The 72,089-nt window shown below is 38.6% G+C and overlaps 1 protein-coding gene and 1 pseudogene across 5 annotated transcripts; both read left to right on the forward strand.

Annotated features, from left to right (window-relative positions):
- Window positions 1-35,084: 35,084 nt before the first annotated feature.
- On the forward strand, window positions 35,085-48,039 carry PTHLH (parathyroid hormone like hormone). Of its 4 annotated transcripts, none has more exons than XM_082739679.1 (5): window positions 35,085-35,272; window positions 36,194-36,452; window positions 37,001-37,123; window positions 42,771-43,193; window positions 47,559-48,039. In XM_082739679.1, the coding sequence occupies exons 3-5, from the start codon at window positions 37,023-37,025 to the stop codon at window positions 47,566-47,568; spliced, it is 534 nt and encodes a 177-aa protein (XP_082595805.1). In that variant the 5' UTR covers window positions 35,085-35,272; window positions 36,194-36,452; window positions 37,001-37,022; the 3' UTR covers window positions 47,569-48,039. The 4 variants fall into 4 exon arrangements, with proteins under 4 accessions (XP_082595805.1, XP_082595806.1, XP_082595807.1 ...); XM_082739680.1 differs by lacking the exon at window positions 35,085-35,272 and adding an exon at window positions 35,326-35,505; XM_082739681.1 differs by lacking the exon at window positions 35,085-35,272 and adding an exon at window positions 36,776-36,804 and having other exon boundaries at window positions 35,969-36,452.
- Window positions 48,040-69,069: 21,030 nt separating this feature from the next.
- Window positions 69,070-69,803, forward strand: LOC309868684 (transcription factor BTF3 pseudogene; annotated as a pseudogene). The gene has a single exon. The product of its transcript is annotated as a transcription factor BTF3 pseudogene (transcript).
- Window positions 69,804-72,089: the final 2,286 nt, after the last annotated feature.

Raw genomic sequence — 72,089 nt, forward strand, 5'->3', positions numbered from 1 at the left:
TATTCACTACAAACAATAATTAGTGATTGTGGAAGCCCCAAGCTGGGTGATGGTTCTGTCTGAATTCAGTGGCTTTATCTTAATAAGATAGCTTAATAATAGGAAGTTTCCCATGCATATATCTGTTTCCCTGGTCTTCTTAAATAATTTTTGAACTAAGAGCCCCACATTTTAATTTTGCAGCAGACCCTGTAAATTGCGTGTCCAATCCTGGTTGTAGTAGGCACCCAATATTGCATGTTAAGATGAAAGACAACAGTTTCAAGGACAGACTGCTGACTCTGCCACTTGTGGTCTGTGTGACTTTGGCAAGGTTATTTAATGTCCCTAAGTCTCAGTCTATTCATCTCTAAAATTGGAATAAGAATAGAAATAATAGGGGATTCTGGGTGGCTCAGTGAATTAAGCCTCTACCTTCGGCTCAGGTCATGATCCCGGAGTCCTGGAATCAAGCCCCTTGTTGGGCTCCCTGCTCAGTTGGGTGTCTGCTTCTCCTGCTGTCCTCCCCCACTGCCCCCTGCTCCTGCTCTCTATCTCTCAAATAAATAAGTAAAATAAAAAAAAGATTTAAAAAAAAGAATAACAATAATAGTTATAATGAAAATCAAATTATATGCTCCAAGTTAGGTACTTGCTCCAAGTGTCTGACACTTAATAAAGTCTCAATAAATATTCAATACTCTGCTTCCTACTACTTCTACCACTACCAATTCAATGCTGCTACAACTAACATAAAAATGAATTGGATCCGAAAGGAGAAGATATTGACATGGGCACAGAATGAACATCTTCATGAATGTTCTGTGATTGTGTAGGTTCTAATTCCTTAACTTTGCTAGCTGTTAAGAAACCTCTGTGAGAACTCAGGGGTACCTGGCTGGCTCAATTGGAAGGGCTGGGACTCTTGCTCTCAGGGTCATGAGTTTGAGCCTCACACTGGGCAGGGAGATTACTACATAAACAAACAAACTTTAAGAAATCTCTGAGACAACTGAAATTACCATTTCATCTTTTAAGAAACAAGAGACAGCAAAGAACATTTGCAATTCCCATCACAAACAATAATTAAAATAGATCTCTTGAAAGATTTCAGACATCTGCTATTCAGCATTACTCCCTCCCATCCCACAAGTGAACATTTGCATTCTCTTCCCCTTCATGTCACCCCACCCAAAAAGAAAGAAAGAAAAAGAAAAGAAAAGAAAGAGTCTTTAACAAGCCCCTGGTGGTGTGGGGAGGAGGGGGGAGAATGTAGCTTCCTTAGGGAGGATGGCAGAAATAAGAAAGCAGGTCCTGGGGTACCTGGGTGGCTCAGTGGGTTAAGCCTCTGCCTTCAGCTCAGGTCATGGTCTCAGGGTCGTGGGATAGAGCCCCGCATCGGGTTCTCTGCTCAGCAGGGAGCCTGCTTTCCCCTCTCTCTCTCTGCCTACTTATGATCTCTCTCTGTCAAATTAATAAATAAAATATTTAAAAAAAAAGAAAGAAAGCAGGTCCTCTGAGGCAGTGTGCACCTCTGTTAACTTAGGGACAACTCTTTTCTTGGTAAGTTAGTTTCTCTTTTTCTAGTTTTAAAAATTTTTTCAATATATTTAATTTCTAGAGGGGTCATGTCATCTGAGGTAGGTTTTCTTACAATGTTCTCAATTTGTCACTTCCCTATTAATTCCCTTGTATTTTTCCGAGTTTTGGGGTAGCTCTGCATCTCTATTTGTTCTTGACCAATTGGATCAGACAGACTTACAGGATGATTAGAATCAACTTTTTTCTCCAGAATTGGTTGATTAAAGATCTTTACTCAGAAACTAGTGAGATTTCATTCTTTCTCTATTTTGGATTGGAAGAGCAGAGGATTTCAAACATATATGACATAAGTCTTTGAGAGCTAACACTTATGCAACTTTAGAGTTTATATCATGCTTCATCAAATCTTGGTTCTTAAATATGTTCTATCCATTATCTAAACTTAGTTTACCTGCATTCCTCCTCAGTCTTCTAACTTCCAACAACCCATGAGAGTTAGACAAAGCATAGTGTTTTTTGTTTTTTGTTTTTTGTTTTTTAATAAGCTAAGGGCACTCACTTATTCCTTCTGAATTCAGGACAATGATCTCTAGTTCATACTTCATGAGAAATTTACAACAGATAACTCATTTTTGTAAGATTTAGATTTTTCTCTTCTCTCTCCAAGAACTCCTAAAGCAAGGTAGCAAGAGCGGTAGGGTACACTGAAGCCTTGTAGAAAGATGATAACTGTCTCTGATTAGTACTTCTCTAAAGCACTGGAGACAAATGTTAATTTCATTGAACCTGTATTTCTCAACACTCAACATCATCTATATTTTAATTTCTCTCCTTTTTTCTACTTGTCTTCCTATTTTTAGTTGCTCTCAACCCAAAGGACACTTTCAATTATGGTTAATTATAATGTATACTTGAAAATATTTCCAGATTCTTCTTGTGACTTTAAGGCCTTCCTGAATAAAATATTTAAGGGTAAGAATAAGACTATATTCTAAATAATGTTAAAAAAAATACAGCCAACTTGTCAGGTGTCCAGAATATCCATGGTCATCATGAATCTTTGTCCAGAAGCCCAGCTGTAAAAGAGATGTAGCTTCCTACATTTTTCTATAACTGAACCTAATTTTCATTATAAACTCTCATGCTTTGGTTAGGAGAAGCTTAAGTCCAGTCAATATAGGCCTGCCATTCTCCCTCTGGAGTTGTGTCTAATTTCTAGAAAATTTTATGTGGTTCCAAAGCCAGATAGGGGGGAGTACCATTTTATAAGCGTCATCACCTATCCACGAAGACATTTGTCCTGTTGTCCTGTTTCTATCTGATCTTTGATTCCATTCATACAAGTCACTGTTTGGTTGTTCCCCCCTCCTACTTACAAGGCTCCTCCATGTCTGGGTGTTTAATCTGCTTGTCTGTCTGTCTATATCTTTATACCTGTCTGTCTAAGTCACTCTCTGCTAATATCCATGCTTTTCCCTTTTTGGGGAACGGGATCCTTCTGTTTCTCTTACAAAAGGCTACAGAAAACCTGAAGGAACTGTGAATAGGCCATCTCCACGTCAGCACTGCTCTCTGATAGCTCCAGAACATGTGGAAATTCTGTGAGGCCATCCCAGTTCCATCAACCTGGACACAATACATAGCAGACTTTCTCCTTGCCACCTTCCTCAGGTCTTCCGGGGAAAGAGAAGCCAGGCCTCTACTACTCTCAAATCCCCAAAACCAAATTGAATTTCAGTTGGCCTCCTCCTTTGAACCTGAGAGAGTGAAGTAGGAGGCTTTCATTCTCAAGGACTCATGCCTTGAAGTAAAATGTCAGTTCACTTTCTGCTTCCTCTTAAATTCCCCGCCCCCCACCCCACCACAGCCATAGGGACACTTTGCTCATGTGTGTACTTGTAGGAGAATGCCACAGGAATCCTCCTTTATGCGTCATGATCTTTCCCCCAAATCTATTTCATTTCCTCTGCAAGCAGCTTTTCTTTCCCCTCAAGGACCTAAATTTTGAAACTCAAAAGTCAGGGGAAAAAAGTTCTTGCTCTTCTCTTTCAGGTTTGTTATCCCACGATTAAAGTGCTTACTACCGAGTACCAGCGACTTCCTGAATGAAAGTAGAAATCTCAAGAGCTGTGCTGTCCAGTATGGTAGCTATAGGCCACATGGGCCTATTGTGTTCTTGGAATGTGGCTAGCCCAAACTGAGATGTGAAAAGTACATAATGAATTTCAAAGACAAAAACAAAACAAAAAAAAAAAAAAAAAACCCCAAAAACAAAAAAAAACAATATCTTGTTAATCTTTTTATGTTGATACCATGTTGAAATGATTTTGGATATATTTAGTTAAATAAAAAATACTATTAAAATTAATTTTACCTGTTTCTTTTTACTTTTTTTAACGTGGCTACTAGAAAATTTTAAATTATATATGTGGCTTGCATCTGTGGCTTACATTATGTTTATACTGGACAGCACTGCTCTAACAGAATACGTAATGGGAACCAAAAATAAATAAGTCAATATTTAAAAACTACTATCACACATCTGCAGCATATCCTGCCCAAATCTGCTGTTTAAAAAACACTTTGAAATTTAGCAGTGATTGAGTATGTGTTATGGACCACATCTGCACAATAACCTGGGTAATGAAGATGAATATTATATTATCCTTTCCATCAAGGAATTCAGTTTTGTAGGAGAGACTCATGACTATGTAACTAATAACCAAAAATGCCATGTGACAAGTTCAGAGTGGGGGTATTATTTCTTCTTTCTGAGCATAATGGGGAAAAGTAAGTTGAGAGAAAGACTCCTCAGAGGAGTTGCTATCTGGGATGCATAGACCTTGGTGTGGAGAGGGCATTCCAAATACAGAGAACTGCACAGAGGACTCAGTGTGTTCAGGAGATAAGGAAAAGCTTCATGTGGTTGCAGACAATCTGGGTCGGAAAGGAAGAATCTGGAAACTCTGATTGGGATCAGATTATGAAAGATCTCAGATGTCAAGCTGAGGAGATTGGACCTCATCTTCTAAGGGAATGGGGACCCATCAAAGACTTTTAAGCAGAAAAAGAGCATGGTTAGATTGGAATTTTGGAAAGATAACTTGGCATAAAAGTGGAGTGTAAACAAAAATGGGGAAAGACAAGAGGCTAGTGAGGGGGATGGTTTAGGTTCTTATCACTACATTTTCCTGTGACTTAGGGATAGACTGATTCCATAGCAGGTCCATTCGGTCTTATCATTGCTCATTCTTGAAAACAAAGGTTTTAAAAAATGCCACTTTTTTCAAAGTCCTAGTTAAAACAGAACTTCTCTAGTCTTCTATTCAAAGCTAGCTTGGGAACATTCTATTTCTGGCTGCTCAGTAATCAAATGTTCAGGAAAAAAGCTTTGTCTCTTCCTAGATAGCACTCTGTCCACTAATGGCTTCAATTAGTTATATGCAGTTAACTCTTAAATTTTCTTAGTTCCATTTTCAGTGTTGATACAAAAGAGCGATGAGTAAATGTGAGGCATGTATGAAAATGTCTGCATATTGAGCAGGATGTGTGCTCTCAACTGGTCTCAAAGCGATCCAATCAGCTCATCCTCCCACCTCCTAAAATTAGCTTTTTCTCAATCACAAGGCACAACGAAGGGGCAATTATCAGCCCCACTCCACCCCATAGAGAAACAACAGCTGATCAACTCAGCTAGAGAAGAAAAGACAGCCTGGAACCATTATTTAATAATCTCAATTTGCATCTCTTCCTTGGTTGGGGGATGAATACAGGAAAACACATCGAGTTCTTTAAATAAATAAATAAAAGGATCCTTTCTGAATATGCCGATTTGTTGGCTGGGTAGATATTTATCCATTCTCTGTGGAGTTAGCTGAAAGCATTATGGATAGTAGTAGAATAAGTCCATCTGAAAGAATATTTAAAAATCAGCCAAAGAACATTTGACTCTTCCAATGTGAGATGCCTCTTAGTTTTCCTGCAGCGAAATAACGTAAGTGATCACACATCAGTCCTATATTGTATCACCTTACTACTATGAAGAGCATCATGGCCTCCAAGTATACAATTTAAATAATGAGAGAGAATATATGATAGCTGACTCAGAATTTAAATATTTTTTCCAGTAAATATTTCTGAAGATTTTATAGCATGAGTCAGGAGATTCTTGAGGATAACCCTTGGGTCTAGGTAAGTCTGAGAATAACAACTGGTACGCTCAAACCTGTGTTTAAAGGGGCATTTTCACCTAATTGTCTGCATTTAGCTGGTCAGAGGCATAAAAGGTTTTGGTCTTCCTGTTCTTAGGCTCAAAAAAAGAAAGAAAATAATTCAGAACAAATCTGAGAAGTAAATCAGTATCAGTAAATAATATGTGACCCTAGGAGTTAAATTCTTTAAATTGGTGTGACCAAAATCCAAAATGCAGGTCTTATGGTCCCAGGTGAGTGCACAATCAGTATGTTTGCCTCACTACTCCTCTGCAAAGGGACATGTAAGCTATTCTAAAAGCAAATAATACCTTGACATATTTTGGGAGGTAGCACATAAATCAAGAATAAACTTGCTCAAGTTGACCCAGACTTAAAAACTTTTGCAATTATATGGTATGACTAAGCCTGCTAAATGCTTAATTTTTACGTAGTACCATGAAGAATCTCACTTAAGAGCCCTGAACTATAGTAATTTAGCACAATGGTCAGGTTTGTTAACAAAAGAAGAGGGCTACAAGGGAATCAGAAAAGGACAATCAAGGATAGATAAAGTGAACAGCTTTTTTTTTTTTAATTTTATTTTTTTTTAAGATTTTATTTATTTGACAAAGGGAAATCACAAGTAGGCAGAGAGGCAAGCAGAGAGAGAGAGAGGAAGCAGTCTCCCTGCCGAACAGAGAGCCCAATGCGGGACTCGATCCCAGAAACCTAAGATCATGACCTGAGTAGAAGGCAGAGGCTTAGCACACTGAGCCACCCAGGAGCCCCTGAACAGCTTTTAAAATAAGCATCTTGGGGGCACCTGGGTGGCTCAGTGGGTTAAGCCTCTGCCTTTGGCTCAGGTCATGATCCCAGGGTCCTGGGATATCCTGTGATGGAGTGCCACATTGGGCTCTCTGCTCAGCGGGGAGTCTGTTTCTTCCTCTCCCCCTACCACTTCCCCCTGCATGTGCTCTCTTGTTTTCAAATAAATAAATAAATAAATAAATCTAGAAAAATAAAATAAGCATCTTGGCTGATTTAACTCTAAACTGTCCTCTTCTGTTTTAAACAGAAAATAATTTATTAAGCGAATGAAATTTACTTCATTGTGCTGACTTATTTCAAATATTGTTCTTTGATATATTTTAGGTAGCCAAAAAGTTTTCAGAAATTTTTAAAAAGTAAATATTGATTTTTTTTTAAATTTTAAAAACTGAAATACTTGGGGGTGCCTGTGTGACTCAGTGGGTTAAAGCCTCTGCCTTTGGCTCAGGTCATGATCCCAGGGTCCTGGGATCGAGCCCCACATCGGGCTCTCTGGTCAGTGGGGAGCCTGCAACCCCCTCTCTCTCTGCCTACTTGTGATCTTTCTCTGTCAAATAAATAAATAAAATCTTTTTAAAAATTAAAAAAAAACAACAACCCTGAAATACTTGGTTTAGATTCTGGGGAAATTTCAGATTCCTAGACTGGAGTATTAACAATAGCAGAGATGCTAACTGCAGAGCAGTAAATAACTTTCTTTTCTTCTCTACTTAAGCCATATTTGAGACCATCACAGATTCTCTTATTATATTCAAGCAACACAGAATAAATATGTGTAAAACAAAATCCTTAATGTCAACCAAATCCTAGTTCTTGATGGTACACATTTGGAAATCATTTCATACTTTTGTTATGGAATCCCCCATCTCTTTTTCAAGCATAGGGTTTGCATATCTTCAGAATTAAAACCACTTCAAGCTTTATAATCTCTGTAGATCATTGTTTTGTTAGGACATACCATGCTGGTTTCATCAACCTGATCAAATCTCTGCCTTCAGGCAGACATCTGCAGTTATAGGCCTCCAGGTGCTTGAGAGTCCCTGTACTTCAAGACACTCCCCCTAAAGAAAAAAAAAAAGAAGAAGAAAAACCTCCAGGAAGTCTGCAGGTGCAAGTGTGTTTTAGGGGAAATTAATGATGGATTGCCCTTTTATGTTGTATATTCAAATAGGCGGTTATGTGTTTGCACTGATGTAGTTCTGACCTTAAGTACACAAAACATGAACTCAGAGCCTTTTCTTGGTACTTGTGATGGAGTTCCCCTTTCTCTTGGGCAAAACATGTATCTTTAAGAGTACTGACTAAAGTATTGAAGAAATTTAGTTTTCTAGGGTGGGGGAAAGAATCTAAAGAATCTCTGAGAAGGACCATTGCTACTAGAGAGAATAAACTCATAGATACCATTGCCACATCACTTTGGGAATTTATCTATGATGAAGACAAGATTCACAGGGCTGTTCTGGCCCCAAAGCCGGAGACAATGGGGGCTTACGTCCAAGACCCCAGATGCCCAACGGCATCAGATTTGGATTGCTCATTTTCCTGAAGGAGAATGGTGTATCCTTCCACTTAGGTGGAGGAATAACCGGAAGGAGAGACAGACAGATGAAAACTGGCTCTGCTGGCAGTTAGTTAGTGAGGAAGGTACTAAGAATCGAGACATAAATCACAACTTGCAAATCTGCACAAGACCCCAGATGCCCAACGGCACGGATTGCCACATAGTTCTCTGCAAGTTTTTGTTCTTTATCCTTTTGGTTATTTTCTGCCTTATGTACTGGTTCAGGAATTTAAGTAATTAGTAGACACTCTTATTTTTCACCATGCTACACCCAATATCCTTAGTCCCAACAATTAGTAGAAATAGGCTTCAACCTCCAGACAGGGACAAAGTTGAACTACCTCTAGCAAAGCAAAGGAAAAGGCCACATGGCTATTGAAAAAAAGATTAAAGTAGCTTAAGAAACATATGGATCATGTTTGCTTACATACTTTTTGTCTTGGTGTTTCTGTGTTGCAGTTACTAAGCGTGAATAACTCTAGAGCCACTTTCCGTCCAGAAGATGCTATAAATAATTACCCAACAAGAAGAATCAGAAGGACTGTCAGTTAAGACAGCAACACTCGGTACAAGAGCACAGCCAACTGAACAGTAGTACAGATTTGGATTGCTCATTTTCCTGAAGGAGAATGGTGTATCCTTCCACTTAGGTGGAGGAATAACCGGAAGGAGAGACAGACAGATGAAAACTGGCTCTGCTGGCAGTTAGTTAGTGAGGAAGGTACTAAGAATCGAGACATAAATCACAACTTGCAAATCTGCACAACTCACAAAACAGAAAAATAAGATGAAGACAAAATATCTAAGCTCAAACTCTCTTAACTCTAGCTCATTCAGACCTTATTGCTCTAATAGTAATTCCAGACAGATTCACATGTTCTAAAAGTAAGGCCATGGAGTAGTCTAATAACTCACTTAGCTTACAAATTCTTGAGCTAACCCTGCTAAGGCCTTCCTATGACTGACTTGTGCCCTCAAAACCCTTTAAGTACCCTTCCTTAGTTTACCCTTTTGAGATGCCTCACTGTTCACCTGATGGGTATTTCCCTTCCTGCAGCAACAAATGAAGCCTAACTTTGTTCAACACAGTTATGCTTCTTAAGTCTGTGGACTTTTTCCTAAGTACACAAGGATGGGAGTGCACTACAGTATTATGCTTAAAGGCATGAACTCTAGAACCAAAGTATCTGTGTTTGAATCCCATCCTACCACTCACTTGCTGAGGGAACTTGCCTCTTTGTACCTCAGTGTCTTCATCTGTTAACTGGAGATAATAATTCGATCTACTATAGAAATTTGTTGTGAAGATTAAATGAGTTAATTTATACATAAAGTGCTTATAAATAATACCTGGCATGTAGTAAGTTGTTGCTGTTACCACCAGAGGTAAATCAAGGGTTTAGTAATCACTGGGGAAATGCAAATAAAAACCACAATGAGATACCACCTCACAACTGTTAGCATGGCTGTTACCAGAAAGATAAGAAATAACAAGTGTTGGTGAGGATGTGGAGAAAAGGGAACCCTGTACTGTTGGTGGGAATGTAAACTGGTGCAGCCATTATAGAAAACAGTATGGAGTTTCCTAAAAAAATTTTTAAAAGAACTACTACTATATGATCCAGCAATTCCACTTCTGGGTATCCAAAGGAGATGAAAACGCTATATTGAAAAGACATGTACTCCCATATGCGTTGCAGCATTATTTATAATAGCCAAGACATGGAAGTAAGCTAAGTATCCATGAATAATAAATACATGGGTAAATATGGATAAATAAATAAAGAAAATGTGATATATATATACATATATATTCATATATACACACACACAATGTATATTATTTAGCCATAAAAAAGAAGATCTTGCCATTTGCAAGAACATGAATGAACCTTGAGGGCATTAGGCTAAGTGAAACAAGTCAAATAGAGAAGGACAAATATAATTACACTTAAATGTGGAATCTTAAAGAAAGCAAGCAAAAAAACAAAGAAAATGACCCAGAACTTAGAAAGAATAGCTTAGTGGTTGTCAGAGGTGAGGCTGGGGGTTGTAGAAAATGGGTAAAAGTGCTCAAAAGGTACAAACTTCCAGTTATAAAGCAAATAATTTCTGGAGATATTATGTATAGCATGGGGACTATGGTTAATAATAGTATGTTATATACTTGAAAGTTCTTGAAAGAGTAGATCTTAAAAATCTCATCACAAGAAAAAAATGTATAATGTGAGGTGATGAATGTTAAGTGGACTTACTGTGATGATCATTTCACCATTGTATTCAAATATCAGATCATTATGTTGTACACCTGAAACTAATATAATGTTAAAAATATCATTATATCTCAATTTTTAAGAAGTTTGGAAGTAAGAATCCATCATTTGGGTAAAATCCTCTAGGTAAAGAGAAAAATAATCCTAGAAAGGCATTGATCGAATGGAGCAAGAGAGGGTCTCTTGGATTTCATCTTGGACTGGGCAGTGTTCCTTCGACAGTCGTGTAGTAGGTGCTATTTCTTGGCTATTTAAAGACCCTTCAAGGTCCCCTTCTCATTAGCCACCTCCCACTATGGGAGGTCCCATTCCCAGACTTCCTACAGCTGGGGACAAAGAAAAGCAAGAAATCTTTGGAAGGGGCTCCTGGGAGAGATTTTTCTTTCCAGATTAAAAAAAAATGAAAAAGAACACTTCATACTTCATCTTGCCTTAAACGTGAATGTGAAGCCTGAAGCCATGTTGGCTTTATTCAAACAAAGTTAGAAATACGAGGAAGAAAACAAGCATATGAGGATGGTGGAAGATAAAGGTAGGAACATCCTGAATGCTTGGTGGCATGCAGAACTACTGAACCAATGCCAGCAAACACCTAACTTCAGATTTCTTGTTAGGAGAGAGGGAAAAAGCACCTATTGTTTAATCTACCATTAATCAGATTTTGTTGTTGTTGCTTGCCCAGAAAGCATTTCTATCAGATACAGCGTGTTATTCAGTCTTTACGTATATGCATGTGGAGAATTAACATCAATGCTTCATGTCCCATCAGTTCTTATAACAAGTTCCTCACCCTCTGCAGCTGCACAAATTGAATGCTCATCAGAATCACCTGAATACCTTTTAACAAATAAAGACCAGTGGAAATGATACCCAGAAATATTGCCTCAGTAGATCAGAGGTACATTCTGACATGGGGTTCATGGTTTAGGAACCACATCAAGATCCATTCTAGCTCATAAGCCAAGTGAAAAAACTCTAGTTTTTGTAAGGTAGTCCCTTTCTAAAAGAACTAAGAAATTCTAATAGCTAAGGCTAATCCATAGCTATCATCCAAGAAAATTCAATCATTCAAGAATGGAACACACACTTCAGCACTTTGGTTCTCAGTCTAGAGTTTTGGAAGCCCATCCCAAAAGCACTGAAATATTCTGAGATTGGGACCCAGAAACTGGCATTTTAAACAAACACCAGACAGGTTCTGATTCCTCTTCTCTAGGTGGTTACAGACTACCACTCACTCCTTCAGCAATATTTATTCATCGGTCACCATATAGCAGGCATTGTTCCAGGCCCTGGGTGTCTGTGAACAAGATAAACTAGGCCTGTATCCTGGGAGGGCCTGCATGATGGTGTGGGTGGAGTAGGGACATAGGCAAATTAAGAAGTAAAGAAATAAATCAACAGAATTTCAGATAGTAAGTTCTATTAAAAAAAAAAGAAAAACAACAACAACCCACCATGATGATGGAACAGACAATGTACGCTTGCAATGGCGGGGAGGAAGGTGTCAGGGAAGGGCCCACTACAAAAACAACATTGAACCTTAGGTCTGAAAGGACAGAAAGGGCCAAACTTGCAGTGAATAACAGGGAGAAGAGCTTTCCAGGAAACAGTAAGGCAGAGGCCTGGAGCTAGAATTAGCTGGCATATGTGAGGAACAGAAAGAAGGCCAGCTTAGAGGGAGCAGTAAGAGAGGAGGTCAGAGTAGAGACATAAGGTTGTTGGGCCAGTGTAAGAGGTTTGAGAAAAATACAATTTTTATGGGAAGCTAGCAAAAGGATCCTTTTGAACAGTTCTTGCTATGTCATAAATGAGTTGACAAGGAATTCGGTCCAATCACGTAGAAGCCATATAGACGATTGTGCCGGTGAAGAATGGAGCAATTTGGCAGTGGTATTTTTCTAAGCTTTTGTTACTCAAATTGTGGTCCATCAACCAGCAGCATCTGCATCATGTGAGAACTTACTAGAAATGCAGAATTTATGGCCTTACTCCAGACTTTGGAAAATCAGAACTGTATTTTAAGAAGATTTTCAGGTTCATGTGCACCTTCAAGTTTGAAAGTTACTGCTATTAAGCCATTAACCTTGTCTGTATATTGGAATCACCTCAGAGTTTTAAAAACACTGATGCCTCAGTCAAATTTCAGAGATCTTATTTGAAGGAGGGACAGAGGTAGGAGGTGGAGGGGACATCAGGATATTTATAAGCACAGCAAACACTAAAGTATGATTGATATGCAAAAGGTTGTATGAGACACTCAAACAAATGTGGATTCTTATGCCTTCTCCAAAGATTCTAATTCAGAAGGCCTGGGATAGGTTTCAGGAACTCGCGTTTTTAACCAATATGACACAATTTGAGAAACACTGCATTAAGAAACTGTTGAAAGTGGGACACCTGGGTGGGTCGGTAGGTTAAGTATATACCTTTAGCTAAGGTTTTGATCCCAAGGTCCCAGGAATGAGTCCCACATTGGGAATCCTTGCTCAGCGGGGAGTCTGCTTCTCTCTCTCTGCTTGGGCATACACATGCACTCTCTGTCTCTCTGACAAATAAATAAATAAAATCTTAAAAAAAAAAAAGAAACCGTTGAAGGAAAAAGAAATACTATGAAATGAGGATGCCAATTAATTTGGTTGCTGATTGATGTGTATCTGTGGGTAAATCTACTTAATAACTGCTCATCTTCTGAAAGCATAATAAAATAATGTAGATGTCTGATGATTATCATCCAAAGATCAGAGATATCCTCCTGTCAGAAGTTATACTGGCTGTAAAGATTTTATAAAACATTCTGTAATCTAAAAAAGGGCCAAGGTCATGCACCAGCCTGTACTAAGGAAACCTTACATGTAGGGAGAAATTTCTTTGCAGGCTATAGAAGGAATTTTGCTTTTAAACCACATACGGTATAATGACTGACAACTAAATCAAGAAGTTCCTTATAGTTTCGGAGAGCTTAAAAAGCAGGATGGTACGAATAGAGGAGCCATAGCTACAGACTGAATATTACTTGATTCATTTCTATTTCATTCCTTGTTAATTGTCTTGTATGTGACAGCTTCATTTTCTTAACAAGATTGTTAAACTGCTTAAAGACAAGGGTGATGTCCATCTCATACTTTTATTTCACACAGTGCCTTTTATTTTCACACAGACGTTGCTGACTACACAAAAGAAGCTTAGCAATTGCTGTTTGCTCGAATAATGGCAATAAATACATTATACTGTCTTCCTGAATGGTTTCATTGGACATGATGAGTGATCCTTAAAATAGGAAAAGCACACTCATTACTGGGAGATTCTAAAATATAAGCCATCCATCAGTATCAAAACAGCAATAAGAATAGCAACCAAGTAGTTTTGTTGTACTTTAGTTTTTTTCAAAGATTTATGGGAATTGTATCATTGAATTCCCATGACAACCTTTGACAACTGCTGAAAAGAATTTTTTAATAATTTTTTCCATTTTTTTTCAGTGTTCCAAAATTCATTGTTTATGCACCACACAAGAATTTTTTTAATAATTGTGGTGAAAACACCTAACATGAGATCCACCTTTTTGACAAATTTTTAAGTGCACAATGCAATTGCTAACTATTGGAACCAAATTGTACAAAAGATCTCTAAAATGTATTCATTTTGCTTAACTAAAACTATATACCTATTAAACAGCAACTCCCCATTTCCCCCAAAACCCCCAGCTCCTGACAACTGCCGTTCTAACAATCCAACATTTCACTTAGCAAAATGTCCTCTGGGTTCATCCATGTTGTCACATATGGCAGGATTTCCTCCTTTTTTAAGTTTGAATACTCTTCCATTGAATACATATACCATATTTTATTTACCTATTCATATGTAGATACAATTTAGGTTATTTCTGTATCTTGGTTATTGTAGATAATGCTGCAATGAACATGTGAATGCATCTATCTCTTCAAAATTCCAATTTCAATTCTTTTGGATATATACCCAGAAGTGGGATCACTGGATTCTGTGTAATTTCATTTTTCATTTTTAAAAGAACCCCATTATTGTTTTCCATACTAGCTGCACTCCATTTTACATTCCCATCAATAGTGTACAAGAGTTTCAATTGCTTCACATCCTCACCAACATTTATCTTTTGTTTATTTGGTAACAGCCATCTTAACAGGTGTGAGGTGATATGTCACTGTGGTTTTGATTTACATTTCCCTGATGATTAGTGATGTTGAGCATCTTGTCATATATCTGTTGGCCACTTGTATGTCTTTGGAGAAATGCCTATTGAAGTCCATTGCCCATTTTTAAATGGTTTTGTTTATTTATTTATCCAGCGAATTATTTATTTAGCTATTTATTGATTGAGTTTAGGAGTTCCTTATATATTTTGGATATTAACCCCATATCAGACATGTGGCTTAATTTTCTTTCCAGGTAATTTGTTGTTAGTGTATAGAAATGATTTTTGTATGTTTATTTCATATCCTACAACTTTACTGAATTCATTTATTAGTTCTAATGGTTTTGTTTGTAATCCTTAGGGGTTCTCAACCTATAAGATCATGTCATCAGCAAGCAAAGATTATTTTGCTTCTTCCTTTCCAATTTGGGTGCCTTTTATTTCTTTCTCTTGCCTGACTGCTTGGCTAAGACTTCTAGGACTATGCTGAATAGAATTAGCAAGAGTGGATATCCTTGCCTTATTCCTGATTTTAGAGGAAAAGCTTTCAGCTTTTCATTATTGAGTATGATATTAGCTATGGGCTTTTCACATAAGTCTTCTATTATATTGAGGTAAATTCCTTTTATATCCAGCTTATTGAAAGTTTTTATCAAGAAAGTGTGCTTAGTTAAGATCCCCCCCTTTTGAGGTTGATGAAACTGGGGCTCAAAGAACTCTTAATCAGGATGCCACTGGCCTATATGTTGTCCACATATGAATTTGGAAAAGATGATCCTTCCTTCATAGGAAAGAAGCGAGGATGCCAAGTTCTGGCAAGTGAAATACCCACTGCACCTCAACTAGGTGACCTTCTGTAGAGCATAACTTCTAAAACTGTGGCAGAGGCTTTACTTGCAAAAACTTTCCCATTGCATCTTGACACATCAAAATAAAACCAAAGGCTTAATGTTCTTTACACTACCCACACTGGTCAGACCAGGGTATATTTGTTTGAGTGTGTAAGAAGGCAAGAGAACAAAATTTCCAACCTATAGCCAGAGAAAATCAGCCATAAACAACATGAAGAGAGGAAAAACAACTTTGCATATCATAGATTTTGTAATTGGGAAACTATAGGGAAAGACATTACAGTCAGGTACTCTACCTTGAGAGAAAAAGATTGCAGTAGGTTGCAAAAATGGCCACCGTACTTTGTATCTCCTCCATCAAAAGGTGGAGTCTATTTCCTCACCCACTGAATTTAGGGTGGCCTTGTGACTGAGATGGATAGAATATGGAAGAAGTTGCAATATGAGAGTTCTGCACCTGGGCCACCACAAGCCTGACAGCTTGGAGACTACTGATGAGAGGCATGTGGCCCAGTCATCCCCAACTTCCCCACAGTGAGACAACCACTACCCAAATGAATGTGGCCACCTGCATTCGCACATGGTCACTAGCCAAGTCACCAGCTGACCCCAGACAAGAGTGAGCCTAGCTACTCACATGTCTGCCTCAGATTAGCAGAAGCACCCAATTGACTCATAGCTCATGAATAACAAAAATGGTTGTTGTTTTAAGCCACTATGTTTTAGAGTGTTTATTTAGAAACTGATAAAATGAGTGACCCTGGAAACAAAAGAATCAGGCAGATTGTGAAACTGAGATGACATCTGCAAATAGAAACAGCCATTGTCAGCAGCAGCAAGGCTAAAGAACAAAAAGACAGTGCATGGTATAGACAGTACTAATCACATCAGCTTTTAATGTCATAGTGTCAGAATTAGTAGTTGTCATTAGTGGCATATTTAGAAAAAAGAAAAGGCACCTAATAAATTTTGCATATAGTGAATTATTTTTTAAAGTAATAGAAAAATCACAAATAGCTACAGATGCTTCAACCATTTGATTTATTGATAACAAAAACCATGTGTTTCACTACTTTTCTCAGTGCACCCTTCATAGAGAGCTAAGTTGGTAATGCGAATATATGAGACAGTACTTCTTGAAATGATCAGATTCAGCTCTTCCAACAATAGACCCAACAATAGATTATTACTTATAAGTTTTAAGATATGAAATAAAAATTATGGATTAAAGGCCAAAAGGAGAAAAGAACAAAAAGAAGAGGAAGAAATTATTATGTTAACACTCCTTCAATATTGAAGATGGCATGCTGAATCATGGTATATTCCAACATTTCTTCCAAACCTCAAACCAACTCAAATTATCTTGCTAGAGGGTAGAAGAAAGGATAGAGAATTACATAAGAGATAGAATCCATATCCATACCAAATCCCACAGTGACTGTTTTTTAGAAAATAATCATACAATGTGAGTGCATCATAGAGAAAGTTGCTTAGGAGATGATGAGGTATATATATATAAATATATACCTAATTAAGTATATATTTTTTCATACCCCAAAAATCTATTTGCAAAGAAAATTATGTTTGAAAGTAGACTACCTCTAAATTCCCAGATGTATCCTTGAAGACAATCTTGTCCTTCTGGGATTATTCTGGAGTCCATGTATTAAAGCAGCCATAGCATCTTCTACTTTCCCAGGCTAGTGGTTCCATATGGTCCATACAAACTCTTAAAACTGAAATCCAAGACTTGTCACTATCTAGCTACAGTGTAACTTTCTGATAATCCCCATAAATGTACAATACTTTTCCCTCTAACCAAACATAGGCAATGCTTTCCTGTCTCCATACTGATATCTTCTGTTCTCATCTCTACTTTTTAAAAACAGCATCTGAACTTTGAAGTCCACTCAAAAGTCATTTCTTTATTGAAGCATGGCTACTTTTCTACAGTTTGGGATATACTCATATCCTGAGTCTCATCTTTCTACCTCAGAAATTGGAAATCACATCCCCAGACTCCTTTATAGTTAGGAAGAAGTCATGTGACCGAGTCCCATCCATTAGGAGTACTCCCTTGACCCCTTGATAGACTGACTCAAAAAGAGCAACATAAGAGGTGACTGTGCTCAGAGGAAGGACCCTTCTGGTAAGTGTAGTAGATGAAGCATCTAGTTCTTCAATAACATTGCTTCTCAGCATTTTGGATAAGATCAAGTGCAGTTCTTCAGTAACAAAGAGATCTGAGCTTCTAGTTACCCACTTTCTTTGGATCTAAGATGTTATCAACTTAAAGAGGCACCATTATTTCACATAACTTTAAAATAATTTTTAGTTCTTCCAATAAAGCTATGATATGATATGTTCTTATAACTTAGAATGTTTATTTCAAACTTAATGAAAAACATGTTAGACACATAAACATAGGGGTTTTTCATAAAATATATTGGGTATGTTTTTCACATTCAAAGTCTGACATTTTTTTAAGATTTTGTTTATTTAAGAATGAGAGCTTAAGTTGGGGAAGGGACAGAAGGAGAAAACCTCAAGTAGACTCTGTGCTGAGGGTGGAGTCTAATGTGTAGCTGGATCCCAGGGCTCTGAGATCATGACCTGAGCCAAAATCAAGAGTTGGATGCCCAACCAACTGAGCCACCTGGATGTCCCTCAAAGTGTGACTTTTCTAAATGACTTTCAGACTCAGAATCAACCATGTCTATGTTTTGGCACACAATATCATTGTTTGTATCACTGGGACTATTAATGATGTAGCATTTCTTAAAAGAATGCTCCACTATTGTCCCTAGGAATTTCTTCTAAACTGCCAGTGTTAATTCTATGAGTGTTGGTTCATGTGAACAGGCAATGACAGCTAAATCATAACTGCCACTTGCCCAACAGCAATTATGAACAGCAGTCCAAATTTAGAGAGGTAAATACATTAGGGGAAAAAAAAGAGTTTTAGAAAAAAATGAAGTATGTTCTACCTCCATTGGTGATTCCAAGAATAGGAGTCACTTTCCAGTGTTATGATGTTATAGTTCATTTAATGAAAAACTGATTAGCGGTGCCTAAAAGATCATAAAATGGAACAAATACCTCTACCTCTGTCTACCTGTCTTATAGTTTCCACCAGCCTAACACATAAGACTATGACACATATTCAAAGTAATTTACTGAGGGATTGTAATAAGCAGTCTCAGAACGGAGGAACAAAAGATATAATTTTAGCTAATTTGGACTTTCAATGTATCACACTAGGAAAGACACTTAATTCATTTATTTATTTATCTATCTGTTTATTTGAGAGAGAGAGAGAGAGTGAGAGAAAGTTCACATCATGGGGCGGGGTGGAAGGGGGGTGGGCAGAAGGAGAAGGAGAGAGAAAGAATCTTAAGCAGGATCCACAGGCAGTGGGGAGCCTGGCACTGGGCTCAAGTTCACCACCCTGAGATCATGACCTGAGCCAAAATCAAGAGTTGGAAGCTTAATCGAATGAGCCACCCAAGGGGCCCCTAGGATGGACGTTTTAAAACTTAGATTCCCATGTATGTCATTCCCCAAAAGTCTCCCAGACCAACTGACTTCAACTCCTCCTTCAGCACAACTTACTACTTCCACAGGAATAAGTCTGACATTTAATTGCTTTCTGAGTTCTCCATCTCAAGGTGTATCCTGGGCTTCAATTAGATGAGCACTGACATCCACATCTGCTGAATCTCATGGTGCCTGGATAAAAAATGGGCTTCAGATATGGACAGGGGCTAAAGTGGGTTCTTCTGAACTACAGAACACCAATAAGAATCATGAATACACTGGTTCCCTAACAAAGTAACTGTATCTGTTAGAAATTTCTCAGCTGCAAATAATAGAAAATTTGACCCAACATGGTCTTATATTTATAACATTAATTATCTCTCCTATCAAAATCTCAGATAGGTCAGTCTTCAGGTGTCACATAGTGACCTTGACTTTGCTTCTCTAAGACCCTCTTAGATCTGCCTCTGTAGGTTATTTTCATCCTCAGACTGAGAACTAGATAGCTGCCATAGATCTAGGCATCATATCCAGATACAACAGTGTTTACAGAAGTTAATGATGACTCTCTCTGCTTCTCTTAGGAACAAATAAACTTCCCAGAATATCTCAGTTTTCCTCCACTTAAGACATTATTGAACAGAATTGGATCACAAGCCTATCCTGAACCAATCACTGGTAAACGGTTAGGACCACTATGATCGGTTTGGACCAGCCAGGACCTACCCCCAGGGCTGAGGTCAGGACTGGGGCCCACCCACCGTGCAGAATGAAGTCACACAGAGCAAGTAGATGTCTGAATAAAATCAGGGTCCTATTAGAAAAGAGGCAACTGATGGAATGGGAGAAGATATTTGCAAATGACAGTACAGACAAAAGGTTGATATCCAGGATCTATAAAGAACTCCTCAAACTCAACACATACAAAACAGACAATCATATAAAAAAATGGACAGAATATATGAACAGACACTTCTCCAATGAAGACATACAAATGGCCATCAGACACATGAAAAAATGTTCATCATCACTAGCCATCAGGGAGATTCAAATTAAAACCACATTGAGATACCACCTTACACCAGTTAGAATGGCCAAAATTAACAAGACAGGAAACAACATGTGTTGGAGACGATGTGGAGAAAGGGGAACCCTCCTACACTGTTGGTGGGAATGCAAGTTGGTGCAGCCACTTTGGAGAACAGTGTGGAGATTCCTCAAGAAATTAAAAATAGAGCTTCCCTATGACCCTGCAATTGCACTACTGGTTATTTACCCCAAACATACAGATGTAATGAAAAGAATGGCCATATGTACCCCAATGTTTATAGCAGCAATGGCTATAACCAAGATGCCCTTCAATGGACGAATGGATAAGGAAGATGTGGTCCATATACACTATGGAGTATTATGCCTCCATCAGAAAGGATGAATACCCAACTTTTGTAGCAATATGGACGGGACTGGAAGAGATTATGCTAAGTGAAATAAGTCAAGCAGAAAGAGTCAATTATCATATGGTTTCACTTATTTGTGGAGCATAAGAAATAGCATGGAGGACAGGGGGAGATGTAGAGGAAAAGGGAGTTGAGGGAAATTGGAAGGGGAGGTGAACCATGAGAGAATGTGGACTATGAAAAACAATCTGAGAGGTTTTGAAGGGGCAGGGGGTGGGAGGTTGGTGGAACCAGGTGGTGGGTATTAGAGAGGGCACAGATTGCATGGAGCACTGGGTATGGTGCAAAAACAATGAATAGTATTACGCTGAAAAAAAAAATTTAAAAAAAAAAAGGAAAGGAGGTAGTATGTGTGAAAAAAAGATGTTAGTATATTAACTATGCTGGAATTTTTTTAAAAAATTAATGAAAAACCGAAACTAAAACCAAACCAAACAAAAAAGAAGTTAGGTAACCAATGGTATCTCCTAAACAAATAATCCTTCTAAATTATAATTTTTTCCTAGAGATGGTACACTCTAATCACTACTGATGAAATAAATACTTGGTGTCAGAACTCAGCCCTGCTCTCTAGGAATAGGTATTTGTATGCTTTGGCATATCGGGTTCTTTCGGTTCCACCACAAGTCTGGTGACATCAAAAAACGTAGAGGCCTCTAAATGTCCTTTCTTCCTTACTGGAAAATGACACTACATTAGATTAGATTATTTTTATTCACATTATACCTCTGATAGAAAAGGAGTAAAAATGGAAAGCTTAATTGCTTTATATAGGCCTAATCCTCCCCCCCCAACACAAAAATCTGTAAATCCCTCCAGGGAATAAATGGTGTCTTTTTCATATTTACATATCCTATGAAGTTAGCCTTATATAATGGAAACTCCATCGAATAAAAAATGATGACTTGTTAATCTCATTCATTCTTTCCAGGATTAACCTTTATGACAGCTAATTAAGGCTCCAAGCTAGGTGTGGTCCATATCCAACGTGTGTGCATCAGCAGAGATCCTTTGGTTTTAGTATACTTTCCTCCCTGTATCTCCAACCACAAGTATTGCCCAGAAGCAGGGACTTACAAGCTGGAATTCTAATGCTCCTTACAACGGATGGTACAGGCTTAGGTTGGGCGGGGGGGCGTGGAATGCATTCCCTAAATCAGACAAGCACTACCTACAGAAATTTAGACTTTGATAAGACCTTACCAATACTTTTCCTTTCAGCTTTACCCATCAGATATTTCCTCATTCTTAAGAATTAGTGGGTTAAAAAAAAAAAAAAAAAAAAAAGAATTAGTGGGTTGAAAATCCTCTAGGAGAGAATATCAAAACTGCAACATGTTCAGACAGATATACACACAAATAGTATGTTTAAATAAAATTCTCTAAGTGATTTCAGATTTCTCCCTTTTTCTCCTTACTATCTCTTCTCTTATTTAATTCCCCTAGTTAAAAGATTCGGGTTCTTTCCCCTTCCCTTGTGGCACAGGATATTTGCTAAACATAGGGATTCATGCCCTTTGGTTCTTATTCTTTGACTTGTAATTCTCATCTCTCTATTCTGTCCCCAGACTCGAAGTTTGTTGTTATGTCTGAGAAGTCCTTAAATACCATGGTTACCCCAAGGGTCAAACTGTCTCTCCCCTAAACTGAACGTTGCTGATTCATGGAATGCCTCAGGGACTGTCATAGCCACAGCTGAAATAGTGACCCAAACAGTGATGCTTAGGTAAGAGCAGCTATTAAAAATGACCAACCCCTGTTACAAATCAATTAGCTACCCCTAATTTGAAAGACATTCAGTATGGTATTCATACTGTGAATCAGGGAGGATGGCATCCCCTGAACTGATTCACACAATGCTAATATTTGTCAAGCAAATGAAGGAAAATATCAAGAGAGTAAAAAGTCAAACAAAAAAATCTCAATCTTAAGGTCATTTTCATTGTCTAATTGTCCCAGTGTGTTATCAAATGCTCATCTGAATGCCTGAGGAGTGAATAATTTCAGTTAATATCTATGTATTTCCATATAGAATGATGGCCAAATGTAATATATGCATTTAATTAAATATTTCAATTAGATTTACACCCCAAAAAGTAACTTCACAGGTACTATTTCATTTGATCATTGTGACATTCTGTGAAGTATGTGCTAAAACTATCCCCATTCCACCAGTGAATAAATTCTGACTCTGAGAGATTCTGTGACTTTTTAAAATCCCTAAAACTAGCTGATTAAAAAGAAGAGAAGGACTAAAATCTAGGTCTTTCACTTACTTTTTCCATTGTTGACATTGCCAATATACATTCATGATAAACTATAGTCCTCATTGTCTAAACAATTGTACCAAAAATTAAAAGTCAACAGGTTGTAATTCAGGTGCCCCTTCCTTTACGTGGGGACTATGGCTTTCCCTTCCTGTCTATTTCTCTTTTGTTTAATGTAAGATCACAATAATGTTTCTTTAAGGGACATTTGAGAGTACCTAATGAATGAGCGATATTCCCATGGAGAATTGGAAAGGACAATATGCTTAAAGGCTGGCTAAGTGACACCAGGGAATATTCTACCATTGAAATGGCTGAGCACTCAGTTTTCCCCTACTTGTCACTATTTATGCATTCACTGATGCTCTCAGTATTTGAGTTCCATCCTTTAAATCAAGAGAATGATGCTTTGTTAAACATAGGATTATCTAGGAATGCCTGGGTGGATCAGCTGGTTAAAGCCTCTGCCTTCAGCTCGGGTCATGATTCCAGGGACCTGGGATGGAGCCCTGCATCGAGCCCTGCATTGGGCCCTCTGCCAGCAGGGAGCCTGCTTCCCCTTCTTTCTCTCTGCCTGCCTCTCTGCCTACTTGTGATCTCTGTCTGTCAAATAAGTAAATAAAATCTTAAAAAAAAAAAATAGAATTGTCTAATGAACCTTTGAACCTTTTAAAACTAACACTTAAGTACATGCTGCTTTATTATCTCCAGTTTATAACAGGAAAATGAGTTTCCACGACCCTTGGCTTTCTGTGGAAAAATATTGCCAACTTTTATTCTTCTAAAAGCATCCATGAGAGCTTGAGATGGTTTCCATTCAAACACTATTCTTGCCAAGGACTGTAGGCCAAGATCCTTGCTGACTGACAGGACAGCAACTATGATTTTCAAGTTCTATCTAATGATGTACTTTTGACAGGCAAGGTAATGTTGCTTGCATTTTAGGTCTTAACCTATGATTCTAGGCAATAGCCTCTCTTGTCAGGATTGAAAAAAAAATAAGGTTTCATGCATTCGCAGATGTCTGAAACTCCAATGAAAGGCAATATATACTATTATATGAGATAGGATTTTGTAGATCAGATTTTTTTTAGGTTTTTAATATAATCCTGCATTCTTTTGAATCAACATTGCAAATATATTAAGCTCATAACTCCATGGTGAAGTGGAAGGCTATTGCTCAGAGCTATTGTATGGGGAATGTAACACTTAAACCACAGCTATAACAGGTCATTTGAGGGGAAAATGTGGTTTCAAAAAATAACTGAAAAATGCATTCATAGGCATTATTATACAATTGAATGTGGCAGTTAGGGAAAGGAGTGGGGGCACTGACTCAGGTATGATACTCTTCTGTCCAACTCATCTGCCATAACAGTAAAGTGTATTTCTTTACTGTAGGAAAAAAAGACAAATCAACATACATAAAGCTTTGGTTGATTAATGATTCAGCTATGATGGAATCACTCAAAGGACAATAGCCAGCCTTTCCCACTAGCAAGGATCCTTACTGGGGTGTGGCAAAATAATATTCTCCATTCTGACTATGTCATCTGATTAAAGAGACTAATCTAATTGTATCATAGTTTGGGAGGTAAAATGAATACACACAGGAATGAAAAGAGGACCTGCCTTTGATGGTAAAAATAATTCATTTCTGGGCAATTCTAACTGATTATTACATAGGATATATTAAGACATTGTTATGTTTAATGAGACATTATTTTCATTTATTGATAATCTTTTAGTTTATTGATATAAGTGAGTGACACTCATGAGGAAAATTGTCAACTCAGAGTAGAAATCTGTTTTATTAAAAATAATGTAAAAATGTAAATGTACCACAATGGGTATTGCAAGGAAAACTACTTGCACTTTTTAATGTTTATTACTCCTCTCCTTTGAAACATCTATTGACTTCTGGAGGTGTGAGGCAGGGCTAGGATAAAGGGTGGTGGATATTAAGGAGGGCACTAGTTGTGATAAGCACTGGGTGTTATATGTCGGTGATGAATCACTAAATTCTATTCCTGAAACCAACACTACATGTTAACTAAATTGAATGTATATTTTTAAAAAAAATTTTTTTACTGACTTCCAAACATATGCCAAGTGCTGCTCTAGGCTTGGGAGGTACAACAAAAATAGACAAAAATGTTGGCCTCTGGGGCTGGTGGGAGGCTCAGTCTTAAGCATCTGCCTTCTACTCAAGGTGTGATCCCAGTGTCCTGAGATCGAGCCCCTCATGGGGCTCCCTGCTCGGCAGGATGCCTGCTTCTTCTTTTCTCACTCCCTCTGCTTGTGTTCCCTCTCTCACTCTCTCTCTCTCTGTCAAACAAATAAATAAAATCTTTAAAAAATAAAAAAATTTCTACAAAATGTTGGCCTTTGCAAAGTTTGTATTTATTCCAGTAGGAGGAGATAGATAATAAATAATGTGAGTAAAATATTTAATATGTCAGAATTTAAAGATTTATGATAAAAATATCAGTCAAATATTTAGTAAATAAGAATTAAGAGATTCGGAGTTCTACAGAAACTGTAAGTCCCATGTCATTAGTGTAACCCCAGAACCTACCAGAATGTCTGGCCTAGTAGATATTCAAGAAATATTTGTGAAGGTCTGAATGAACAAATGAATACTTTATGTTCTCTGAAAATAGCCCTGACACTATATCTCAAACTCATACTAGATTTTCCTTTTTTATCTGCTTACTTCCAAACAAGATTGGAAGTAACTTAAAACAAAAAGGTAAAAAGAATGTAGCTTAAGCAATAAAGAAAGAAATAGAATCATGAGGTAATGGCTTTTTTAAAATACAAGGCTTAGACACAGTGGGTGATCAATAACTTAAGTGAAGGTATATTTGATAGCAATTTCCCCAAAGATGCATACATATTTTTCACATGATTTTTTCAAAAATATAGCGTATTTCCAAAATACACTATATCCCTTATCAAAAACTGAGAGGGGGCAGGTCCGAGTGTGATTTTGAAAGGAAATCTTGACAAGCCATTTCCATTGGCCTTAGCGCAATAATCCAAATGCATACGGCTTTCTTTAAAATTCCAAGAGTAAGGGTGCCTGGGTAACTCAGTCAGTTAAGTGTCTGACTCTTGATTTCAGCTCAGGTCATGATCTCAGGGTCCTGAGATGGAGCCTGAGCCCCACCTCAGGCTCAGTGCAAAGTCTCCTTCCTCCTGCTCCCTCTCCTTCTGGTCCTCTCCCCACAGCACCCTCCCACCCACCCACCGCTTACACACTCTCTTTCTCTCTCTCTCAAATAAATAAATAAATCTTAAAAAAAAAAAATGAAGTTCCAAGAGTAGAACTTAGCATAAAGTAGAATCTCAATAAATGCTGACATAAGACCATCAGATAAAATTGATTCTTCGACTATCTGTATAGTGTGATAATAAGATCAGGCAATCAACATAAAAAAGAAAAAAAGATGTTCTTTTTATTTTGGTCTGTTTTCAGCAAGGATGTTTAGTGCCTCAATAACCCTGATCAAGGAAGGGTTCTTCTTAATCTCTTCAACTAAATAGATAGCATTCAGGAACCCATATGGGTGGGTGAGAGAGAACCACAGTTGCCTAACCAGTCATATCAGCCAAATCAACGCTAACAGATTTGCAGATATGAGATGTAGCAGCCAGAGCCAACATCATACCAGAGGCTATGTAGTGTCAGACAAAACTGAATTCAAGCCTTAGTTCTAGTAATTATCCACCATAGTTGGGGCAGCAATCTATTATAAATGAAATGAAGTTCTTGCCATCCTAAGTATAGGAGCTCAATAATATTTGTAATTATTTTTGAATGTAGATAACATCTGAGATATTTTGGAGACTAAATTTCTGGGACATCAATAAGAAATAAATTTAGGAAAATCATATGGCATGGTGAAAAGAGAAGGTTTCCTGAGACTTTGGAGTAGGAATTACATAACCATCTCAAGAAAGGGGCAGATGTTGCTTACATAGAGGAGAACAATTGAGATATTCTGGATGGTGCAAAAAGATAATAGAATTATAAGCTAGAGTCGAACTGGTCTACACAAGTCCAGATCAGCAGGTATGAAGGCTCCTATAATATCCTGCCCCTCCCTAAGTATGTAAAGGAGTTAAGAGATTTTTCAACCAGCAGCCAGGATAGCTCATCCCCTTCTTTGAAAAAGGTCTGAAAGTTAACATGGTAAGAAAGAAAAATACCTTCCCATGTCTTATGGGCAATGGGAAGAATGATGGGGTGGGCATGGGGATTCTTACTGATAAAGAAGCCCTTCCTTTAATTCCTTTTTTATTTCATTCTTCCCTTCCTTTCTATTCCTTCTGTCTTCTCTTCCTCTTCCTTCCATTTTCTCTTTTTTTTCCCCGTAGCTCATTCAACAAGGGTCTGCGATGGAGTGACTTCCTCATTGTTATTTGCCACTGGATTCTGGATAAGTCAGGTGCTAAAAGATGCTTTCAGGTTTTGGTTTGCTTGGATTAGACCTTATGTATTTTTCATTCTTCCTTTCTACATCTCCTAATGTAGAAAAGAGCAGCATTCAGATGAAAAATACATGGGTCATCAAGACAAGTTCTCCCCTTGGAGCACAGGAAACAAAACTTGTGATGACTGTGAATGAACTCTCTGAGAACCAAATGAAAATCACAGAAATAGAAACCAGATGTAAGCAATCATGAATCCAGGGCAATGCTCTGCCTCCAATTTATTTTTAGCAGAAATGTTATTAAAGTCTTTTCAGTACCATAATTAATTTTCAAGGATTGCCATTAACCTCATAGTGTAAAATGGGACAAGAAAAAAAATTTTTTTTTGCATGTAAAGTTTAGTGGAAAATATTGATTTTTAAAGTAGTTTGCTGTGTGTTTGGTGGTTGTTGGGGGTATTCAATGGTTTTTCGTTTTTCCCAGTTTGACCTAGGAGTAATGAATCTCTCACCAGAATGTAATTCGTCTTTCGATAATAGTGGCTGTTTATATATTTAGGATGTGTCAACCTCCTCAAGGCTGGGAAGTATCATAGCCTAATATAATATTTGGCTTTCAAGTTTTGGGTGTGTAACAAGAGGACCAACAGTCTTGTTGGCTAAAATCAACCCAAGGTATTAGAGTTTGGACATGAACTTGGCCTGCCCATGCCAGAGGGAATACAAGTACCTTCTTTCAGGCTCTGAATGAAATCATTAATTTTGTCAGCAGCTCCAGCGATAGACCTGGAGACACTTTGCACTACTTAGCAAACAAGCTACCTTCTCAACTGTTTAGAAGTTTGGGGAAGATCTTAAAGATCTGTACTCACTGTACTTACACAGCCCTTTCCCTGCAAAATCCTCAGACTCTCCTTGATCCTGTGTCTCTTTGGTTTTACCACACCGGGGTTGGAATGAGATGAGGGAAATATGTGGCTATGATGCCCAGACTGTGTATTATAGAACTAGAAGAACATCCTGGTGCACCTCGACAATGAAACTCTTTTAAAATGAGGGTTTTTGGAACCATATCAACCACACTTGAGTTCCTGCTCCATTTAAGGCCATCATAGGTCTTTTGAGGAGTAATTTAACTGCTATAGACATGTACATTTTTGCCTGTTAAGAACAGCTTTACAAAGAATATGACCTGTGTTTATAGGACAAAAAAAATTTTTTAATCCTTTCCACAAAAAGCAGCTTCCTTTTTTTTTTAACCATTAAAAATACTTTGGCAGTTTTATGTATAATTACAGTTTAGCAGGATGAGAATTAAAGGAACAAAGTGCAACAAAATTCTGCTAAGGTCAGTTTTCTTAACATAAGTACTCTCACATAGTAATTGACTTCAGTATATTATGATACATCAAAAGTCCACACTTCCCCCCTCATTCACACTCTCTGGGTAGTGAAGCACAAATGAAATGAAGGGGGAAATATCTTCAGGAAAAGCATGAAATACAAGCACTAAGCTTTTGAAACTTAAGCACAGAAACTTTTGAGACTGAATGAGACACAGGATGCCCCCAAATCCACCACAATTTAAAAAGAATATGCTTTATGAAAGGCTTCCGATAGAGATCAAAGTGCAACATAAATGAATTTTGAAAAACAGATCTAAGATAATTAAAACTATGCTTTCATTTCTCAAAAGTGCAGGTAGGAAGAGCTACAATTCAATTCCACAGATATCTTCAGAAGACCAACTCTGGGCATATAGCAGTGTTGGGTACATTGGGAAGATAAGCACACAAAGGAGAGACTGATAGATTTTTTTTTTCTTTTGTAGCTCATAGACTATTAAATCAATTGAATGTTTAACTGTTGAAAGTGGGGGGGGGGGTCCAGCAGCTTTAACAGAGCTGCTGGTGAGGATGATTAAAACCCTCTCTAAAAAATGTATAAAGTTTAGCAGATTAAAGAATGAGATCTTAAAAATCTAATAAATGAGCAGTTGGGGAAAGCTAATTTTTTGAAAAAATAAAGAAACTGGGGGGAATTAGATAAACTTTGAAGGGAGAATTCTCAATTGGTATCACCATGGGACAGAGGAAAATACTAAGGCACCAATAGAGAAGAGTTAGGAGGAAAAAGCACCTCAAGTTATGAGCAGATAAGGGATAAAAAATGAAATTTATTTATATTATTTTATTTCTTCTCCTTTCTATGAAAGGAGAGTAAAGAGATGTATGGGGGAACTTCACTATCAAAGAATTAATAGAACAAACCTAATCTGAGTTCTAAAATAATCATACTAAAATATTATTATGACAGTTTCATAATTTTCAAGGAACTGGGTACACATTTAAGTCTTATTTCATTTATTTTTATAAATTGTCAAAGAAAGGGAAAGTAAAGGTTTATATCAATTTTACTGACTTGGGAAAATGTTTAGAAGAACTTATAGAAAGATTCCATTTTTCTTCACTATTTGTATTCTGTAGATCCAGATACTGAGAGAAAAGCTATGAAAAATTATTGAATCATCACACTTTCTATTTTACATCAGGCATTCTCAAGGTTATTTATAAACATATACATTCTATCTCTTTTTTTTTAAAGTACTGCACCACCATAAGAAAGAATGGTAAAAGCAACAAGCAATGTGTTTCAATGAGATGTCTTCTGATTTATGCAGAAATATGTAAATAAATATATATCTGTTAGATACTGGATGTTAGATATGCCCTCCCCATAAATAAAGACACAAAATTCAATAAAAGTTATAACTGTTTATAATATTTTGTAGATTTTCAAGGTATTTAAGGGAATTTGTTATTCAGTTGGAGAGAGATGGCCAATAGAAGTGAGGGGAATTGCCAAGAGAAATTAAAGACAAAAATGTAAAATGTGGTGACAATTAAGAAGGCAAAACATTTTTTCGCCTTAAATACATACAAAAGCTTAATTAAGTTCATAAACAGTTCTTCATAAGAATATATCACAAGAACTGGGCAAAATGGACCTACAATGTTGCATATTACATGGGAATTTCTTTGTTTCCTCCTTTGTTAAGAAGTGAAAATCACAGGGTTCAGGGCTCTGGTGAATAATAAAGAACTCACCCCCCTGAGCAGTAATATTTTACGAAGAGCCCCAACCTGAGACACCTGACAATCTCCAGCAGCAGTGTCCCCAGTCAATAAAGCGGTTTTGTGGACATTCCCATAAGGATACTCTCCGGCATTCAGCTCCTGGATGCCTTTAACAGATAGAGGAAGCATTAACAAGACCATCGCGCTCGTTCGTTTGAGAACAGAACCTTAGAACAGGGAAGGGAAGGAGGCTGCTGGATGACCAACGTTTCTCAAATCAGGATAAATGTTGCCTGAGGGCGGGGGGAGACACCTTCCGGAAGGAACTAAAAGGAAACCCACAATTTGGACTCTAAGAGTTTCTTTGCGTCTATCTCTGGAAATCTGCCTCTGCGACAGCGCGTCCCGGAGTTGTGCATACGAACACATCCTGCCTCGTGCCCCGCGCGCACCTGCTCTGTCGCCGGCAGCCTCGGGCCGGAGGGTGTCGCGGCTCCGGCTGGTGGGGGGCGGGTACCCGGGAGGAAGCGCGGCGAGGGGAGGGTCCGGGCCTCACCAGGACAGCCCGAACACGCAGGAACTCGTAACCACCATGGACAGCTCACTGGCTTCCCCCAGCCAGCTCCGAGCTGTTCACAAACTCCACAGGAGCCACCAGCGAGGTTGACTTTTATGCCCTGGAGAGATGCCATGTGTTCCACCGTCTACACCCCCCACCCCCACCCCGCGATCGCCAACTGCAACCACTGAGCAGCTATATATAGACAGAGCGGGCTTCGAGAATAACCCTCCTCGCCCTCACATCAGTCCTTTAAGGTACCACCGGATTCTAAGAATCAGATGGTGAGAGTTGGCAGAGAGAACTTTGTTCCACGTCCCTTCATTTCCTCTCCTCGCCGGTGCGGCCCCTCACCCAGCCTTGGCTTTGCGGATCGTGTTAAATGAAATAAAACAGACGGACCCCGGGGCTCTTGGAGCTGTACGGACGGGAGAGGCGGGCTGGCAGAGGGCTACTCCCAGGGCTGGAGGAAGAGGGAGTCGTCCCTCAACACCCGCATGGGGCCCCGGACCTGGACCAGGACAGGGCCCCGGAGGGGGTGGTGGTGGAAGGGTGGGGTACATCTGCCCCCACCCTTCTCTTCCCCCACCCCCACTGGTAATTTACCGTCACCGTCTGCCAGGGGCTTATGTCAAGTTTGAGTCATAGATTGACCAGGAGGGAGAAGGGAGGGGTGAGCCCCTCTTGGAGGAAGTTCGCTCGCGCCTTCGGACCCTGTCCTCGGGTCATACTGTTCCCGAAGTTTCCCTTCGCCTGCAGCCAGTAGCGGGGCCCTCCTGCGAGGGACTGGAGGGCTAGGCCAGCGACTCTAAAGTATACCCGGGAGCGAAACCACGCGAAAACCCAGCGGGATGGGGCGGGGCGCGAAGGCCTCATTTCTACCGCTTGGGACAAAACGGATTCTGCGCGACAATCCGGAATCCAAATTCTCAGGGAAGGAAACCCCAAAACCCAGGAAACATAGCTAGACTTCCAAGGGGCTCTCGGGCCTCTGAACTTTTCAGCAAGCCTGGTATCCCCGGGAGCCAAGCCCGGGACTGCTTCCCTGGGAGACACACATCTCGCTCGCTGAGTCCGGCGCGCAACCACCAAGCCGGGAGACCCCAGAGAGCGAGCCTGCAGCTTTCATGCTCACTTTCCAGAGGCCTTAATTCTGAAAAGAGTCCCAGGAAGAGCAGGCAGAACCCGAAGACACCGTCACCACAAGCTGAAAGCGAAAGAGACACAACGTCCATCTGGTGCCCGATGTCTTTATGCCAGAGGAGATGGGCACCCTACTTCGGGTGCTGCGTTGGGGAGAGATTGAGAGCTGCCGTGTTTTGCAGAGGTAGAGAATGGCGTTAGGGAAGTAAACAGTTTTCGAGGTCCCAAGTGACTCCCGAGGGCAGCGCCTTGCAAACAGCAGGACTCACACTTTAAGAAAGCATGATTCTTCTACTCACAGAGGAGCTGGGAACCGGCCAGGAAGGCTGTGTGGCACCGCCCCACCGGAGATCAGTTGCGGGTTGAGGGGTTGTCGTCTGAGCCAGGTGGGACTCTCCCTGTGGTCTCGCACAAGTTCAGAGTTGCCTACTTTGAGGAGCCAAGAACTCGGCCCAGCCAAGGGCATCTGTCAGGCATCAGTCCAGGACATCAGGACTCCTGTTCCTAACACCCCTCCCCCACCCTCCCACCTCACCCCCTCGCCCAACACACACACACACACACACACACACACACACACACACACACACGAGCACTATCCCTAGCCAGAAGACTCCTCAGAGGAGTTATGAAGGTCATACGTTTAGAAGGTACCTGACCTTGGAGAACTGGCCCCTAGAGACCTCCATTTCCTAAAGACCTTCACAGCTCACATGGGCTTGTGGTCTTGGGGGGAAAGTGCTTCATTACTAAACTTTCTGGTCATGTTTGGGGAAAGCTGAACATGGCCCAGAACATAGGGAAGGGTGAGGATCAAGTGAAACCCACTTTTCCAATAAGAGAATCCATCAGCCCAGTTGCATGTCTAGGCATTTCTCCCTGAGGCAGTTCCTGCAGATGTCAGCAGCCAGCCCTATTCCTGGAGAAGATAGCCTCTGTTTGGGTCTTATCACCTAACTAGGAACAGATCTAATAATCATACACCCTTTCCTAAACCTACTTGGAATTTAAATGCATTACACCCTCTTTTTTGCTACCTTGATGTCAGCTGGCAATGGCCTCCTCTCAAGTCTCAGACCACATTCTAATAGAATCAAATAATTTTACTTGAGGTAATTTTGCAAACTTCTCTATGTAAACAAAGAAAAAGTTAGCAGAAGGGATGAGTTCAGTTGTTTGGTTTCATAGGATTTTAGAAAAATAGCTTGGAGCTACAGACTGACAAATGTTATTGGTAATAAGATAAGGGATGCTGATTGGTTATAAGGGAATTTCTGAGCCCAGTTGCATTGTTTAAGGAGCTATAGGTATCTTTTTGGTTTGTATGTTTGTTTGTTTGTTTGTTTGGGCTGAGGAGGAAAAAGAGAGATTAAAAAGCTAAACATAAATGTTAGGGTTTTAAACTTAATTGCAATAGAAGATATCCCTGGAGATATCCATCAATTGGTTATTTTAACTTGAATTTAGGAGTAAAAGTGTACTTAAAAGTTTTGAAAATCTCTTCTTAAAATTGGCATATAATGCTGTGATTGGGGACTGGAAGATGGAAGTTTGGAGCTTGCTCATGGGCTAGGCATTCGTGTAGGTGTAGACCTCACAATGCTAACCTGTCTTCACATGGAAATACTTCAGATTAAGGACAGGCCTTTAGATCCTCCTATTTGCTAAGGTGCATTTAAGTGATAGCAAGGCCTAAGCAAGCATTCAGCCTCTATTGGCACTCACACCATGCCTAAGCAACACCCCGCCCCAAAAAAAACCCAAACCCTGCTAGTGTGAAGTCATCTCATTTGTAGTCATGTGTTCTCAGCATTATCCTGAAGGTTATTCACTTATACTGGGAACGATTATGATGTCAGAAAATATCCTTTTCAGAAAGGCTAAAAGTCAGGGTCCTGAGTATATATTGAGGAGAATTTCTACTCAAGGTAATAAACAGGGCAGCTTAGCACATATAACTGCTTTCTAATAATTGCCTTAGTGAGAACAGAAGAGCCTTCTTAGGAAGTTTTTAATTCATTTAAGACTTAATTTTAGTTTTCTGAGGAACATCAACAAAAATTATTTCTGGAAGAGACCGCTGAGAAGATTCCCTTCATTTGGCCAGAAGAGCAGAGAAGACTGTAAATCAAGGAAAAGGTGAAGTAATACATTATTAGGAAGCTTCAGGAGTCCAAGTATATAAAGACTATTTGTTTTTCCTGTGTCCATATTTTCTCTTTTTGTGGAGGGAGGAAATTCTAAAAATATTGGTTAGATTTTTTGCCATTAACACCAGAAAAGTGTGTGGGGAAAAGAAAGGGAGGGGGTCCATTTTGTTTCATTAGTAGAAAAAGCAACATAAATCAAAGTAGCCTATTGATGGCAGCCTCTAATTTATAATATTCTGAGAGAATAATGAATTTATTTACAGTATAAGTGATTTGATATTTTCAACCTATGTCTTCAACTTTTATTGGGAGAGGGTTGACTTTTTAAAGCCTGGGTAGTTTGAAATTTGGCCACGTACTTTTGGGCTTTTTATTGTGGAAGCAAATATTATCATTTTAATATTAAACAACTTGCAAGTGTTAAATAGATCATTTGTGATTTACATTTTTGTTTTGTTTTGTTTACAGATTTCCCCCCTTCAGATGTAATGCTTGCTTTAAGGCTCCTGCTTCTTTTTGGAAAAAATTTATTATAAATCAGAAAGTGTCAGAGGTTCAAAGATTGACATTTCTGAGTGCTGATACTTTGTCTTTTCATGCAATGCAAACAGATCCAACATTTAGAAATTCTTAAACGAGGGAACTTGTGGAAATTCCCAGATTTTTTTTTCCAGTGGGAGGAAGCCAAGTTTTTTAAGTATGGAGTTTAGAGTAATCAAATGAGGGAGAAAGAAACTTGTGAGAAGGGGTGACTGTCACCCAAACTAAGGAGCTAATATTAACTGCTAGCTATCTGCACTTAACGAGTGGGAAAGGGAACCGAGATCAGCGGGGGAGAGGGCGCTATTTCACCCACCCTCGGTAAAATCCGTGGTGCATCAGACAGGAAGCCAGACTTGATCAAAGGTCAGACTCCCTAAATCACCTCACATCTCCAAATCACACAGCGCATTGAAATCTACCAGTGGGGTTGTATGTCTAGAACACAAACATCCCTTGAATGGTCCCCAATTACCCGCGTTCATTTCAGAAAGATAGAGGAATCCGTGGGGCGGGCGTTCACATCCGCTGCAATCCTTTCCTAGATGATACTGCCCAGTAATTCAGAGCAGTCTTCTTCCCCGCCCAGTACTTTGGGAAGAACCCCCTGCTTTCCCTTCGCTTCTCCGAGGCAGAGCCGCGTACAGCGATAGTTCCGCTTCATCTGCGGGCTGAAGCGACACGGATAGAGTCATCCCAGAATATGTAACAGGGGACTGGGCGGGGGATGGGATGGGGTGGGGGTGAGAGAGTAGGTTGTCGGGAAAGGGTGGATTAGACTCTAGTCGGTGGGCGAAGGGGCTGCGTGCGCTCCCCAGGAGTGTCGGTCCACCTCGGCAATTAAAAAGAGGGTCTCCATCACGTATGCGGGTTTTCTTGGACCAGCTCCAGATGTCCTCACTATTCTAAGACAGCAAGAAATGCAATCTCGACCTGAAGTCTGGAACCTTTTTTACTCTTCTAAGCGAACGCTCCCCCCCCCCCCCGCCTTAGGCGATGCTCCCCACTCAGCGGGTCCCCGGAAAGGGCCGCGGAGGAGGATTCCCGTGTCGCTCCCCAAGCTCCCGGGCGGCTTAGTGTTTCTTAAAGCTAAGGGCCACCCTCCCGCGACCTCCCCGCGGAGGTTTCCGGGCGCCCACGCTCTCCAGCCCCTTACTCCTCTGCCTCGGTCTTGCCGGTTCGCCCCCAGCGGCCTCGGCGGCCGCGCGTCCAATCGGGCGCGGCTGGCGCGACGCGCCGGGAGCGGTGACTGTTTCGGGTCGCCCGCACGCCCTCGGGGACCTCAGCGCGCTTCTCCGCCGTGCAGTCTGGGGCCGGTCAGACCCAGCGGGCACTGGGAGATCTGCCCACGCCTCCGGCCCCCGGGACGGCGCGCGGGACCGGCGCTCTGGGGTGGGGCTCGGGGGACCTCGGGGCAGCGCCGGGGGCCGCCGAACCGGAGGCGCGGGGAGCTCAGCCGCTCGCAGTACACTCCCAGCTCAGAGCTCCCCTCTGCTAACTCGGGCCGCCCGGGGCCCGCTCGGGCCGCCCGTCGCCGCCCCCGCCCCCCGCGCGCCCGCGCCCTTGCTCGCCCCGCGCGCGTTCCAAGGGCGCCACCTCTTTGCGACTAGCTCACTTCTCCGGCAGGTTTGCCTGGGAGCGTGTGAACATTCCTCTGCTAGGCTTTCAACTCGCCTCCAACCTGCGCCGCCCGGCCAGCATGCCTCCCCGCCCGTGAAGCGGGGCCGCCGCAGCCCTGCCGCTCGGGCCGCCGCCTCCCCTCCGCGCCGCTATTAACCCGCCCTCGTTGCCACCTGGCCCTCCTGATCGACGACACACGCACTTGAAACTTGTTCTCAGGGTGTGTGGAATCAACTTTCCGGAAGCAACCAGCCCACCAGAGGAGGTAGACAGACAGCTATGTATATATATGTGGGTCTCTACAAGTGGCTCTGGAACAAGACGGCCTAGTTCGCAAAGAAGCTGACTTCAGAGGAGGGAAACTTTCTTCTCTTTTTAGGAAGGGCTTAGCTCTGCTCCACGAACCTGGGAGAACTGCCGGCTAGATTAATTAGACATTGATAGGGAAGACGTGTAAACACGCTGCTCATCGTTGATGCATATATAAAAGCATTTCATTGTGGTTATCATTGCAGAGGAACGTCTCTGATTTTTGTTTTGTTTTGTTTTCCTTTTGGTCCCTTTTTGCCTGTGTGGTTTTGGAAAAAGCACAGTTGCGGTAGCTGATTCCTAAATAAGTAAGTGCTGAGAGGCTTCAGAGAAAGTTTTCTTTCTTTCTTTCTTTCTTTCTTTCTTTCTTTCTTTTCTTTGCAACTTGGGAGATGCCCTTGGTGTCAGAGAGGCTAAGTGAGAGCCAGCTAAAACGGGGAGCGTGGTAGTCCCGGGAGATGGAGATTCCGGACTGACACTTCGGGCCCCTTTCCACTCTTGCAGGTCCCGAGAGCGAGAGGATACGATGCTGCGGAGGCTGGTTCAGCAGTGGAGCGTCGCGGTGTTCCTGCTGAGCTACTCGGTGCCCTCCTGCGGGCGCTCGGTGGAGGAGCTCGGCCGCCGGCTGTAAGTGCCCCGTTCTCCTCGGGGCGCCGGGTGAGGGCTGGGAGGGCCAGTGGGAGAGGCCGCCAGGCTGGGGCGCTGCCGAGGGCTCACAGCGGTCACTGATGCTCCTTGCCCGAGTTAAAAAGCGGGGAAAGCCGGTTACCTGCCGGGGGCTGAGACAGTGCCTTCAACCCCGGCGGGAGCACTGGTTGAACCTCAAGGGGAGACAGGCAAGAGACAAATTTTCCATGAGTTTCCATAAGAGGGAGCGCAGAATCTCCTCTGGACAAAGATCATCTGTCTGTAGTGAAAGGAAAAGGTTATACTTCCAGGACCTGGGAAGGTTTTGAAACGCTGAGGATTACAGGAGACGGATAACTGGGAAGACGCTGAGGGAGCCAGGGGACACAGGTCTGTGTGCGTTTGATTTACAGACTGAATGTGGGTGGCAGTTTGTGTGTGAAAAGCAGAAGCCTTACATCAAACTTTATTATGAATGACATAATTTTAAGCATATGAAATGAACCACATTACATAATGAACGCATATTATATAATAAAGTAGTAACAACTTTGCAATGGCACAACTCCAACATTAGTATTGATACAGTTCAGAAACGCTAGCGTGCCTAACTCCAAAATGAATATTAGGTGAGGAAAATTGTTTTTTCTTGGACTTATTGCTAACAGTTCTTTAATCTGGAGTCAAATGTTTGTATTGTAGACCGAAAACTTGTATTCTGGCATTCTTATTTGGTGGTTCTTTTAAGGATAATTTTGACTTTAACATAATCATACATCCAAGCACACCAGAGAAATATTACCATGTTGTATGACTGCAAGTTGGAAGAACAGCTGAGTAACACTATCTTAATAATCTGTTGGACCTAGAAGTACCTTAATGTGTGTAATGCCATCTTTGGGTGATCTTTAAGCTGCAGACTCTGTTCAGGATAGGAAAACCATAAACATTGAGAACTGAGAGGAGTTTCCCTCTGGAGAAGGAATTAAGGGGCTTTTACACTAACAATAAAAATAGCAATATCCAATATTTACAATGGAGTTCATGGTGCTTCCTTGTAAATTCCCAAGGGTATACAAAAAAGGCAACTGTTTTATATGTGCCCTTGGTCTATTATTATTAGAGCAGAAAATCCTTAAATGAAATTACTTTAGACATGTCTGAACCTTGGCACCAAAATGAAAATCTATTACGAATCTCCTAAGGCAAATTGTGTAGAACATTGTACTGAAGATAAAGCTGCATTGTATTCTTCAAATCAACATTTTACTGATGTATTTCTGAAAATTGTCTTCAGACATTTTCCTCTTTTTAAGACTTGTATTAAATTATTTAAAGTCCATATATAGATATAGATATAGATGTAGATATAGATATAGATATAGATGAAGAGTGAATTTTTAAAAGCATGCTTAAATACTGGCCAAAAAATACTGTCTTGAAACAGAGCCAGATTTTTCTTTACAGTTGCTTGAGAAATACCTGTTTTCTCTTTTGAGAAACAGTAAATGGACCATGATTAAATCCACAGTTATGACATAAAAATAGTGCTAAGTAGTCCTAAAGGCTATTTTTAACTCTTTCTTTGTTGCACCTTGCAAATACACATCAGAAACTATTTAACAGCCAGAGACTCTGTTACAGTTTTGTTTGTGGGTGAAATATAATATTGTAGTTAAACACTCAAACTCAGCAGATGGTTATAAAACTACCACAAAACATTCTTATAGTTAATGGCTAATAGATCATCATATTACAGCCATGGTTTTTCCTGAAGGCTGAAATCATCAGTAGATGAAGATGTTTCATCAAATTATTACAGCCAAATGGAGTTTAAAAAAACAAGTCATTATTTTTGCATTGCTGCCAAGTAACAGTAAATTTTGCGTGCTAGACAAAACATTATTCTACTATTACACTAAATCAACCTAATTTCTTGAAAGAAATGTTAACATATAATCAAATCATATTACTCCCCAATTGCTTTTTACACCAAGTATTAGAGAAATTGCTTTAGATATTTTTTCTAACTAGGGACTGACTTTGAGGGGTGGAGGCAGGGGGTGACTACTACAACAATAACACTTCCTAAGCCATGCAGAGGAGGCAGTTATAAGTGTGATAGTCCAAAAGATTTTAACTAATGGGGCTAGAGCATGAATAAATTGGAGGTTGGAAAGTGAGGCCTATAGACATTCTTGTCGCCATGAACATGACTTTCGGCAGGTAGCAACCTTTGTGTTTAAGTTAGAGAGGGAATTCCAGTAGATTCAGAACCTAAAACATAATTGGATGATTTGTTTGGGAGCCAGACTGGGTCTATTCCATTTAATGAAAAGCATAACTTTTGACTGAGTCATTTGGGTTGGAAGGGACTTGTGGTGAGTCATCTTCACTCTAACACCCGAACCCTGACTCGTGCATGTACCACAGAACTGTTCTCAAACCCAGACTCCTTCGTAAATAGCTGAGCCTCAACACAAGCCTGCTGCTCCTTTCTGTGCTGGAAGAGGCGGTCCTATCACTCCCTTTGCTCCCTGCGTTCCTTGATAGCTCCTTCAATTTTCTCTTCTTCCCTGAAAACTCCCTGGAGAGTGATTTTTCTTTAGAGCAGAAGAGCTATGTTTTGACTGAATTTATAGTTACCTATCTTAAGCATTTCTCCCATATTTCTGAAAATGTTCTTACAGTAATCAAAGGAGACCATAAACATACCATATTGGGATTGTAACAAACGCCGTGCGAACCACTGGGCTAGGGGATGTTTGCGGATGTATAGATTAATAGACTATTATTGAGACCGTATTTATCACATAAATATTTCAGAATTATCTAAGTGGAAAGCCTCCTTACTTTGGGTTCATTGCTCCCCACCTGTGTATATCTAGTTTGTACATGCTAGTTATTTACCCTTGTGTGAGTTCATGTCTTGTTTTGAAAATAAGTAAAATGCTCCAGGCATCTTACTCCTTGTTGACGATAAAGATAATATTAAATCCCTGATCTTCCAGTGCAGTTGCCCAATCAGAAATTCATTCTTCACAATATTTTAAATGCAGAAGTCTTTGAGCTGTTCCTTGTGTTTGAGATTTATCATTTAAGAAAATCTGTGAGATTTAGCATTTAAGAAAGTCTGGGTTTTCTAATATTATATTAACAATTGCCCCTAAAGGCAGAAAGAAGCTTGGTACCTCACAAGAGAGACACTATTTTAAACTGAACAGACTTGTGCCATCTTTGTAAACTTTTTATAAAACAGAAGGATAGACTGACCCCTCCTTTTCTCATGAGAACCATCCTGGGAAAGTGCAGTGCTTGGGTTAAGAAGGCACTGTGACTCACAGTTGACAGGCTGGCCAAGATGACAGGCATATATGCCAGCCAGAGGGGGCATAAGCAGTGGTGGCCTGATTAGAACAGACCAACCATTAAAAGTTTTGGCTTCGAGTTAAGCTAGGATGGGACTGTATTATACATTTGGAGAGGAATACAGATCGGGTGGTTATCTTCCAGGAACTGAGAAAGAAAAGCCCCAGGTCCTATAAATGATCACTGGTTAAGAACAACTTTAATGGGACATTTTGCTAAAGGATACATCTTATGAAGCTGCAACACTAATGAAATATGCAATTAATTCCCACTTATTCTTCAAGAATGTTATTAGAGAGTATAAATATATTTGTACCAAAACCTCAAATTTGTATATTATTAAAAGTTTCCAGAATACTAACTATTGCCATAAAGTAAGTGAATTTTAATCTAGTCACATGTGGCACCTTCAAAAAGGAAGAGAGACTCCTTCATGCCTCATTTAAACCAGGCTCCTGTTAAATTCCTTTCCATTAAGTCATGTCTTTTTTGAACAAGCTGCATGGCTTAAAGTCAGTCCACACACTAAAACACTAAAAGGAAGCTGGTATTCTGGGTATAAGGTCTAGAGAAATAATGCCTGTATTTTCATGTCTTATTCTACTTTGATTCACAATATGACTGTGACATCTCTCGATTTCCCCCAGTGATAATCCAAACTCTAGAAACCCTTTTTTGGGGGGGATGAAAATGGCCTTGTTGGAGAAGTAAGCTTGATCTTCAAGTAAACTGATAAATTGCTATCCATTTGCCCACTGTCCTCATGTTTCCCACTGCAAGCTTTTTACTCTATGCCCTTCATTTCTTGTTTCCTCAACATACACTTCTGCTTCCACAGAAGAAAGGACTGAGGTCACTGAAAGGCAGTCTTTGGTCTCAGAATCAGAGGACCTGATTTTTGGATCCCTGGTTCTGTTTTCATTTTGTGGACAAAGGCAGGTCATTGAATCTCTCTGAACCTCAACTTCCCTATCTATAAAATGAAGTTAATGCTATTTTTATTTTCATATTTCTCTGAGGAGTTAAATATAAACAAATAAGGGACCCAGATACTGTGTGAGAGAGAGGTAAGACAACATGGGAGATAGCCCTGTGAACACCCTCAGATGCTTGACAGTGAACCATTTGGAAGAGTTACAGAGTGGCAGAAATTGGAGTAAAGTAAGGCACAGCTGAAGCAGGCATGATATGACTGATTCAGGTATGCAATCCCTGCATATGGTTAATAATATACACAAGAATAATACAAGCATATGTGGATGGACATTTAAACAAGAGTCAGGGTGCCACCTAAGAGGATTGATGGGAAATTAGTTGATTCTCTTCCACTACATTCTCTTCCACTACACTTCATTAGAGTGTTGTTTAAACAGAAAAGCCACTTCATACTTGCTCCTAGAGACATTTTTTAAGACAAAGAGAACAAGTAGAAAAGTGAATATCTCAATTTAATACTAAGGATAATACCCTCTGAAATTCTAAATTAAAAAAAATAACGATGCACAGAAAAAATAGGATGATCTCAATTTAAACACAAAGAAACCCACTTTAAAGGGACCACCCACTACTTTACAGAAAAATACACATATTCTCTCTCTGACACTTGGCTTTCAAATATAGGCTCTTGGTAGCCTGCACTCTACTCCTCGTATTAAAATTCAGTCTGTTAGGTAGTTCCCTAAACAGCCTCTACTGCTCACTTCATCTGAAGCTTCTGTTTGCCTTTCTTCTTAAAGCTTGCTGTTCTCTGAGATTCAGTATTATTATTTTCTTAATAGGGGATTAGTGTGTGTGTGTGTGTGCGCGTGCACACGTGTGTACGTGGCTGTGCACTCGGGTGAGTACTCAAGTAAATTCAGCCTCCTTTTAATTTCACAGCTAGGACATCTGGATTTATTTTCCCAACATAAGTCTGAAAAACATGAAAAGAAGCTCGGTTTTTTTTCTGTCCATTGCTGAAAATTACAGAATCATAATGTTTTAAGTTGAGAAGAGAGCATAGAAATCTCCGAATCTGACCCCTGCCTTTTAAATGGAGAGGGGCATGTTCTCACCAAAGCCACAGACCTAGAGAGCGGCATAAGTGGGATTTGGGGCTACAGACTCTGAACTGCCCACACTTCCTTTCCCTCTCTGCTCTTTCCCTGATCCACAAGCTTGCTGCCCTTCCAGTGTATGCTTTGCGTTATCAAAGGCCCTTCCTCTTGTCTTTGAGGTCTATACCAACAACTAAAATATTCTCCTTTTCTTCCTCCCCTGCTGTTTTTTTTTCTTAAAGCAAAAGAGCTGTGTCTGAACATCAGCTCCTTCATGACAAGGGGAAATCTATCCAAGACTTACGGCGACGATTCTTCCTTCACCACCTGATCGCAGAAATCCACACAGCTGAAATCAGAGCTACCTCGGAGGTATCCCCGAACTCCAAGCCTGCTCCCAACACAAAGAACCACCCCGTCCGATTTGGGTCTGACGATGAGGGCAGATACCTAACTCAGGAAACCAACAAGGTGGAGACATACAAAGAGCAGCCACTGAAGACACCTGGCAAGAAAAAGAAAGGCAAACCTGGAAAACGCAAGGAGCAGGAAAAAAAGAAACGGCGAACTCGGTCTGCCTGGCTAAACACTGGCATGGCTGTGAGTGGGCGAGAAGGGGACCACCCATATGACATCTCTGCGACATCGCTGGAGCTCAATTTACGGTAACTGGCTTCTGTGCTGCCTCTCTTTGGTGCTGCTCTAAGCTGTGCGGTGTCCCTTCCTTTCACCCACCATGGCTTGAACAAATCTTGAATGTCCTCCCTTTCTGTCCCTCTATCCATTGCTCCACAGTTTAAAAGCTTACACAACAAGACAGTTCAGCATATTATCTGCCCTCAAGTAGTGTCCTCCCACCACCTAAGCACAAACAGGGCTTGGATAACCTGTTTCTCTTCCTCCACCATCGCAACCCCAACACCAATCCTTTACTACTGTACCAAAGAACTTCTCTTCTAAGTCTGTCTTCAGAAACCCAGGACCACCTTCATCATTTGCTGCAGAAGTTTATTCATTTCCCTACTCTCGCACCTTGGCAAACTTTCTTGATCATTTTGTCATTTCTTAACTTTTTTTTTTTCACTTCAGGGGTGAACATAGAAGGCTTTGATATGATCTACAAACACTACAAAACAATACCCTACCATAGACAATTCTGAGCCAGTCACATTTTCCATTTAATTATATTTAATTAAACCTTAACTTTATTTTTCATTTAAATAAATGTTAAACATTTAAACACACACTCTCAATTTATTTAATTGAATTTAACTCTGGTTTCTACCAACCCATGAAAAAATAGTCATGAATTCGGAAAATTTTTAAGTTTTGACTTGGGAAGGACATAAGTTTTTCTCATATATCCATTTATCCACTGGGAAGTTGAAATAATTTTCCAGGGCATTGCAGTAGGAATAACAAGACTTCACATTTACATGGCTTGTTCATTCTTGGCTCACAGATGCAAATGGTAATGGCATTCACTGACTTTGGGGTCAGATACCTTAAGGTTCAAGTCTTAATAGATCTGAACCTATTAAAGTTCACAACCTTGGGCAAGTTACATAGTCTATCTAAGACTCACTTTCCTTTTCCGTGAAGTGAAGATAATAACTGTAACAACCTCATAGAGCTGGGCAAAGATTAAACAAGATGACATGGGCTAAATGCTTGTCATAGTAAACAATAACGTGTAACTTGTTGTTTGGGTACTTTTAGATCTAATAATGATTGTTCTATCTATCTGGATATGTGTGTCTGCATGAGGCGAAAAAGCAGCAAATATTAACCTCATTTTATAAACCAGAAAACCAAGGTACTCCATGACTAAAGGACCTGAACAGCCCTGGGAGCTGGGATAGGTAGTCCTCAGAACTGGATTTGTTTCCCCATCTCTGGATATTTGGTCCAGCACTGTGCTGCCTCTTTATTCAGACATTTCCACCAACACAATCTTTTCTGTTTTTTACTTTTCAGTTTAGCTCTTCTGTGGGGTTTGAAAGAAAGAGGAAACCACACAAGGACGTGTCATATGCAGCTAATGATCTCATTAATTACAATCCCTTGTTACCTCTCCAGGCTTTCCACTGACCAGTAGAGATAAAATTACAGGGTGATGTTTCAAGGGGGAGTACGGACCTACTTAGCATCACTTCTCTCTTTGAGTTAGTTGATAAAACTCATCATTAAATAGCTTATAAAATGATAATTATATTGGATGAATATTTCCACTCCAGTAATTAAGGAGTAATGACACTAGAGAAACTTTTAGCAGAGTGAATGACCTATTCTGGAAGTATCTAATGGATCTATAATGGGTAACAAACCCTGTAAATCTTGGCCAAGAGCACATATTCAATGTATTTTAAGAAAGGATCCTAACTACATATTTATAACTAATGCAAGAACTTTATTGCCAAAACCCATTTTTATCCATTGTTGTACTCTGTGTGTGTGTGTGTGTGTGTGTGTGTGTACATACATTTATTAGAATTCTGAAAACGAAAGTATACTTTTTTATGGATTTCATTTATTTAGGATTTGCAATGCTCTGAAGTATCTGGGAATTTAATGAAATTCAGCACTCATCAATTCTTATGCCCAAAGCTACCCCTATGTTAAGGGAGATCTAGTAAAAATTAGGCAGTGGCCTAATCAAATCCAGACCTAGGACTAAAAGAAATAGAATGTTTCTGCTTTCTCCTTTCTGTTCCCTGGTTGTGAGGGATGTTCATGGAAAGCACTGTTTGTCTGGCAGCCGGATGTTGGCCCTCTCCCAGTACAACCCAGCAGAGGTGCAGGGAAGATCAGGGAGATTCAAGAGTGTACTGATGAGACTCGATGGGGCCATGCAAGTGTTCTAATCCAAACAGAATCTTTTCAGAGTAACTAGTTTACAGTTTTGTAAGCAACCAACCTTTTATTAGTGTCCTCTCTTTAGTCTCTTTGCATAATTATCTAGTAATCTGATGATATGGCAAGCACGAATTGTAGTAAAATATATGTAGTATTTCTTAAGAGAAACTACTGAGCTAAAACTGTCTGGCTCCTCTCACATGAACCTATTGGAAGTATATAGTTCAAATGTTGGAAATCACATTTTGGAATTTTTTTTTTTAAGATTTTATTTATTTATTTGATAGAGAGAGATCAGAAGTAGATGGAGAGGCAGGCAGAGAGAGAGAGAGAGGGAAGCAGGCTCCCTGCCGAACAGAGAGCCCGATGTGGGACTCGATCCCAGGACCCTGAGATCATGACCTGAGCCGAAGGCAGCGGCTTAACCCACTGAGCCACCCAGGCGCCCCACATTTTGGAATTTTTGATGTTGTAAATGTGATGTCCAGATACGGTAGGACTCATTTAATTGAGAACATATATTTTGCCTCGGTAAATATTGACTTAGAAATAATACAAAAGTTTTCAATATTCAAAAGAGACTCTAAAGTGTTGTCACACACATGCACAAACACACACACACACACACACACACACACACACACACATACTTTCAGGCCATGTTATATGTTTTACTTGGCTATTCTAAAACGTGCCATTATAACAAGCAAACTGGCTGGACAAGGGGAAATATAATTAAAAGATCTTTTCCTTGGTCCTTTATTTCTTTTTTCTTTCCTTCCTTCTGAGGAAATAATTGTTCAAAATACTCATCATTCCCTCTTTGTTTGCATTATCCTTAAGTTCAATTCACTACATACTATTCAACATGAAAACATTTTAAAATTGATATAGCACACAAATTATTGAATTTTACAGTCACCTTTTATGTTTTCTTCATAACATACATCCATCCACCATTAAAAATGTTAATCTTAAATTATTTTCTCTGCAGTTAGGAGCTATTTTGCCATTCTAATTAAAATGATTAGTGAAGATGTTAATTTCTTAAGACAAGAAAGCATCCTAAATGTTCAACTTGCTTATCTTTCTTCAAGCTGCATGTGAAGTTCCTAACTTGTCAAAAGTTGGCTCTTCCGTGGTTTTCACCACCATATGGGTCTGCCATGTAAAACTCTGCCCACACTCTGGCTATTAATGCAATGGCACAGCCAGTTGAGTTCCATTCCATAGGTGCTTCTTTTAGACACCACTGAAATAGACACACAAAAGAAGAGAAAGGGAGAGAGAAAAGCAGAAAAAATGCTGCCAGCCCATCTTAAAATACTGTCACTACAATGTTGTAGAAAGGGTTGGAAGAGATGTGAATCTCAGGTGGTAATTTATTCTGTGTAATAAACAGTGAAAAACTGCTATTTTATACTTTTAAGTTAATTGATTCTTTTTCTCTAATTTAATATGGGTTTTCCCAATTTCTAATTCCAGATCAATTCCAAAAACCAGCAGAGTGAGAGACAAATAATTCTTAGTTTTGACTTCAGAAGCTAAAACCCAAAAATAATTTCATTCATTAGTGTTTAAGGACAGCTAAAGCAATGACTGATATCATCAAATAACCAATCAAACATACTGCTCAATTACACATCCTTCCAACATTTACTCCAAATCACACACTCTACTCTCCTAACAGCCATTATCTTAGTGAGAGATTGGCCAAATGGAAACCTGAACAGAATAAGCAACCTTTGGATCACCCATGTCAGGCATCTCTGGGGAATAAGCTTTTAGCAAGGTGTACTTGATGATGGCTTGCACAACCTAGTCTTATTTCCACTCTCAAATGTGTGCCTTCTCTTCCCAGACTTGCCAGTTGGCAGCTTTAGAAAATTCCCCCAGGGTCTCCTTTTTCAGACATTATATAGAATTAGAAACCAAGCCTTTGCTCTTCTTGTACTACACTGATCATTAGATCATGCTGAAGACCCTACCCGCAGCAAAGGTTCTGGAGAGTCAGGCAGATCCCACTGATACCACCTACTGGGAATATTTACAAGAAATCCCTGGAATCTTTTCCATTGTAATTCTGTATTCCTTTATTTTTTATGCCTTTTCACTTGTTAAGGAGAATTAACCTATTTTCTTTTTCCTCTTCTCTCCCTTCCTTCTCTTTTCAGGAGGCATTGAAATTTTTAGCAAAGACCTTCAGAGGACGTATTACAGGATTCTGTAATAGTGAACATATGGAAAGTATTAGAAATATTTATTGTCTGTAAATACTGTAAATGCATTGGAATAAAACTGTCTTCCCCATTGCTCTATGAAACTGCACATTGGTCATTGTGAATATTTTTTTTTTTTGCCAAGGCTAATCCAATTATTATTATCACATTTACCATAATTTATTTTGTCAACTGATGTATTTATTTTGTAAATGTATCTTGGTGCTGCTGAATTTCTCTATTTTTTGTAACATAATGCACTTTAGATATACATATCAAGTATGTTGATAAATGACACAATAAAGTGTCTCTATTTTGTGGTTGATTTTAATAATGCCTAAATATAATTATCCAAACTGATTTTCCTTTGTGCATGTAAAAATAGCAGTATTTTAAATTTGTAAAGAATGTCTAATAAAATATAATCTAAATTACATCATGACTCAGAAGGTGAATTATGTATACCGTTTAAAATTTCTACTAGAAGGAACATGATGTAATATTTTTAACTATATTTGAATATAGCCGTAAGTATAATATGTTTATATTGGTATATATTCCAACATTTTCATATTAGCTTTTAGTTAAAAACCACTTAAAATGTATTTTGTCCAATAGTGAAGTTCAATTCAATAGAATGGCTGAACTACTTAGACATCCTTTTATGAAGTATGTCTAATTTGAAGTAAAGAAGGAAGAGAGCAGAAAAAGGGCAGAGAAGTCAGGAGAAAAGATTCAAGAAACTCAGTCCAGAGAGTTAGCCAGATCTGAGAAAATGGAGAAAGGCAGATCAGGAACCTTAAGGCCAGGGGTAATTTTCACCAATGTAAAGTTTAATTTTGAAAGATCTTGCTCTTACTGGTAACAGCAAGAAGCATAAAAGAGCTATTGAGAATTTTACCAGGGAAAGGGATAGAGTGGGAAATATATATCAGCTCAAAAAAAACCTTCCCTGGGGCACCTGGGTGGCTCAGTGGGTTAAGCTTCTGCCTTCGGCTCAGGTCATGATCCCAGCTCCTGGAATCGAGCCCCATACCGGGCTCCTTGCTCAGTGGGAAGCCTGCTTTTCCCTCTGGCACTCCCCCTGCTTGTATTCCCTCTCTAGCTGTGTTTCTCTCTGTCAAATAAGTAAATAAAATCTTAAAAAACAAACAAACAAACAAAAAACCTTCCCTGAAGAAGACTGCTTTCCTGTTGTATCACTCAGGGTTCCAGGGACTTGGGTTGCTAAATAGAATGGTGTGATGCCATATGTAATCACCTTTCCACTATGACTATCATCCTATTTGTTCCTACCTCTGTGTTCAGATGAAAACAGACTTTCTTCTACAGAATTTTTTCTTTAACTGTCCACAGCTCAGGACCCACCCATCAGTAAAACAATACAACAAGACAGAAAGTCTGTGAATCAAGCAAGCCCATATTTAGGAAGTATTCTGTTTATGCTCCCAATCCTGTTAGATATCTATTAGATGTTTGGAAGATGCACAAGAAGTAAAATACCGTAACTGCCCCCGAGACTCTCTCATCCTAGTCAGTAGATTATACATACATTTATAAGAAACAACTAAATGCTGGATACATGATCCAAAATTCTATGAACATTTTAAAAAGGAAATACACACAAAGGGAGAGATTGGTCTGAGCTCTATGTGATTAGAATAATGTTTCTGAGATATTCAAATATTCAGACTGAATTTATTCATGCTTTCATTTGAGCCCCATAGCCTTCAAAACAGGACCCATCTTTGTATTTTTTTGGTAAGAAATGCAAACCTATGTTAATAAGCAAATTCTAGAATTTGTGCTTAGTTTCATATATGAATTTGTTGGATACAGTTTTTAGCATTCAAATATTGAAGGCCAATACATTAAGCCTGTATAAGGCACCTAGTTTGGAGTGCTATAACAACAGATATGACCACATTTTATAAAACTCCATCTAAAACTCTAAATCTTAAGATTGCACCAAATCCATCTGAGTTGTTCCCATGAAAAATATGTTTTTTAATACTGCCTTGGTAACTACTTGAACATTAAGGCAAGGAAGTATCAGATTCAGGTCATCTTTAAGGTTTCCCTCACAAATAGCCCATCCCTTAAAAGAAAAAGAGGAAGAGGGCACATGGAAATTTATGGTTAGCAAGTCTCACCAAAGCATTACTAATACAATTAGTGTCTTTAGAGTCATACAAAGGTCTTCTAGCAGTGGTAAAGACTAAAATCATAGGATAAGGCATGGAGTGGGAAGATGAAGGAAGCAAAAAAGCCTTTTAAGAACAAATGGTGATTTTTTTTATGACATTGTCATTTTCTATGAAGGAAAAACTGAAATATATAATTTAAGATAAGTGTTTAAATATAAATAAACTCTTAGAAAATTATAGTCTAAATGAATATTGTTCAGCCTTGAGATAAGTAATGTTTATAAAGCAATCACAATTTAAATAAGGGTAAGCTGGACTAAGTTTTCTAGAATTAAGAAAACCTAATCCACTAATTCACTATTAACTTCCTCCAATTTCATTCAAACAGAAATCTGATACTTAATTAGACATCTAAGATATAGTCATGGATATTGGGGAGTCCAACTCCAAGCAAAAGACAAGAAATGATAGTTAAGTGTGAAGCCCCTATTCCTTTCCTCTGTATTTCCTTAGCCATTATTGTAAAACAGGTACATTCTAAAGGTTTGTGCCTACAACACAATGAATATATTCAGGGCTATGTTAAGTTAGGATCCCAACTTGGGATCAAGACCTTTGCTGGGACTAAGAGCCCGATGCTTAACCAACTGAGCCACCCAGGTGCTACTGGTCCTGAAAAATTAAAAGTGAATACTGGCATCTCCCTTCCTTGTTACAAAAATTAGTTTGGAATGCAGGTAGCATCAATTCTAGAAATAATGGTGAAACTGACACCTTCGGAGACAGCATAATCATACATTTCGATGGTTATAAATTTGGTTTTAATTTTCTATTACTTATTCTGAGTATCAGTTGAGCAAATCAAGCACTTAAAGCCTTTTTATTTAAATTCATTAAATTTATTTTATTTTTAATATATTTCTAAAATATATTAATAACTAATATAATACTAAATTTTATTAAATTTAAATATTTAAAGCATTGAGAATTTTTCTGTATTTACCAAGCAAGAACAAAGGGAGTTAAGCTTCTTAAAATTCAAAAAGTTCCTTCAAGTCATATACTAATGGACCCAACAAGAACAAAGTCAAGTAGAACTTCAATTGTATCTTATAGTCCATTCTTAAATACTGAAATATGGTTTAATAGATGCTCATTAGTGGTTCAAGAACACAAGTTAATGCCTTTTATAAGAAATGAGAAAATATGTGCACCATCACAGGGTGTTACCTTTAGGATAATCTTGAGTTTAGTTCTAGAGCTTAATTCTCAAACTGTAAGATACAGTTTGTTATTTTTACCTTTGACCACAAAGTCCACAGAAAAATACAATCAGCTCTGGGCAGAAATAATGTGTTGAAGCTGAGAGGATTCATCTTCTGTAAATAGTATGCACTTTTATTGAGAGTTCTAAGTGTTCCCAGCAGAGCCACCATCCCTTCCTCAAACAAAGGGTCAGAGACATTCCAATCACAAATGTTTGCCACTTCCCTTTATTTAATAACCCAGCAGGTATTAAGAACAAGACTATTACTAAAGAGTCTACTATATAGTTAGCAAAATCCTGCTACTGGTAAGCTAGTCCAAGGACTGAACATGCCAGGGGAGGTATTAAACACTGGTAGCTACAAAGATTCCAAAGACTAAAGGTATTACTTCAATGAATTACATATCACAGGTCCTGGGGTTAACTCCTAAAGAGAAATGCTATTCCTTCCAAGTTGCCAATGTTACTTCCCTAATTACTTTGTGGACTTCTTAAGGACAGGAACCTTATCATTCAACACATACTACCCAATACCAAATAATAGGATTAGTACATAGCGGGTGTTCAATAAATAATCTTTGAACAAAATTTAAAAGTTCTTTCAGCTTCCGAATGAATCAACTGAAAAGCAGGGCTGAGGAAAATGTTTGCCAGAGGTAGGAGATGGATCAGCGTTTTGAGTATTTCAGATTCCCAGGTCATGCCATTTTCTTATTCCAGTAACAAGAAGCTTGGAGAATAACTGCTCTAAGTTGTCAACTGTTCACCAGAGTGCCTTTGTTTTTCAGCCTCTGGTTTAATATGAATTTTTTCAGCTCTGTAAGTACAAGAAGCAAGGGTTTTTTGTTGAGTACACAGCGACCTCCCAGAGGAAGGGAGGAGAATTTAAAATATCAGGTTTTCTTCCTATGAATACACCGCACAGAAGTTACCCACAGGGCCCAGTTGTGCAAAAGAGGCACACTGCTATTTTGTCAAAAGATTAATGTACACAGTTCCCAACCAGAGCTACCCAACATCAGGATGAGAACATTCACATCTCTGTGTAAGTTCCTGATATGCTCATATTTACAACTGCAAAGCCCAAGGGATATATATGTTTCAAAACTGCATTTTAGTTAAACTTCAAAATGTCTTCCAGAAAATGTCATTACATTTTCCTACAACCTGGAAGACATTTAAAAATTGAAATATAAAATGTGTCACATCTGAAAAACTGGATTGTTAATGGTGACTCCTACTTCTTGCCAAACCTGCATTGCTTTGGGGTCTGAAAGATCGTTCATCCATCTTCCATTAGAGCAAGGTAATTGTGGTTACAGCTTCCTGGGTCGCCATTGAAAGACTGATGGGAAGTGGCTACATTGAGTCTCATGTTCTACAAAGTATATGCAAAACAATAATAAACCATACCATATTGGATCTAGTAATTCTATATTCACATTACTCTTTTTTTCATTTATCATGAGTTTTAGTAGGACCCTTGAATCAATGCATACTACAAAACAATATACTGCAGAGTTGCATCATAGATACCTACAGGTAAAAGAAACTAGAAAGCAGGAATGTTTTCTTAAGGAGGATGTGTTTCTCTTCAGATGATACAGTAAGAGATTCTAATTGCCCTGTTCCTCAAGAATTGGCAATTTTATTCCATAACAACATTTTATGCCATTATACCAACCAGAATGGTAGAAAGAATAAATTAGCCTAACACCAAGCCAATATATAACAGAGTTCATATTGTTCTTTTATGAGCTTGCACTATCAAACTGACACTCTCTTATTTAATCCTTCCAAGCATCCCTGATACTATGTCTCCATTTTACAGATGAGACAGCTTTGCATTAGAAGTCTTACCCAAGATCACCCAGCAGCTCACATAGCAAACAGGACTCCAAGCACGCCTCACCTGCCCTCCCAAGTCTGTACTCCATGGGCCAGATACAAATTTTGCAGTAAAGCTTGCTTCAGAATCAACTTCTTTTAGACAAAACTATGTCTGTCTTACTTTCAGTGAGTTCAGTTAAATCACAGGTCTGACACAATCCTATTTTGTTCCCTTCTCTGCCTCCTCTGAGGGTATCATTTTACCAGCTTCTGTCCTTCGTGGCATCTTGTAAAGCTGACTATTACCTATATTCCACAAAACTCATTTTTAAGTGTGCCCTCTTTCTCTCAATCAAACACACACACACACACCCACACACACACAGGCATATGCCTGCAGCCAAGAAGCCCAGGTGTTTGCATAGTCCCATGAATGAGCAGCTGTTGCTTTAAAAGGAGGGAGGCAGAGGAGGGTGAGGGAGCGCTGGCTGGCAGGCGGGTGTGTAAACGTATACAGAGAACCACTTTCTGTAAGAAGGCTAAAACATATTTAAAATGGGACCACCTCAGAGATGAAATCTTTCCCCTCCTGCTACCTCTCAACCTGCTCCAAGACTCCAATATTCAGTTTTTCCAAGCCTCCCTCTCCCTCCCCCTACTTCCCTAGAGAATGCTGATTTTCTATGGGAACACTTGGCACATCACAGAGCGGTTCCCCTCCTTCATTTCACAGGCAGAAATAATCTCAGCAGTTAATTATTTCCCTGGCCAACAGAGGAGTGGGCCAGGCTCTGCATGCTCCTCTATCCACTGCCCACACAGGGCAAACAATGAGGGTGCCCTCATGGTTTCTTTTCAGTGGGCTTTCATCTCTAAACTGGCTTTTGGTTAGTGATTTATTTATTTTGAAATTACACAGAAAGAGAACAAGAAAATGTTTCCATTGAGATCAACTTGATTTAGGAAAGAAGAATGCCTTCGTCACAGGAGGGCGCTGTGGAGAGAACAAACAGGGCCGGACTGGAAGGTCTGCCTCTTTTGATTTGGAAACCAGCTGGGGCAAAGGTGAAGATAACATACCAGCTCCTGAAGGTGCTGGCTTGACTTGGTTTTGAAAGCATTGGCTGCTGCAACCTCTTGAATTCTCCCACTTCCCTCAGTCTGAAACTGCCTACCTTTTCTCATCAATTACATATTCTTCCATTTTCATAGCTCTGAGTCTAATTGTGAAGAATCCTGCTTGCTCAAAGCTCTCATTCATTTAGTACTAAATTAGTCTTTTAAAGAGATATGCAATTAAATATACATGTTATTGCCCAAAAGAATACACAAGTTTTAGGGTAATGGCTGCACATACTTTACTGATGCACTGAACAGGGGAGATGATATCTTTACCTATTACTATGTTAGACTGTTTGACCATGTTGCTCCAATGGGCTATCGTTCTCATAACGGTTCTCCTTGTCCCAAGGAGACAAGGAGATTCTTTTCCAAGAATCACATAGATTCGTATGCCCAAGCAATGAAGGCTACTCTAACCTAAAGGCAGATCCAATTCTATCTTCTTCTGGGGAGGACTATTATCCTGGTTGTCTGATGCTGTCCTTATATCACCTTCTCCAATAGTTTCACAATTAAGAGGTGATTAGCTTGAAAAGTAAATGTCCAGCAGACTATGTTAAACTGATTGGTTTGTTGGGCTTGCAGTTCATATACTTACTCTCTTTGGATGCCATGCTGAATCTACAACTGTTTTACCTTTTGTTATACTATAGACAGAGATACAGATATAGATGTAGCTATTTGGCCATTATTTCCTACTGAGCTTATGTCTTTCTTTGAGAATTGGCCTAGCAGCAGCCAACTGGCCAGTAAATACGTATCTTGGTTGAAAGTGACTGGGTCATCTGGAAATATCCCTATTCACTGGAGGTGGAAGTTGCATTTCTTGTATTTGACATAGACTGTACCTCAATGCAAATTCCAGACAGTTTCTATCACCTTTTATGTTAGTTAAATGGTAACAATAATAATAACTCCTCGTGCTTGTTTAGTGCTAATGTAGCCAACCATCACAGAAACAATATCGCCATAGAATAAGTCTACTTTGAGTAATCCATAATGCAAACTAAAATTTCTAATGTTTTAAGTAAATGCAAAGAACTTTGTAGTAATAAAAATTACAGGGCTTTTCTGCTAGTCAAGAACTAAGAGCTCCAGAAAGGGTCTAGGTTACATAAAGGTAGGGATACTTTCCTATTATTCAAGAGGAAGTCCACATAACAGGTGCCCTATTTAACACTCACTGCACACACTTAATAAACATCTCATGTGTTAGGAACACAAGACACGGAGACAACTGAGGCACACTATTTCAAAGAACCAATAGATTACTTATTGCAATCCTAGTTTTACCTAACTTTCTGCTGGTACCACCTGGTATTAGGAGAAATATTTCTCCTTCAAATACTACATCCCTTGTTTCAGGAACACATGTTGTTTGTCTTCCCAGTGTAGGGAAAATATTTGTGTTTCCAGTTGAAAACTATGCAACTAGATTCTAGAGGAAACTCCTGTAGGTTATCAGATTCTGATTCTGGGGAAAGTATTTTATAACGCCGTGAACTGTAGGTAACCGACAGCAATGTAAAATAATTCTTGTCTACAATTTTGTCCTGTCTAGTAGAGGATGTACTGACTTCTTTCCCCACACTTGGAAAAAAGTTTTGCCTCCATTTGCATATTCATTTCGATCTTTTTTGAACACGTTATAACATCCATCAGTCCCCTCATTAATTAGTGCATAGAGTAAATCTTTAACATATGTTCTTTTATAAACATTAGACTTACGATTCTTAAAATCAACTGGTAATACAGTATCTTCCATGTAAGGTGTCCACCCTTTCTTTAGTCCATCGTTTTGGGAAGACAGGAAGGTTAACACAACCTTCCAGTCCACAGAGTGGGCAAATGACCCAAACTTCGTAAAACAGAGAACTCCACTATCCCTGACCATAGTGATTGGTTTAGGGATGGGCACATGATCAAAAGTGACCAATCAGAGTTCTCCCTGGACATTTTAGTTGGGCATTATGGTAATAATGTTGCGGCTTTCTTTTCACTCTTAGGTTGTAAGAAAAATGTCTACATTTTTCTTGTATTTATCATCGCCCCAACTGTGTGAAGGAAACTAGTATAGAAAGGGAAAGAAGCCAACTTATAAAGAAAAGCAGAGAAAAGAGATGAAAAAAGATAACCATGAAACCATGGTTTGTGCCTTGGATCCACCCACTCCTAAAAGTTTTAGCTATATCGCAAGGGGCAGGCAAGGAGGAACAACCTCCTTTTTCTTAAACTAGTTTGGTTAGATTCTGTCACTTGGATCTAAAAGGTTCTAAAAAGAAAGCCTGACTTCTGACTTTTCCTGAATTTCTCTTCTTCTCCAACAACAATCCTTCCACTTCAGAAAATGTTTGTGAGCAGCTAAACTTATTTGAGCGGCTAAGATCATTTTAAGATAACAGAGATATGGGGCACCTGGGTGGCTCAGTCATTAAGCATCTGCCTTCTGCTCAGGTCATGATCCCAGAGTCCGGGGATCAAGCCCCTCTTTGGGCTCGCTGCTCAGCAGAAGGCCTGCTTCTCCCTCTCCCACTCACCTGCTTGTGTTCTCTCTCTCTTTCTGTGTCTCTCCTGTCAAATAAATAAATAAACTCTTTAAAAAAAAAGATAACAGATAAATGAGATAATGAGATAAAGGAGTAACACACTTTTCATTTATATTAAGTCAAGTTTAAAGGAGAAGGCAGTCTCTTCTGGGACTTCTTGCTACCACACAGCTTCCAAGGCTGCAATAACTTCCTCTGGCAATTGACACGTGAGTTTATAGTTTTTTTCTATCATCCCAGACAGACTACTACATCTTCAAGCATTGTCCACCTCCCTCCCCAGCCCAGTAATATGGGGTGCCTATATTAGTTAAGAGTTCTCTAGAGAAATAAAACCCATGGAATATATGTAGGCCTTTGATGTCAGATTGGAACTTACAACCTCAGTTCTTTTAGGTCTCAAGCTTGCCAACTGAAAATTTTGGATTTAGCCTCCATAATCCTGTGACTCCATTTCCTATAGTATATCAATCAATTTCTCTCTTTCTTTTAGGGCCTTTTTTTCTCTTCTTAAATATTCTTACCTCCTTCATAATAGATTAGTTGATTTATAAGTATATATAGATTTATGTCATAGATTTATATATATTATATAGAGAGAGGCCATAGATTTATATAGATTATATATAGATTATACAGACATATATGTGTGTGTGTATATATATATAGAGAGAGAGAGAGAGAGAGAAAGAGAGAGAGAGAGATATGGAGAGAAAGAGAGTTTCAAACGTAAATCTCATCCAGAAATACCCAGATATACTCAAAAATAATGCTTAACTTCATGATTAAAAACTCCTGGCAAAGTGTGTTTAGAGGGAACATACCTCAGCAGAATAAAGGCCATATATGAAAACTCACAGCTAACATCATACTCAGTGATGAAAAACTGAAAGCTTTTCTTCTAAAATCAGGAAGAAGACAAGGATGCCCACTCTCACTACTTCTATTTAACATAGTTCTAGAAGTCCTAGCTGTGGCAACCAGATGAGAAAAAGAACTGAGAAGCATCCAAATTAGTGGGAAAGAAGTAAAACTGTGACTATCTGCAGATGACATGATAGATGAAAACTCTAAAGACTTTACCAGAAACTACTGAAACAAATAAATGAATTCAGTAAAGTTGTAGGATACAAAACTAAGATACAGAAATCTGTTGTGTTTCTATATACTAATAATGAAGTAGCAGAAAGAGCAACTTAGAAAATAATCCCTTTTACAATTATATCAAAAAGAATAAAATACCCAGGAGTAAATTTAACCAAGGAGCTAAAATACCTGTACTCTGAAAACTATAAGACATTGATGAAAGAAATTCAAAATGACACAAATGGGGAAAAAAAAACCATTCTCGTGGATTGGAAGAATTCATGTTGTTAAAATAACATACTATCCAAAGCAAGCTACAGATTCAATGTAATCTCTATCAAAATATTAATAGTATTTTCCCACAGAACTAGAGCAAATAATCCTAAAATTAGTATAGAAACACAAAAGACCTTGAACAGTCAAAGCAATTTTGAGAAAAAAAAAAACCAAAGTTTGGAAGTATCACAATCCCAGATTTCAAGATATACTGCAAAGCTATAGTAATCCAAACAGTGTAAATCTGGCAGAAAAGCTGACCTATAGACCAATGAAATAGAATAGAGAGCCCAGAAATAAGCCCACACTTATATGGTTAGTTAATCTATGACACAGGAGGCAAGAATATGCAAAAGAGAAAAACGGTCTCTTCAATAAATGGTGTTGGGAAAACAGGATAGCAACATGCAAAAGAACCTGGCAAAAATTTTACCAAGATAAAAGCAAAGGAAGCCATCGACAAAACGAAAAGGCAAACTATCAATTTGTAAATAATATATCTGATGATTAGAAGCTAATACTCAAAGTATATAAAGAACTTCTGTAACTCAATGCCAAAAAAAGTAAATAATCTGATTAAAAACAAACAGAGGACCTGAATAGACATTTTTCCAAAGAAGCCATCCAGATGGCCAACAGACACATGAAAAGATTGTCAACATCACTAATCAGCAGGGAAATGCAAATTAAGACCACAATGAAATATCACTTTACCTATCAGAATGTCTAGCATCAAAAAGACAAAAAATAACAAGTGTTGGCAAGGATGTGGAGAAAAAGGAACCTTTGTGCACTGAGGTAGGAATGTAAATTGGTACAGCCATTGTGGGAAAACAGTATAGAATTTTCTCAAAAAATTACAAATCATAATACCAAATGATCCAGTAACTCCACTGAATATTTGCCCAAAGAAAATGAAAACACTAATTCTAAAAGATATACGTACCCTTATGTTTATTACAGCATTATTTGCAAAAGCCAAGATATGGAAGCCACTTAAATGTCCATTAATAGATGAATGGATAAAAATGGGATATATAAATACAATGAAAAATGACCCAGACAATAAAAACAATATGATTTTTCCATTCATAATAACACAGATGGACCCAAAGGGTATTATGCTAAGGGAAATAAGTCAAACAGAGAAAGATAAATATCATATGATTTCATTTATATGTGGAATCTAAAAAACAAAATCAATGAGCAAATAAACAAACCAAGAACAGACTCATAAATACATACAGAGCACAAACTGATGGTTACCAGAGGTGAAGGGGATTAAGAGGTACAAGCTTCCAGTTATAAAATAAATAAGTCACAGGGATGAAAAGTACAGCAGAGGGAATATAGCCAATAATTCTGTAATGACTCTGTGTGGTGCCAGATGGTGACTACAATAAAAAAAGAGGAGGAGGTGGAGGAGGAGAAACGTTTAACCAATATCTGGGTGCCCTGCAGCCCAATCAAGTTGACACAGAAAATTAACCATCACAGTGCCCCACTCATGCACTCCTATAGCACACTGCAGAATGGAATCAAGACCAAGAAAAATGAACCAACAGTGAGTGCCTCTTCAAATCAATAATTATTAAATAGAAAAGAAGCCATATGCTATTGTGGGGAGTTAGTAGAGAGGGGAAACTGCTTGAGGTAGCCAAAAATTTGCTTCTCTTGCATTGCCTGTGAACGGTTCCCCTGTATCAGATTTGCAATCTCAGTCCAGCTGAAGGAAAGCCCTGAAGACAACCAGCCTCACCTCCTAAGAATGCAATTCAGTGATTCATTATTAGTATTCAAGCAGAGTCCTGAGGTGTCTCACTTACCCCAGCTCAAGATGTCTATGAAAATAGTCCGTCAATCACAATCATACTGCCCTGAGTTTTAAAAACACAATTTGTTCCATTTTGCACATGTTCACTGACGTTTAACACCCTGCACAGCTATACTACTCTGTGATTTTACCCGACTCTCTGTATTTTTCCTATAGGCATTCCTCTTATGCTGTGTTGTAATTGCCCACCTACTTCTCTGTATTCTGATAGACTGTAAACACCATGAGAACTAGCCCCACTAGAATACGATACGGCCAGGACAGTATCAGGTGTTCAGTAAGAATTTCTTGAATGGGTACAAATGTGTAACTCACAACTTTTAAACACCCTAAAGGCAAGGATCTTATCTGCCCCACACTTTTCACTGGAGATTTGTCAGAGCAGTGCCACACACACACACACACACACACACACACTATATGTTATTATTCCTCCTGAGTTTCCCACAGGAAATCTCTAACAAACCACCCTCCTGACTGTGGGCACTTACCTTATTACTTTGTTTTTATAAACTTTGCCCCCCCCATTGGCATAACCAATTGTTAACTCACCATTCGATAAATACAGCTTAATATTTTCAAATAAATTGCATAATAAATATTTTCCGGTACATCATGTTCACAGGCTACAATTTCTAAAGTCATTTCTTTGCTCTTTCTTTTTCTCTTGTTCATCAATTTGACTATACCCTCTAATGAATTGTATGTAGCCTTACATGGATTTCCTGTTACACTGTAAGCCAAAACACAAATTTCTGAGTATTTCTTTCAAAGGCTCCTCCCAGGTAAACCCACCCTTTCTAAGTGTTTTCATCTCCTACTCTAACCTAGCTTCACTTCAAGATCAACTAAATTTATTGTCATGCAGCTCCTTCCACTGGTTCTTCCTCTGCTGGCCATGCGCCTTTGCTCAATTTTTTCCATATCTATGGAACAACAACCAAACCACAAGTTTCTCCTCTTTAAATCACAGCTCAAGGACCAACTGCTCCAAGAAGTTTTTTCCCCACCCATCTTCCAATCCATCAGATCATCACTGACCCTGACTTCTCCCACAACATAACCTTGAAATGACTGAATTTATAAGTGTGGTGTGGCTGCAGTCCAACTTCTGGCTTACGTCAATACTAATGGCCCAATCTCACTATTAATCAATGTTAGATTTAGAAAGAACCAAAAGAAATGTTCAATAGTCATTAAATCAGCACTGTAAAATTTAGCATTTTGGGGTGAATACAACTAGGTGTACTTCATTTGAGTTTCATGAATTTATTCCTGCCTCATTCCATGGAAATTTGAGATTACAGTAATACAGAGCATATAATGACAATTAAAAGTAGTATCAAGAGCAGGGAAAATGTGGATAGAGTAAAATACCAAGATTATGGGGAAAACTGAAATGTAAATAATCAGGCCATAGACTCTTCCATGGTTATTAAAGTTGAGCTGCTCATTTAGCTATGATCTTGGCACTAGATGATTAAACATTAAGTCCTATTTCTTCCTTAATAGTTAAAATTAATCCATCCTCTTGGAATGCTGTGAAAATAGTCAGGTTACTAGTTCTTTTCAGAGTTGATAGCTGTAGCATAAATTAGTGTTTCTCAAACTATTTTGCCTGAAACTTAGTCTCAAAAGACATGGCATAAACATGGCATAAAAGGGGGGGGGGTCCTGTGTTTAGTTTGGAAAGCTTTGAGTCATCCTACAGAAAATAATCTTATTTTATTTTGTTAAAATCCAGTTCTTCCCAAATGAAATAGAACACAATTCCCCAACCTTTTTCTCACATAACACCTTTTCCCATACAACATCCCACAGAAATAGCTTCCAAATGGCTCACTTGGAAAAAGCTGGCAGGACAGCTTTTAGGACAATAGCAAAGAAATCAGAACCACCACATCTTAAGATGCTTCAGTTGTATTTGTAATGTTTTAGTTCTTAAGCCAGGTAGTGGGTATACAGGTATTCATTATATAATTGTACATTCTTTTTGATGTGCTTGGTACACTTCCTAATTGCAAAAACAAAATTTAAAAAAAATCCCTGTCATTCATAGACTCTAGGTTCTAGCAACTTCCCCCAGGCAGTGTATAGCAAAAGGGCTGGTGACTTCATCTGCAGAATGGGCCCAACTGCATGGCTCCAACATTATTTGGAACAATAATAAATCAACAGTAACCATAAGAGCAGCCAATACTTACCTAGTACCTACTATGTGTCAATCATTCTTTCAGGGCTATGAATTCATTTAATCCTTATGACACCCCTTGCATCAGTATTATTAACCATTCTTTGCACATGAGGAAATTAAACCATAAAGATGGTTTAATGTTTGACTCCTGAATTGCATATTTTAGCAGCACCCCATCTAAACCTTGTGTTATCCAGGGTGGTCAAGGGGGACTTTGCACATATGGAGACACTTGAACAAAGGCCTGAAGGAATTAAGGGAGAGAGGTGTGTGGGTATCTGGAGGAACAGCATTCCAAGCAAAGGGGATGCCAATTGCCCATGGGGCAGGTGTGCTTGGCGAGTTTGAACAACTCTATTAACAATATACGACCCCACGTAATCAAAGACCTGCGAACCTCTGCAGACATGTTCATTTATTCATTAATTCTAGCTCCCTCAATGCACCTTTTATTCTCTCTTTTGCCTCTAGAATTTTTCTCCTCTAGAACTACTCCTCTCTCCCAGTCCCTATGTCCCTATCTTTGTCAAGCTAACTTCTTTGGGTCTTATGTTGCATCTTCTATTACATCTTTGACTTTCCCATAAGTAGACTATTTCCTGTATATCTCATACCTCCATGTATAATATGTATTAGGTACTCCCCATGAGCCAGAATTGTGCTAAGAACTTGTCTGGCATCATATCACATAAATTTCATGATAGCCTAAATGAGATAGGATTTGTTAGTGTCCTCATTTTATGGGTGAGGAACATGAGGCTTAAAAAGCAACTTACCCGGGCGCCTGGGTGGCTCAGTGCGTTTAGCTGCTGCCTTCGGCTCAGGTCATGATCTCAGGGTCCTGGGATCGAGCCCCGCATCAGGCTCTCTGTTCAGCAGGGAGCCTGCTTCCTCCTCTCTCTCTACCTGCCTCTCTGCCTGCTTGTGATCTCTGTCTGTCAAATAAATAAATAAAATTCTTAAAAAAAAAAAAAAAGGCAACTTACCCAAGGTCACATGACAACATGGGTCCAAATAAGGCCAAAACCCTTGCTCTAAGCATTCTGCTATAAAGCATATTGAGCACTTATCACACTGCTCTGTAACTGCAAGTTCACATTAGCTATCACCACCAAGCTCCTTGAGGCGAGGATTATGTCATGTTCTTTAGTGTATGGAATGGTTTCTGCTACATAGTAAGTTAAGTAAACATGACTAAATAAGTGGAATAGAGTAGCTTTCTTCATAAGCAGTGCAATCTTGTCTTCAGGAACTCAGAGTCTAGATCAGCACACTGGGATCTGAGATTTAATTCTAATGTTTAGAAGAGGCACCATCCAGGCATACTTTCTTTGGCCAAACCACACAGTGTATATTTCAAATTCTGCATTTCTGCCCACTCCGTCTCCCCTGCTTGGCCACTTTGACCATCCTCCCTTGTTTCTCAGGGTCCAACAGAGATGGCAACTTTTCCGTCCACCAAGCCTCCTTGGACCAGCCTGACACTTGTCAGAGTCTCACTCAGTCCATGACAGTCCATGACAGTGTCTCCAACAATCCAGAACTTTGCCAACATAGCACCTTCCAGAACATTCCTCAGATGACTTCCTTACTCTATTCCTAACTCTAAGCTGTACTCTGCATCCGTCTGATTTCTGTGCTTAAATTATTCTGTACATATTTTTAGTTCTGTTACATTGCATCATGAAAGATTCTTAAGTTGTTCTGTTTCCCCTGTTAAGCAACATGGGGAGCAACAATCAAGGCTTTAAAAAACCTCAAATGACATTTGGAAGGCTTGTTTATTAAAATGACTTTTTTTAATTAAATATTTTTATTTATTTATTTGACATACAGAGATCACAAGCATGTAGAGAGGCAGGCAGAGAGAGAAAGAGTGGAAGTAGGCTCTCCATCGAGCAGAGTCCAGTGTGGGGCTCCATCCCAGGGTCCTGGGATCATGACCTGAGCTGAAGGCAGAGGCTTTAACCCACTGAGCCACCCAGGCACCCCAAAATGACTTTTAAATTTTAACTAAATATCATTTAATTCAAGAGTTATTAATGCTTTACTTAAAAGGTACTGGTGTACAAGAGGTTATTTTAAGTATTTTGGAGTAGGAATAAATTTCATGTAATATTTGAATTATTATAGCCTTTTAACTAAAACTCTATAACAGGTCTTATCTGAGTCATTTTCTTGTCTCTATTCTGAACACTCTGTACAGGATGGATATCTAAGGAAGAAGAGACTCTGGTATCTATATGTGATCATCATTTCTTCCAAACAACTACTCCTAAAAAGAAGTTACTGGAAGTAAATGTCAATTATTCAACAGACAGACATACAGAGCTTTAAAGAAATCATACCACTGATGTGCTTGAAGATTTTTTAATAATGCTGCTTTGATAATTATTGACTTTTTAATTAGCATAGATTCTCTTTTTTATTGTAGATAACTACATTTTAATAGGAATTTACCTCAATAGTAAGTCTTTATAGAAGGCTTAATATCCATAGCCATATATTACCAACGTTCAGATTCTCTTCATTTGTAATAATGTTGGCTAAGATTGCTTGAGCATTTCTTACAAATCAGGCACTGAATTCAAGAGCCTTGTATGCATTATTTCATTTAATCCTTCAAAATCCCTACAAGTCAGTAGGGTTTTTATGCCATGTTGCAGATAAGAATCATTAAACTCATTGTCCAAGCAACAGGTATCCACAAAGGTCATAGTCAGAATTGGAAGCCAACAATCTGATCCAAATACTCTGTTTTTGTTTTGTTTTTTTGTAAAATAAGAATTCATTCATAAATTGAGACATCCTTTGGGAATTTAAAAAGTAGAATAGTTTGCTACATAGTTTTTACAACTGATAAAAGGAAAAGGAAAGGGGGGAAAATCCCAGATGCATAAGTAATATTTTGAAATATATCAGTTTGATGTGTATGGTCTACTTTTTCTTCTGAAAAAAATTAATATTTCCTATTAATTACAACATACTTTTGAATTATGGGATAAAATCCTTACCTTATTTCATATTTAAAAATTATTAATTAGTAAGTGCCACTGACTTTCTTATATTAAAATATATTTTTTTGAATTTCAAAGTATACCATTTTTGGTCCTTGAGGATTATCTGATCATACACTTTAGCAAGTTTCTAACTGCAAGATAGCAAGTTGGAACAGAAAATATAGAATTTGCCAATTTTAAAAAATTAGCCATTATAGCTAGATCTAAAAAACCATTTGTTTTATAAAATCCCTTGTGTCTTTCAATTATTAAATACTGACATCTTAAAAACCCTAAACAACAGAATTTCTTATTGTGAATTATGCCATGATAATATAAAAGTTCCAGATTTAAAAAAAAAAAATCTTATTTCCAATTTAAGCCACATGAAAGAAAGCTGGAAGGGATTTAAGGAGATCACGAGGTTCATCCTCCAACCACTTCCAATCAAGACTAGTATTCAGAGACATACTTTAAGGTTATGTACTAGAATAATGTCAACCATATTCTTAGATTGGGCTGTGATTATTTGACATGAAACAAAATGTCATGGGCATAATCTTAATTCCTGTTGACAGCTTGGAAGATACCACTAGGTGGCAGCACAGGAGACACTCAGCCTCTGAAGTGGACTTCAATTGGCATGACTGGAAGGGTAAGCCAAGCCAGAGAAAGGTATAGAATTCTGCTACAAATTTCAAATTGTGTGGCTTTGCTGGCTACACCCTTTATGGGTTAGAGAAGACAAGAACAATAATTTTCTTTTAATTAAGGGAAACATAAACTAATTCCCTTTGTTTTTTCCTTCACATGCATATTTTTACATAGTTGTAGTGAACAATTTAATATTCATCAAATCCATTTTCCACACTGTAGTCAGACCCATATTTCTAAATGTAAATGGAATTATCCTCTATCCATGCTTTAAAATTTTCGATGGGGGCGCCTGAGTGCCTCTGTCAAGTGTCTGCCTTTGGCTCAAGTCATGATCCTGGGGTCCTGGGATGGAGACCTGCATGGAGCTCCCTGCTGCTTCTCCCTCTGCCTCTGCCTGCCGCTCTGCTTACTTCTGCTCTCTATCTCTCTATCAAATAAATAAATAAAATATTAGGGGAAGGCTCCATAGCTCAGGGGTTAGAGCACTGGTCTTGTATAAATAAAATCTTAAAAAAAAAAAAAAGATTTTTCAATCTCCTTGCTTCTTCCAAATGGCCCTGTATAGATCATGTGGCCTTTACCTCCCCAAAGTCACCTTTCCTCCTGCTGTAGCACCCAGCACAGTGACAAGCACTGAATTCATATCTACTATTGTACAAAATTGTTTAAATTGTGGAAAAAAACACATAATATAAAATTTACCATTTTAACCACTTTTTTAAGATTTTATTTATTTATTTGACAGAGAGAGATCACAAGTAGGTAGAGAGGCAGTCAGAGAGAGTGAGAGGGAAGCAGGTTCCCTGTCAAGCAGAGAGCCCCATGCGGGACTTGATCCCAGGATACTGAGATCATGACCTGAGCCAAAGGCAGCAGGTTAAACAACTGAGTCACCCAGGTGCCCCCATTTTAACCATTTTTAAGTGTATAATTGAATAGTGTTGTTATATTCACACTGTTGGGACAGAACTTTGTCATCTTGCCAAACTGAAACTCTACAGCCCTTCAACAACTTCCCCACCCCTAACAACCACCATTTTACTTTCAGTTTCTATGAATTTGACTACCTTAGATACCTCATAGAAGTAGAAGCATACAGCACATGCCTTTTTGTGACTGGCTTATTTCACATAATATAATATCTTCGTGGTTCATCCAGGTTGTAGTATGGGGCAGGATTTTCTTCCTTTTTAAAGCTGAGTAATATTTCATTGCCTATATATATATATATTTCACTGCACATATATATGCAAAGGAATATATATAATCATGTATATGATATCACATTTTGTGACATAGTATGTCATATATGTGTCACATAAAGAAAATGTATACATATACATGTATGTGTGTGTGTGTATATATGTATAATATATCATATTCATCAGTTGGTGAACACTTAGATTGTTCTCATGTCATGGTTATTCTGAATCATACTGCAACAAATATGGAGGGGGATGTAAATATTTCTTCAAGATTCTGCTTTGAAAGTACTTTTGTCCATTTTCTTCTCTTCGGAGAAATGTCTATTAAAGTACTTTGTCCATTTTTTAATCAGGTTGTTTTCCTACTGTTGTTGAGTTTATAGGAACTATTAATATTTTCTGGATATTAATCCTTTATCAAATATATGATTTGAAAATATTTTCTCCCATTCTACAGGTTGCCTTTTCACTCTGTAGATTGTATTCTTTGTGCACAGAAGTGTCAATTTTTTATAAAGGGAAGCTCCATAGTCTACATAATTATCATTCTTCATGGGGCAGTCACATCCTTCCACCCAGCAAGTGGAATCATAATTTATTTAACCATTCTTACAATGGTACATTATTTCCTATTAAATAATGCCATAAAAATAGTATTAGTGATTATTTCCTTAGGATTTATGTTGCCAGAAATAGAATTACTGGATCAATTAATATAAACATTTTATTTTACAAATTGCTTATGGTCTTATTACTGATTGCTAAATTAATTTCTTTCTCTCTTTTCTTTCTTTCCCTTTCTTTCTTTCTTTCTTTTTCTTTCTAAGACCAACAGTAATATTATATTCGTTACTTTGTTGAACAGTTAGTACATGCCAAGCACTCAGCTAGATTATTTGAACTTAATACCAGTCCTCATATCGATGCTACAAGGTAGGAATCATCACCATTTTAGAGTTAATAATACAAATTCAGAATTGTGTTAGTTACCCAAGATTGCATAGCTTTTAAGTGACAGAATTATCATTTAATGTTAATCTGCCTTACATTGATTATCTCTGCTTGCAAATATACCACTTTCACCATTCCTTCACATCCTCTTTAAGACTTATAATGTCTGCTAATTTAATAGATGAAGAATGGGTAATTATTAAGGCACATACCTTTGATTACATGCATGGATGAATATTTTTCCGCATTTAATTTACACTGCCCCTTACTATTTCCCTACCCTAGACTGAATAGATATTTCTTTTTATTTCACAACCACAGCACATAGCCTTTTATAACAAATGTTATTATGCAACTTTTGTCCTGCCTTGAATTGTAGGAGTTTCTGAGCGCCAACCCTAGTCCCCCATTCACTGTTTATATCCTCAGCCCTATTTTTACATCTTGCCAAATTATTTTTTCTATAATAAAGATATTAACCCTTGTCAGTCATACTTGTGCAATATGCAATGCCAATCTATTTTCCTTTCTTGTTAGTGTTTTTTCTATATATAGCATATACTCCTTAATTTTTATATATTTGTTTTTAATATGGTCATTTTTATATTGATCATTTAATTTGTGGTTTCTTCTATTGTTTCTAAGTGTAGAAATTTATTTTATCTTAATAAATAAGTGCTGTATAAATATTTATTTCTATTTTCTTGTTTTGCTTTTTTCTATGATTCAATTTTGATGCTTAAATCTTTAACCCCGCTGAAATTTATTTTGAAGCACAGTGTAGATACAAATTTATTACCTTCTCAAAATTGTAAAGTAGATGGTCCCCATACCATTTATTAAATAATCTTTCCTCACTATTCTTAATGCCTCAATTATATATTAAAGCCATTTATATGAACTAATTTTAATAGCAAGTTTATTGAAACATAATTCACACTAAAGGGCACAACTCAGTGGGCTTTGTACATTCAGAATTGCACAACCATCATCACAACCTAATTTCAGAACATTTTCATCACCCCAAAAGGAAACCACCCACTGTTAACAGTTACTCACCATCCTCCCCTTCCCTACCCTCCGGCAACCACTCATCTACTTTCTGTCTCCATGAATTTGCTTCTTCTGGACATTTCATGTAAATGGAATCATACAAAATGTGGCCTTTTTATGACTGATTTATTTCACTTGCTTCCCGTATTCATCCATGTTGTTGCATATATCAGTACTACATTCCATTTTATGGCCAAATAAGATTCTAATATATGGGCACCTAATCTCAGCTGGTCTGCCTGAGACCCCCTGAGCGCCAACCCTAGTCCCCCTTGCGGTCCCATTTCCGCTCCAACAAGATGAAAGAAACTATCATGAACCAGGAGAAACTCTCCAAAGTGCAAGCATAAGTGCGCATTGGTAGGAAAGGAACTGCTCGCCGAAAGAAGAAGGTGGTTCATAGAACAGCTACAGCAGATGATAAAAAAAACTTCAGTTCTCCTTAAAGAAGTTAGGGGTAAACAATATCTCTGGTATTGAAGAAGTGAATATGTTCACAAACCAAGGAACAGTGATCCACTTTAACAACCCCAAAGTTCAGGCATCGCTGGCAGCGAACATTTTCACCATTACAGGCCATACTGAGACAAAGCAGCTGACAGAAATGCTACCCAGTATCTTAAACCAACTTGGTGCAGACAGTCTGACTAGTTTAAGAAGACTGGCTGAAGCTCTGCCCAAACAATCTTGGATGGAAAAGCACCACTTGCTACCGGAGAGGATGATGATGATGAAGTTCCAGATCTTGTGGAGAATTTTGATGAAGCTTCCAAGAATGAAGCAAACTGAATTGAGTCAACTTCTGAAGAAGATAAAACTTAAAGAAGTTACTGGGGGCTGCTATTTTATGACTGCTTTTTAAAATTTTGTTCATGGATCTGATAAAATCTAGATCTCTAATATTTTTAAGCCCAAGCCCCTTGGACACTGCAGCTCTTTTCAGTTTTTGCTTATACACAATTCATTCTTTGCAGCTTATTAAGCTGAAGAAGCCTGGGAATAAAGTTTGAAATAAGATTAATAAAGTTCTTTGCCTAGGGGGAAATAAAAAAGATTCTAATATATGTAGGGGCATCTTGCCTGGGTGGCTCAATTTGTTAAGCATCTGCCTTCAATTCAGGTCATGTTCTCAGGGTCCCAGGATTGAGCTCAAGCCCCACATGGAGCCTCACATCAGGTTCTCTGTTCAGCAGGGAGTCTCCTTCTCCCTCTCCTTCTGCCTGCTGCTCTGCCTACTTGTACTGTCAGAGAAATACAATCCTTTAAAAAATACTTTTAAAAAAAGATTATATTATAAAAAATAAACATTTTTTAAAAAATAAAATAAAATAAGATTCTACTATATGTATATACATTTTGCTTACCCATTTATTAGTGGATGGTCATTTGACTTACTTCTACTTTTTTGGCTATCATAAATAATATAAATATAAACATTTGTGTACAGGTTTCCATGTGTGTGTATATATAGATATGTAGATATATAGATATTTTTTCTCTTGGGTATATACCAAGGAATAGAACATCTGGATCATATGGCTTAACTTTAAGGAACTGCTGTACTGTGTACAAAGCAACTGTATCATTTTACAATCTCGTTAGCAATGTATAAGAGTTCCAATTACTCCACATCCTCATCAACACTTCTTATTATCTTTTTTATTATAGCCATGCACGTGGATCTGAAGTTGTATTTCATTGTGGTTTTAATTTGTATTTCTCTAATGACTAATGATGTTGAATACATTTTTATGTGCTTATTGGCCATTTGCCTACCTTCTTTGGAGAAATGCCTATGCAAATTTTCTGCTCATTTTTTAATTAGACTATTTGTCCTTTTGTATTTGAGTTAAAAAATTTATTTATATATTCTGGATACAAGTCCTTTATTTTCTCCCAATCGGTGGGTTGTCTTTTCATGTTCTTGATGATGTCCTTTAAAATGCAAAAGTGATGTTTTTTTAATGAAGATCAAGCTACCTATATTTTTCTTTAGTTGCTTATGCTTTTAGTGTTACTTCTAAAAAACTATTGCCTAATCCATGGTGACAAAGATTATGCCTATGTTTTCTTTTAAGAGTTCTATATTCCCAGTTCTTTCATTTAGGTATAAGTTCCATTTTTAGTTACTTTTTGCATATGTGAGGTCCAACTTCATTCTTTTGCATATTGATATCCAGTTGTTTCAGCACCACTGGCTAAAAAGATCATTTGTTCCCTGTCTTCGACGAATTTCTGGACCATTTATTTGTTCCAGCGATTTCCATGTTCTTGAAGGTCTACTATGTCTTAATTATGTTTGCTTTGCAATCAATTTTACACCTGGAGAAGTTACCCTTCCCTTATTAACCGCCTCCATCACCCACTCTCCTCCCCAACCCACATATTCAGAATATTCTTTTTGATTCTCATCCACTTATTATCCTAGATCAGTAGTTTACCAACTTTGCTCCCCCAGAAAACAAATTCAAAAGTTTATGGTTCACTGCCTGCATTTCTACTTAGTGATCATTTCCTTCCTCTTGAATTGTTGTTGTTAAGGGTTTATGTATTTTTCTCAATCCATTGTTCTCATTGAACAGGTATTACCTCCATTTTAAAAAGTGAATAAATATTTAAAAATAGATACACAAGACAGAGTTAAATTCTGTGACTTGACCTAATTCACCCAACTAGACATTGGCAAAAACATTTGACTATCTCAATTGCTATAAAGTATATTTCTGAGAATGTTTCCACTTAAATCTTACTGTTTTTGATCTACTAATCTGGATTTTCAAGAAAAATTGAAATGTCTGTCAGTCAGTCTAATTGTACTTTTTCTCCGTACTGGTTTATTGTTGTATATCACCAAAGGATTTATAATTTGATAAACTCTGACCTGTCAAAGCATCTGTAACTTGGATAAAGCCACTAACTATTGGCTGTGTCCAACTGTTTTCTCAGTTTTAACTTAGAGGAAGAATTCCCAAGGGAGGCACAGTATGATTCTTTATGGTGATGGGAAGACATATGTTGCTTAGGATAAGTAGTTTTTATATTGCTCTTTTAATGCATACTACAGTTATTAAATCTCAATAAAATCTTCAGGGCTAGGAGAATATACCCAACATTGAATGAGAAAATGCTGTAGTGGACATATATCTACCACTCTCAAAAAAATAAAAGATAAGACACTATTTTGGAGAATAATATTGGATCTTCTTCCATCTCCAGGTCTGTATAAGCCAAAGAAAGTTATGTAAATTTATGCAATTTGCCAATGATTGGGCAATGCAATCTGCTGCCTTTCAAATATACAGATCATTCTCTTAGTACC

The sequence above is a fragment of the Mustela nivalis genome (assembly GCF_964662115.1).
Source record: "Mustela nivalis genome assembly, chromosome: 7".
Lineage (NCBI taxonomy): Eukaryota > Metazoa > Chordata > Mammalia > Carnivora > Mustelidae > Mustela > Mustela nivalis.

Coding starts and splice junctions, on each gene's coding strand:
- PTHLH (XM_082739679.1), top strand. CDS start 37,023: ATGCTGCGGAGGCTGGTTCAGCAGTGGAGCGTCGCGGTGTTCCTGCTG. Junction 37,124..42,770: donor GAGGAGCTCGGCCGCCGGCT/GTAAGTGCCCCG, acceptor TTTTTCTTAAAG/CAAAAGAGCTGTGTCTGAAC.